At 43.0% G+C, this 72,089-nt stretch overlaps 1 long non-coding RNA gene across 1 annotated transcript; it reads right to left on the bottom strand.

Moving 5' to 3' along the window:
* Positions 1 to 43,318: 43,318 nt before the first annotated feature.
* LOC144818509 (uncharacterized) lies at positions 43,319 to 65,108 on the bottom strand. The gene is made up of 2 exons (XR_013607127.1): positions 64,752 to 65,108; positions 43,319 to 45,880 (listed from the first exon to the last, which is right to left on the bottom strand). It is a non-coding gene; the product is annotated as an uncharacterized LOC144818509 (long non-coding RNA).
* Positions 65,109 to 72,089: the final 6,981 nt, after the last annotated feature.

The following is a 72,089-nucleotide window of genomic DNA, read 5'->3' as shown; positions in this document are numbered from 1 at the left end:
ACAGGGTATGGCAACAAAGTAGCTGGGTTTAGTGTAGCACACCTCTTCAATGTAATATGAGGTGCTAATAGTGTCAATTCATATCTTGTGAGGCGGGCATTAGTCAAATGCTGCATTCTAGTTTGATTCAAAAGGGCATCTACTGCATGGGGTACTAGCACCAACAGTTTGTGTGACAAAACTATCCCTTCACTCTGACGTATAGACACAGCTGTCGCTGCAACTGAACGAAAACATCCAGGCAACGCACAAGCAACAGGATCAAGAACTGCAGAAAAGTATGCACAGGGACGTTGCTTGTCACCGTGTGTCTGTACTAAAACTGACAATGCACATCCATCTTTCTCGTGTACATAGAGTGTAAAAGCTTTCGTATAACCTGGTGTACCTAACACTGGTGCAGAGCAAAGAGCTTGTTTCAACTGGCAAAAAGCATTTTGACCTTCATCTGTCCAAGGAAGGGGGATAGGAGTGTTTTTAGTCAAAAGCGCTATCAGTGGTTTAACAATGTGTGAAAAACCAATATCCATTGCCTAAGTTAAACCAATGAATGCACGAACATCTTTCTGTGTGGAAGGTACTGGAGTGTCTAAAATTGCTTGAATGCGATCTGGTGTCAATGCACGTCCCTCCTTAGACAGAAGATGACCTAAGTAGGTCACCTTCGGTCTACAATATTGCAATTTCTTCAGTGATACTTTATGGTGATGTGTCGCAAGAAAAGAAAGCAAGGCCAAAGTACACATTTCACACTGTTCAGGTGTATCAGCTGCTAACAAAATGTCATTGACATATTGTATGAGAGCCACTCCATCAGGCAAAATAAAAGAATCAAGTTGTCGTTTCAAGGCTTGACTATAAATACCAGGACTCTCAGTATAGCCTTGAGGAACTCTATAAAATATGTACGATCGATTATTCAAAGTGAAACCGAACAAATATCGGCCATCAGGATGAATAGGAATCGAGAAGAAAGCATTCTTCAAATCTACTACTGAAAATGTAGTTGCTGTTGGAGGGACCAAGGTAAGCAATGTCGTTATGTCAGACTCTACAGGGTATTGCGGTACTACAATCTTATTGACCTCCCTCAAGTCAATGATAAATCTATAAACCTTAGTGTCAGTATCTTTTTTCAAAATAGGAAGAATCAGACTATTGCAAACATTGTAAGGAACCTCTTCCACAACCCCCACTTTAATTAAGTCATGAACAATGCGTGTAAGTGCTTCCTCTCCTTCTCGAGAAATTTTATACTGAGGCAGTCTTGGCAATGTAGCACCCTCCTTGACACTAATATGCACTGGTGAAATAACCATTTGTCCTACATCGGTATCTGAAGTGACCCACAAAGTACTAGGAAGTGAAGCTAGGGCAATGTCCTCTTTAACAATACAGGATCTCTCAATCATGGGGTGGTTGTCATTTAAAATAACCCGTACTCCTTCCGGAGAACACCGTATCGTGGCCCTGAAATATTTGAGCATGTCAAGACCCACAATAATATCTGGTGTATTTGGAGAAAGCACAAATGGACATGGAGCAGTAAACCTATCAACATGAAGTGCAAGTGATTGTGACAATGGGCTAAGGGTGGATGTTCCATCAAAACCTATTGATGTAATAGTTGAGCCAGACAGGGGAGCCCTAGGAATCACGTGTTTAGACAAGGCGCAACGAGTAGCTCCTGTATCAACCAGAAACTGATCAGTAAAACCCAAAACATGTGCAGTAACATAGGGACCATTCTGATCTACTGGAACTTCAACTGATTCCTTACCCCATCCTAGGCAATCCTATGCATAAGCAGAACCTTGCAAATCAGATGGCTCATAGTCAGACATTTGATATTGATTCCGTCTATCAAAAGTATTAGCCCCGTCTGGCCCACGTGCATTAGCATCAAACCGAGCACGATCATTTGTATTTCCTCTAGGCTCTGAATATCCTGAACGATTTCTCAGTTGTCCCCGACCACGTGAACCCTGCTGGGCACTTAGCACCAGACAACTAGAAATCCAATGGCCAAATTGTCTGCAATATGCACACTGATGAATAGACAAATTTCCACGAGTAGAGGGAGGAAAAGACGAACCATAAGATCCACATCCTCCTCTATTATCACCTCTATAAGGCAAGCCATAAGCTTGAACCATCATAACCTTCGTTTTTAACTCTTTAGATTTTTTATCCTCCTTACTTTTTGCTTCTAATTCCTGTCGTTCATAATACTGAGCCATAGTTAGGAGAGAAGCCGGAGAGGAGGTAGTCCATGAACTTTCGCTGGCCTTTAGGCGACTAGCTATTTCTGGCAACAGGTTTGTGACATATTTATCGACAAACAGATGCCTACCCATGTCATCTGTCATTGACTGGCCACTAAAATCGTGGAATGCTTCTTCAAAGCGTGTGAAAATATCTGAAACTGATTTATCTACTTTTTGCTTGCAAGACGCTAACATAGTCCAATCTATTTTTTTAGAGGGAATAATCGTTTTTTACTTAACCAATATAGCTGCTGGAAGATCTAATATTAGTTGACATGGTTTTTGTGCGGGCTCTCTATCTTTATCTAACTGTTCTATATCTGACCATAATGCCCCAAATGTTGCACGATCATCAATTTTACGCACAGTCCTCCACATATCAGGCGGTAATATTAACCCAAAAAACAAATCAATGTCAGACAAAGTCATAGTACAAGAGCTAATGGCACCCTCAATTTCTTCATAAAAAGCTGTCAGATTCTTTCGCGGATCAGGCAATGCATTTTTAAGAGCCATAACGTCTGCTCTATTCCAAGGAGTGTAAACCCAATGATAAATAAAATACCCTTTCGCGTCAATAGAAGTCTTATCATCACTTGTACCCGTTCCTTTAGGAGGATCATATAAAGGCGCGGCTTCCCGCATGGGTTTCACATTTACAACATTCTTATCTGTGTTGGGCGTTGGAGCTCGTGCCATGTTGATTCAAGACTTTTGTGCAGCTGCGTCTGCTGCCTTTTTCTCCTCCCGCAAACGGACTGCTTCATCACGTAGTTTAACCAAGCGTCTGATCGTATCAGGCACCTGGGATAAGACAAAAGAACCGTCACGTAATTGCTTACAATTAGCTGCTATATCATCTGGCTCTACTTCCACCGAATATTTCCTAAATCGCTCAACAACCTCTGCAGCCAATATCTCAGTAAAATATTTCTTTTCCCTCTCTGACCAATTGTTAATAGTATCTAGAAGTACAGAAGCAGTGAGAGTACCACGATCGGCTTTTCGCGCCGCAGATCTAATGTCAGAGGAACGTTCAGCAGTTATCATTGAGCGAGTATCTCGGGCTTTATCCTGATCTGTAGGAGAGTCCTCATCTGATTCATTAGGAGCAGAAGGGAAAATATACAGAGGTGGAGAACGATCCAACAAAAGAGAATCATCTTGGGGTTTATTAAGAATAGGATAGAGAGGCCTACGAATAGCATATTGCCATTTACCTGTAACTGACGCTCCCTATCTTCCCTTTCTTTAGTTTCTCTCAACTCTTTATGTTGTATTTCTAAGGTTTTCACATGCACACTTTTACGCTGTTCTTTTTCAATCAAGGCCTTTTCACGCTTCATTCGCTCCGCACTTCTTTCTCCCATTTTCGCACACAATCAAACATATCTTGCCTAGCCTTTCGCTTGAACATTCGTTGCTCCACATACTGAATCTTTTGCAAATCAAATGACCCATGCATAGGCCAACGCAACTCACGATCCTTATGAGTGTATTTATTCCACAATGTGCTGTACATTATGGATGAAATACCATATTTAATATACATATCCCTATTAGGCGTCCCCTCCAGGGGGTGGGGGCGGTTGTGCTTCATCGAGTTTCAAATGGGTACCACTACAAAAGCAACACAACTTACGAAGTGTGCTAAAAACAGGCATGTCGAAAATAGTGCAAAATATGCAGTATTATAAAAAGTAGCGCTTAAAGTACTCTTTGTACGTTGCGCCGTTCGAATTTCATAGGAGTAGAGAAAAATCTCCTCATTACCTGCCTATATGTTTTGCAAGACATATATCAATTTTACATAGAATCATCTCAAACTTTTGGCCAATACATAGGAAACTGCCGTAGTTAGCTTATCTAAACTACCTTACTAATTACAAGGCGTCATACTTACAGCAAGTGCCGTAAAACTGCTCTTACCAGTGAAATAGTGTCCAGGTTCCTCCTGCCAAGTTCTCAAATTGACCAAACGGTCACTACACAGCGGATCAACAGAAGAGATCTCAGTCGAGGACCGGCACCACCTGGATGGTCAGATCAGAAAGAAAGGGAAAACGCCATGGATGCCAAGACTCGGGTCTCCTCTGGCAGTGAATACGTCCAAAGCGAGATTCCAATCCTTCGTCTCGACCAGTCCTTCGGGCATCCGAGTCGCCGATGAGCCCCACATTGGACGTGCCAATTTGTGGTAGGAAGCCCCAGCCAGGCCTACTAGTGCAAGGGATTCGCCCTTCTCTGCTCAGAGTCCTTGGACCAATAGTAAGAAGTTGGCCCAGAAACTGGAATAGAAAAGACAGAGTTTATTAAACCTCTTGAGGTGGACCTACATTCACACAACACCCTTCGGTATAGTATGAGGTAGCACACTGACTAGAAGGAGCTGAGTCGTTTTATACCCACACAGGGGCTCAAATGAAGGCGGTACAAGTACAAGCTGCTGTTCTTAGGCACATAGAAGGTCATACAGAGAATGCACAGTCGACAAGTGGGAGGAGCTACCAGTTAGCTAGTTGGAGTAAACATATCCTGACAGTTACATGCTAGGGACAGCTGTATGCTCTTCTGAGCATGTGCAAAGTAGAGGAGACTAAACATATCTTGTCTCTAGGCAGATTTCAAGAGCAGTTGACAGGAAGGTAGGACAGAGCTCATGCCATACAAAATGGCCGATAGAAAGACAAAATGGATTCCGTAAAACGGGCAATATAGGTCGAAAAACTGGATGTCTTCTGCAAATGCTTAACTTAATGATTTGCTAAACTACCACAATATAACTGCAATTATAGAGCTAAAACTCACTCGATCTCTGCTTAAGTATTTAAAACTACGTCAGCAATAATATAGATCTTTAATAGCAATTTACCAATATGGCTTAACCCACGCCTTGTTCCAAGTACTTTTAAAACTACAATATCTGGTAGCTCTAAATGTCCAACAGAAATCGCATCACTGTCAGCGCCATATTGGAGGTAGGAGTTGTGGCTACCAGTATTATAATGCAGCTCTATACGCCGCATTTAGGAGACCACATAAACAGCAACACCATATTACAACAGGAAATTAAAGTCCTTGTAACTTCTAATACTCCCTGTACACATAGCTGTTAAATTCAACCGCAATTCTAGAACTACAACTCACTTGACCTTGGCCGTATGTAATTAAAAGCACGTCAGCAATAAGCTAGATCTTTAATAACAATTTACCAATATGGTTTAACCCTCACCTTGTTTCAAGTACTTTTAAAACTACAATACCCGGCATCCTTTCTCTGCGAAATCGTAACCTCTACTTTGTTTGCCCATATCGTTCAATAAGCTCCATATTGGAAGAGTCCAAAATATCTTATTCATCATGTGTAATGTCAAGCAAATTAACATAATTCAAAAAAGAGGGGATACATATCTTATGTCCATAGATACTTATTTATTTACAGGTACAATCAATGCCCTGTGACAGACACATAGAATTAGTCACCCAGTTGCAGAGGTTCACCGCAACTATACTTCGTGATTCGCAACGATCAAAAATTATGGGGCATATTACCAACGTTAAGCGATATTTATCGCTAACGATGCTTAGCAACGAATTTTTTACCGCTAAGCATCGTCAGAAATTATCGCAGATAAACCTTGCTATTATCAAGGTTTATCGCAAATGCGATAAAAAACGGCCGCAATGCATGAATATCGCTGAAAAGTCAGCGATATTCATGCATTACCGAGCTAATGCTCTTAGCCATGTTATCCACCTCCCATTGGATAACATGGCTAAGAACTGCTCAGGGCAGGTGTTAGTTTTTGGAGATATTCGCGCTTAGCGCGAATATCTCCAAAAGTTGGTAATAGGAGATAGCGATGTTAGCGACTGTTTCCAGTCGCTAACATCTTGGCACGCCCACTTTGCATGTCATTAGTGATAAATATCACTGACATGCACAGTGGGGCCCAAGATGGTCGCTATCTCCTACTAGCGGTCGCTAATTGGTGTTAGCGACAGCTAGGTAATAGGGAGATAATTTTATCTCCGCTTTCTTGGCTTTTAAAGCCAGAAAAGCGGAGATAAACCCCCTTGATAATATGCCCCTATGATCCTTATGAGTATCTAAGTCAATTATGGTCAAAGCTTTTTAGTTCTATGCTAAAAAAAAAACATCCGTTAGGATTTGAGAGTCACTGATGGTCATACAGAGATGCATCTAGTCCATGCTCACCCCTCCACCGAACCGAACAATTTGCAAAACTGTATTCAATGCCTAAATATATGTATCATATATGCCTCCACCAAAAAGAAAGATAATAACCACATGCCAGGCTAAACTAGTATTATGAGGAGAAAAAAAAGGGAGACAATACACCCAAACCAATAATCCCTCTACATCTGAGCTATGGCTTACATTATTTTAGTAATATGAAACCTAATTATACATGACAAGTGCCATCAGCCAAACTATAGCAACAACAATAAAGTATTTCTCCAGTGGATTACTATGAACATAAAGACCGAATCAGAGGTTAAGAAAATTAAGGTATTTCGCCAGTTGATTATTCCGAAAACAGAAGGACAGAATCCGAGAATAAGAAAAGTGTATGCTCAACAGGACAAAAGAACTGGATCAGAGAATAAGAAAATATATACTCCACAGGATAAGAGAACTTAATCGGCATACGTAATATAAACTACCAGTCAACATTACTTTGTGGACCCTGGGCTTCTGTGTGGTGATGCTCGGCCCCTGAACTGATGCGACCCTTTGGATTAGCTCACCCTCACAGACCAAGCTACTAGCCAGATCAGAACCTGCCACGGGACCACTGACACTGCCAGCATGGGTAAACCAAGGAACAAGTCAACTGGCACACTGCCGGAGATGAGGAAGCCCTCCTGCTCCCAACAGAGGAGGTGGAGAGTTGAGACGCCCCAGACACCTCCATATACTCCCATCTTGATATAGATCCTGCTACTATAGCGGACACGAAGTTCACCCTTCAACAAGATATCTGTGCAGCGTCAGTGGGCCTAGCCCTATTGCAGACAGAACCCCGCAAGCTGGCTGAACAAGTTAAAGGCATTGTGAACTCTAGTCTGGAGCTACAACCAGAACAGAAGACATTGTCCCACAAAGTAGAAGACCTCTCAGGAAGGGTGCGCATACTAGAACAGAGGGCTGAAGATATGGAGGGTCATAACTGCCACAACAATAGAGTGGTGAGGGAGCGGAAGGGACTGACCTGGTGGATTTCTTGGAAAATGTACTCCAATCACAGGTTGCACCAAACCATCTTACACCATTCTTCGTGCTGGAGAGAGAGCACATGGTGCCACCCCGCCAGATCCTGTAGTGGTGAGGCTCCAGCTCTACAGCGATATAGACATTAGGCTCCGGAGAGCATGCATTGGCAGCCCTTTTATTGTAGACAGTGGAAAGGTATCTTTATTCCCAAATTTCACTGCTAATGTCCAGGCACAACAAGCAATGATTCTCAAGGTTAAAAAGGCTTTCTGCTAAGGACTGCAATGCTCGCTGATGTTTCCTGACAAACTTAGGATCATTCTAGATCGCACCACCCACTTCTGCGAAAATCCGTATGAGGCATGGATTTGACTGGGGACGTATAGAGCTGGGCCACCACTCCCCAAAGCTCAGCCCAAGCAATAGTCCCTAGACTATGACCTAGGAAATGTACCAGAGTTGCATTTCACAGTTCCTCCTTGAAGAATCTCACCCCTCCCATAGATCACTGGCCTCAGACTCTGAGACATCGATCAATATTGGGGCGGGCTTGCCTAGTGTGAAATCCCCCCCCCCCAACAGCCGAAGATCAAATATAAAAGGGTGGCGCTAGAACTCCACTGCACCATTATCCTGGATATAGGACAGCATAGATACGGAACAGGAGACCACCTTGCTTGACTGATGCTGTTGCCACCTAGAAATGCAGGCCCAAGACTAGGGTGTGCGAACGCACCACGGTCCACCCAGGGGACCCTCTGGAAGCCGATTAAGCTTTGGCGCCTAAACCCGGACAATAATTGAGACCTGGTCTGGTGCAGTATTTTGGGAGTTCGTCCATGCCTGAATTTGCCCTTGCCAGGAGACTCGAGATGGCAGTTTACTAAGGTTTGCTTTACTTTTCAGGTTTGGGTGGCTAGCTGCTGCCGGACTTCTCTTGGGTGTGGGAGCTTGTAGTTGGGGTTTTGTTATTTGTCCCAGAGGTCGAATCATGGGTTGCTCCTGGTGAGGGAGTCTGGGTACATCTGCACAGACAGTATGTACTGTCTGCTTACATGGCAGACCCTAAATACACCTTAACCTCTATGTCCTGGTATATTAGGGGGATGTGGTCTGCCCCCAAATGCCATAACATACTCCGGTATTTGAAGAAGCGAGGAGTGCAGATAGCCATGCTACAAGAGACTCACCTTATAAGTGGAAGGCTAACCGTTTTCAGCATAAATGGCAGGGGCAATTATATGATACTTCCTACTCGGCCTACACCAGGAGCGCACTCATATGAATCAGGGCTGGGACACCCTTTGAACTCAATCACTCCACTATTAACAAAGAGGGGCAGTATGTGTTGTTCAATGGCAGACTGCTGGGCAACGAAGTTACCCTAGGAAGTGCACATGCCCTGAAAAAAGATAAGTGACATTCTTGCAAGTGCTATATACCCCATTGGCCTCTTTAGAAACAAACAACCTCTTATGGGGAGGGGGGGGGGGGTTACTTTAATTGTGTAGCGAATGTCATCCGGGACAGATCTATCCCTCCTCTATCAGGGGCTCTGGCACACAAGATTTTTGAGTGTTTCAGGTACTGGCTGGGGCACTGGGAACGATCAGAGGCTTGGAGGGTCCACTATGGGCAGACACAAGACTACTTCTACTATTCTCATATCTACAGACCACATATGAGGCTCGAAATGTTTGTGTACTCAAACAGGCTTACCCCATACAGGACACATACGGAATCTCTCAGACGCACAGGTCTGACCATAGCCCACTATTGTTGAAGTTCCACCCAGTTGAGGAGCCCTCAGAGAAACCCACATGACACCTTAGCCCCTGGAAGGTGTGTGTTTCAGAGACTCGTTTCTTACAGCTATCTCTGACTATTTTGATCATAACCAAAGCTTGGCAACTACTGCACTTCTTGAATGGGATGCATTTAGAGTGGTGTTATGAGGTCACTGTTTAGTTCAGTTGTTGTCGGTAAGGAGGGAGCTGAACGAGGAGCTTAGGTGGGTCGATGATAAGCTACATAACCTTGATACCCAATTGGGGACCAAGGACTGTGCACAGGCCTCTTTCCAGGAAGCCAGGTACCAATACGATATCACACAAACACCTTCCTTACCATCATTCTAAAAACTTTATTGCTAGGGCACACAATGAAGAAGGTAGGCCGGGCAGACTGTTGGCCTGGCTTTTCGGACCAGAATCTCGAGAGACACCTATTACGCTGATCTTGAAGAATGAGGACACACTGTTTTACTTCCCTAGGGCGACCAACACATCTTTTCCGGAATACTATGAAACGCTTTATCAGTGTCCGGAGCCCTTACCGCCAGGAACCTTGACCAAGTTCTTGAACCATTTCTCTCTGCTGGCTGGACCCTGGGAGGAGGACCAGTGAGGGCTCAGGAAATTAAATTTGCCATTAAAGAAATGGCTGCCGGGAAAACCTTGGCCCCGATGGTCTACCGCGAAATTCTATGCCACATGGTCCGGTACTTTGGCCCCTTGGCTGACATCCATGTACTCTGAATTGCTACAACTGGGTTCCCCGCCAGAGTCTACTAAGGATGCGCTGGTGATTCTTTAGCTCAGGTTAGCAGTAGTAAAGTGAATCGAATCCTAAGGCCAGCAAAAACGAAGTCTGCAAAACCGGATGCCTGAAGGAAAAACGTTAGGGGGAATATCACACCAAGGATGCCAGGTCTAACTCTATGGAAATGACCAACCCCTTTTCCGTGGTAGCAGAGACAATATGTAGTTGCACATCAGAAATAGAGTATATGGCAGTAGAACAGAAATCACAGGTATGAAGAGTCAGAAATGAAAGGGTAATGAGGTCGGGCTCCTAACAACGCAAAACACTGTGCTACCTAAGGTGTTAGGTATGGGCTCCTATCAAAGTTGAAGGCTCACTAATCTTTGACACAAAAAGGTTCGGAGCACACTACACATTAGATTCCAAAGTAATCATTGACAGTTGATAAGGAATTAGTGTTAGACTTAACTTAAAATTCCACAGAACAAATTGTTTATTCTTCAAGGGTTGTCGCAAATGTACAGTTGGTAGCATGACCAACCAAGTACATATATTGTGCTCCAACCCTGTTTGTGTCCCAGGTGTGAGCTACATCTGCCTGTGACTGGATAGGCATCCTTTTAATCTAATCATGTTCCTGGGCACAGACCCCAGGCCATCCTGTCAGGGGAAGGACAACACCTCCCAACACCCAAAGTCCTTTGTCTCTGTTTTGGGAGCAGTACACACCTCATAGTAGGGGAGCCATCAGTAGCCAGGTAACACTTGAATACTGGCAGAAAGCCTTCAAAGATCTTTAGGCAGGGAAATTGGGACTTTTTAAAGTATATTTTCGTTAACAGTTAGACAAAATCCAACTTTACCCGGAAACTATGTTGAAATGCTGTTAAAAGTCCTTGAAATATTTTTCTACTGCTACCAACCTGAATTTAACACTAGTAGGTGTAATAATGTAATTGAATGCTTTTCAATGGAAGCTGCAAGCCGTGCTATAGTGAAAAGTAGCTTTTAGGCATGTTCACTGCAACAACATGTGTAACATTAACATTTTATATATCCTACCTTGAATATCAGGCACCATGCCTTACGGGCACAAAGACCTGCTTTAGGGGTGACTTATTAATATTTATTGACTGGTCCAATTGGCAGTTTTAAAACTGCACTGCCAGACAACAGGTATAGGCCTGCGTTGGGCTTTCTGTCACTGAAATGGGTAGCACAATGGATGCAGCTGCACACTGGCGACATTTAACTTACATACTCTGGGTGCTGTTTGTGCCCTATACTAGGGCCTTATGGGTAAGGCAAATGTGCTATTCAAGTGTATGTCACTTTCATCATGTTCACAGGTCACCATAGATTAGCAACAGAGAAGTGCACCAAGTTTTAGTGCCGACAGATACTGTCAATGCAAAAACTTGAGCAAAGTACCACACAAAAGATAGTCACTTCCAAAAGGGAACATCCATTGGTGTGCAGGTTGCTGAAAGGCATAAGGTACATCAATCAACCCAAGCCTAGGTATTCCACTATGTGAGATGTTAACTTGGTTTTAGATTTGTTTGGCTCATGGGAGGATAACATGCGTCTATTTCTAAAGTTATTGTCTGCTGAACTGGTGATATTATTATGTTTAGTTAAAAGGGAGTCAGACATCGGGCCCTCAATATTTCTGCCATACATTTATACTAGGCTGGTGTTAATTTTAATATTACAAGGAGGAATAAAACACATCTACGTCTTTGGAGTTTTCACGTTTTCCATGGTGCCCAAAACGTGTGCAGTGAGGTGTCTTAAACAGTACGTTCACAAAACAAGAGAGGTAAAGATATCTCCTCCTCCTAGGCGGACGCTGCTGGGACACCGCCCTGGGCTCGCACAGCATGGGACCTAGACCTGGACACCCTGTTGACCGAAGGGGACTAGACTGAGTAAGATAACTAACCCACTCAGTCTGGTGTAATGCCCGCTTTAAGCTGGTACACTACAACTTACTTCATAGGACTTACCTTAGTCCCAAGTACTTGCACCGTATGACCTCGACCCGCACGGACAGTTGTCCTCGCTGTGGTAGCAGTGGGCAGACCTTCTGCATTTAGAAAGGCAGTGAAGTCTAGTTCAGGACTTCTGGGGGCATGTGGTCGCCGACATTGCTAGGAATACACATTTGAACATAATCCTTTCTCCTCCGTTTTCTTGCCTAGGCAACAATAAATGCCCAAAAGGTAGGTAGATGCCATACACATTTTTACAACTGGTGTTATTGTTGGCCAGGCGGAGAGTCGCTATCTCTTGGATGGGACAAAAGGTGCCTGAGATAATGCACTGGCACGAAGATGTGCTGGAGTGGTATTTGGCGGAGGAGACCCTCATGAAGCTCAACAGAAGATATAATAAGGTAACAGATGACCTGTCGGTCTGGAGAGACCTATGTGACACACTCCTAGATCTGGCATCGGACACAACCTCGATGGAGAGTGACAAAACTGACGAGAGGGGTGATACACTGGTATGGTTCCTACTCCTGTTCTGTTGTAGCTGCGGTTTTGGCATGCAGTGAGTACTGTTGTTCCCTGAGGGGTACTGTGTGCCCGTTGTACTAGGAATTGTTTGTTGTAAAGTCAATTGAACTGTGCGCTCTACATCTTCCATAATGTACACCATTGCCTACTGTTTTTCCTTTCTAATGTTTAAAAAAAAAACCCTGAAAATAAAGGTTACAAAAAAAGTATCTCCTCAAGTTATTGATAGCTCTGAGAAACCTATTCACTCCTGTAACATTGACAATATTGAGTAGGTGGGGAAAAGAGGTGGTGTCATTAGCAGGTAGGGACACAAAAGCAACTTGAGCTAGGGGGCTTTGGCTTCCGTGGCCTTTTGGGTCAAGCAATGTTGTAGGATATTTGGCAAGCTGCAGTTTGGTCCAGGGTGTTAACTTTTACAACATTTTATTGTAAACCTGTAGAGCATGCAGCAACGCTGGTAGTTGATATACTTTGAACATGCATAATATGAGCCTTCAGTCTTGTTGAAAAATTGCAGATTCTCCTAGCCAGTAGTGAAGGAGAGGCCTGATTTTAACAAAGACAACAGAGGCGAGTCTTATCCCACCACAGTTTTTTGTCCGCCCTGGTTATTAATGCACATTTTTGATGTTCTTTAGCGCCCAAAACAGCCATCGGGAAGGCAATCCGAGATGTCAGACTCTGTATGAAATAAAAGATCTTATCAACTCGGAACTCATATTTTGTTTTAGGAGGAGACATGCTGAAGGCCAAGAAGGCTTAATGTGGCTTTTTCCTGGATATTTTCTGGTGTTTCTGTTGTTCTTTTTTACACATGAACTATTGACTTGGTAGACGTATCAAGAAAAGAGGAAGTCACTTGTAATTGCTGCTATAAATTTAATGGTGTATGTCTCTTCCAGCCTTGGTAGGCACGATTGTGGGTATTGTGGTGCTTTAAAATGCTGTTCAAATAAACAGTAAGAAAAGAGTGCATAATACTCACCTCCATTTTCTTTAATAAAATCAGGACTCTCCTTCACAACTGATAAAATAATATGTAATTACCTGCACAAAATGAACATTTCCCCACATAAGTAGGGAAGATTTAGCCCGAGACATGAGTGGGGTGCCCTAGATTTGGAGGCTGATTTCATCACCTGGAGTGGTCCTGCAGAATTGTGGACAGATGCTGGAGGTGTTACATCCGATCACTGGGTGTTATCCCCGAGTAACAGATACGTGTCTGCTGGGAATAGCGACAAGACCCAAAAGGATAAAGATGAAATCTTACTTTGCTATTTTAGAAACAATATTTCTAAAGAGAAGTATATCGAAACCCCTGTTATGACCACAGGAACTAAGACTGCAGACTTATGCTGGGGACTTGGATGAATGAGCAACTGCAGAGTGACAAAGAAAGGGATGAAATGTGCCAAAAAAGAGAATGGATAATCTAGAAAGGGTGGTGCATTTATTTAATTATTTATTTTCGTGTTTTATATAAGGCAATCGGAGTGCTCTACAGAATATGCATAGCAACATTTACAGACCGTATACAAAGAAAATAATGTGCATGCAAGATAATAGTATTTTATAAGCCGCATTTATAGATGATAAACAAGGAAATTAGTAAAAACAATGGACATACATGGTAATAATATGCAAACGATAATGGAGTGGACAGGTTATCTAGATTAGAGGTAGTGTTGGTAGGTTATTTCAAGAGTTAGGGTAATGGACTGTTAAATTCAGAGGTAAAATTGTACAGGGTTTATGCAGGTTGGAGGTGGAAGATTGGTAGTGAAATAGGTTATTTTAGAAGGGTCGGTTCAGGTACTTGGAGAGAAGAAGTAATATAAGGTTTTTTCTGAAGTGTAGAAAAGAATGATTGTCACATAAATTCTGTGACAGGGCATTCCAAATTCTAGGTGCATTCATAGAGAAGGAACAAGCAAGTGATTTTTGTTCTGTGTTGTTCTGAAGAAGAGTATTTGAACTTCACAGAGGGCTCTTTAGTCCAGCTTTTGATAGTTTGTGTGCGAGGTATTATGGTTTTTCAGTGTAGAGCTTTATGGGATATGCAGTCCATTTCCAATATACTTCTCTCTTCAGTTGGTAGCTAGTTAAGTTTCTTGAGTGTGGGAGGGATGTGATCAGAACAGCTTTCTCCAGAGAGAAGTCTAGCTGCTGCTTTGAATGTGAATGTCATAGGAATTCTGAGACAGATTTATGACGACTTGCGCATCCCTGCAAATCAGCAGAGATGTGCCAGATAAGATGCGTCATGCAATTTTACCCTTGTGCCACCACAGATGCGCCGCATTTACAATGCGCCACATCATGGCGCAAGGATAAACAGATGCGTGACGCATCTCCCGTCGGAAGGATGGTGCATTGCTGGAGTCGTGTCGTAAGTGTGACTCAACTTCAGCAATGCTCGTGGCCTGCCCATACACAACGTGGTGCTTCAAACAGGCGCAAGGTTTCAATCCAGCGGCGTTGTAAAACTGAGTGAAATCTTGTAGATTTCACTCAGGCACTTTTCCGAGGCATTCCTGCACCGAATGCCCACACTGCGCCAGTACACCCACATGAAACCTGACGCAGGTTTCTTGTGGAGCGGGGCTTTACAACGTGACTCATCTCCCTAGATGCATCTTGTTGTAAATCCCCTGCAGCATGGCGCAAGCTTTACACCGCCACTGCGTCACAGACGTGACGCAACGGCGGCACAAAAGTGGCACACGGGGCTTGTAAATCTGCCCCTATGTGTTTTTTTGGGGACACCAGCGATCAACGCCTTAGCATAGTCTAGCTTAGAGAGGACTAAGAATTGGGGATGAAGGGTTTCATTTTTTTTTCTAGGTGGTTCATCATGTAGAAGCCACTTTTTGCAGAAGCATTGCTGTGGTATTTCATGCTCAGGCGTTTGTCAAGTGTAATCCCTAAAGAGTTGACTGAGTTGGAGATGGAAAGTTTGCAGTTAAGTGCAGTTGGGTTGTCAAGCCACTTGTGTATAGGACAGGACTTTCCTTTAGGTTGGATAAAGAGGAGTTCATTTGGGGGGGTGAGCTTGAGGTGGTTGTGGGTTGTACAGTGGCGGGACAGTTGTTTAGGTGCATGATGTCTTTGGGTAATGAGATTTTAATGTATAGATGAGTGTCGTCGGCATAGAGATGGTAGGTAATATTGCTTGTTTTAGGATGGCTGTGATTGATTCCATATCGAGTCTGAACAAGTCAGAGGACAGAAATGATCTTTTGGGAACTCCTTGTGGGACAGATACTTATGCTGAGGTGGATTTTTCTGTTTGATTAGTTGAGATCGTTGGTTCAGGTATGAGGAACACCACTGAAGAACGGTACTGGTGTTGACTGCACGCTGTCAGAAGGTGTTTAGGAGAATATTTTGGTTAACAGAACTGAAGGCAGCGGAGAGGTCAAGAAGGATTAGGAGGCAGCCCTGACCATTGTTGAGAGATCTAGGTAAATCATCAGTGATGTTCAGGATTTCAGTTTCCATGCTGCAGCCATTGCTAAACTAAGGTTGGAAGATGTTGTGTAGGTAATATTTTTCAACGTAGGTGTTAAGTTGTGAAAGCACACATTTCGCAATAGTTTTGGTGAGCAGAGGGAGGTTAGTTATAGGGTCTATAGTTGTTAAGGTCATTGAGCCACTGGTTGAGATGGGGTGGTGATGATTTTAGTCCATGTTGGAGAGATGACATGCTTAAGCTTTTTGACTAAGGAGGAGGGTCAGTTATGTGTGATGTCAGCTTCATGGAAGCACGAATTTGTGACTTCTTCAGACATATTTTCAAACTTGGTGCATGTTGCATTGTTTTTCAGTTGTATGGGTTTGTGGTTAGTGCCCTGGTACAGTGAGGAGGTGGCTTGGGGGGGTGGAGGTATCGTCGCTGGCTGAAGGTGTAGCAGTGGTAGGACCGTCAGTGGTATGGGTTTAGGAGGTGGGCGTATCCGACGAGTTTGATGTTTCCTGTTTTTTCTAAAAATTTGGAAAGCTCTTCACAGCCATCAGAAGAGAGTGGAGGAAAGGAGGAGGTTTGTTGTTTAAAGGTGTTAAAGAGGACTTTAGGTCTGTTTTTTAGAATGGTCAAGATGGGCTCGGAAGAAGGAGGACTTTTCTCTGTAGATATGTTTTTGGTATTTCAAGCGTTCTGCTCGGAGGAGAGAGAGGTAGACCAGAGAGTGTTGTTGTCTCCAGGTTCTTTCAGCTAGTTTAAGTTGGCGTCTAACTTAATTCAGGTTTTTGTTGAACCAGGATCTGGAAGGGATGGTTCTTGATTTCTTAAGTTGTACAGGGGCAACAGAGTCAAGAGGTTCTGTTATTTCAGTGTTATAGTGGAAGGTGAGGTCCTCAGTAAGGACGCGTGGAAGAAGAATTTGGGAACTAATGAGGGTTTCTAACGGAGATTGGGGGATTTTGTGTATATTGCTTGTCCAGTGCTTAGGGCGATTGGTTTGGGTGTAGGGCTTGAAATGGCGGATATTGAGATCAAATAGAATTAAGTGGTGGTCGGTCCAGTCGGTGGGTAGGATGGACTGGAGAGATGTGGTATTATGTTTGGAGACGATGGTGTTGAGGGTACAGCCCTTGTTGTGTGTTTGATTTTTGCAGTGTTAAGTGAGAATTTTCGATTTAAGGAGGTTGGTTAAGGCTTGTACTGTTGTATCTTCTCCATCATTTAGGTACAAATTGAGATGCAAATTGAGGTCACCTAATATAATGTCTATAGATCCTTCAGGAAGCTTTGGGTTATTATGTCTGTTAGATCCTGGAAGAATTTAGTGATTTTCATCTGGAGGGTGGTAGATGAGGTGAAATTTGATGGGTTTGGAGCCTATGGAAGAGAGATAAACTCCTAGGTATTCGAAGGTAGGATATTCGGTTGTATGGAAGGGTTTCAGGCAGAGATCGTTTTTGTGAATGATAGCTAATCCACCACTGGTTTTGCAGTCTCAATAAAGGATTGAGTAGCCTGGAGGGGTGAGGAGATTGATAATGGGTATGAGTGGTTGCTTAGCCAGGTTCCAGTCAGAAAGCAGGTGTCAGTTTTATGTAAATGGATCCAGCTGTGTCAGTGGCATGATAAACAGTTTAATAGCAAACGGGTTAACATGAGAAATATTCTTGGCTCAGATTGACGGTGTTGCATGGTAGTGAGTTGGGCTGGTGGTCGTGGGGGGCGATTGGTAGGGGGGATCCTGCAAGTTCTAAGGATGACAGGGATCTTGTTGCAGCACGGAAGGCCAGGAGCGTTGTACATGTTGCTCAGAGTCTCAGCTTCATGCTCTGGCATTCCCATAGTGGTGTATCTAGGTTTACGGTGGTAGTGAATGAAGGGGGAAGTAGGCCAGGGGGTGGGGTAGGGCATGGATAGTTGGGATGTATGTTTGTGTTCAGATCGGTGTGTACCATAGGTGTGTGATTGGGAAGTGAGTTGGGGCAAATCTTTGAGTCTTTACGTAATGAGGATATTTCATTGAGGTTGGTGTTCATTTTGAGTTCAAGACGGATAAATATGGGAATCAGTTGGTTCTGTGGCAGAGGAAAGGGTAAGCTGGTAGTCGTAAGCTGAGGGGGGCACTATGGCTGGATCTAGTCTGAGGTGGGTCAGGGATTGTGAGTATTCTTGTGAAGCGACTTGGTCTAAGGGGAAGTGGTTGTTGGGGGAGGAGAAACTAATTCCTGAAGTGAGGCCAGGTCTACATGGGGTTTAGGAATGGGACAGGGTGTAGGAGGTGGGACAGGGTGTAGTAGGAGTGTAGGCAGGGTGAGGCGATGGGCTTGACTGGTGGGTTCTATTAAGAGCGGAGGGAGTACAGGGATAGTTCTAGGGGAGGTGGAGTGGGGTTAGGGGCATTGGACATGTAGGTATACAGAATGGGGAAGAGGTGGTCAAAGATGGAGAGGTTTTGTTCAGAGGCTTGGATTAGGACAATCGTGCGTATGGATATGGACAGTTCACTGTCGTGTTTTTGGGATGGGATATATTGAGTTTGGGTCCATAAGTGATGTTGGTAGTGTTGGTTATAAGTCGGTGCTGGGGGAATGTTCTTTCCATCTAGTGGGTTTCTTGGTGTAGAAGATGAAGTTTATTATCAGGCCTCCATGTATTGGGCTTTAATAAATGTCAGTTACTAGTGCCTCTGGGTGTTCTTTAAGGAGTTTGTGTTTGTAGTTTTTACAATGTTTTTTTTTTTTTTAGAGATTATGCAGAAATGTAATGTAGTAAGAATTTGGATCATGTATTTCAATAGAGTTGCCATATGAGGCCATTATAGTGTGTGAGGGGGTAGTTTAAAGATACATGAGAGTATTGTTAGGGTAGGGCAGCAGTGATAGAAGGTGGTGCTTATGAGTGTTAAGAGGATAGTTGGAGTAGGAAGAGTGAGAATTTCACATCTACTTTATTTGGACTTTGGAATTGGAGTATCAGTCATTTCTGTTCTGGTGGCATTTAGATGAGACAGAGTTCAGGACAGGAGTGTCCAGGTATCGAAAGTGGATGTGAAGAGATTAGGTAACTAAGGACAACAGTGCAGGAGTCAATAATTAGTGGGTAATTAAGGTTTATATCAGGGATCTCAACCTTTTCTGTAATAAGATCTACTTTTGCTCAATGAAAATCACCCGAGCTACTAATAGTAGTGATGTAATGCTAACCAACCCTTCTGAGATTGTCAACAGTGATAACATCAATTAATACCTCCATATGGGCAATGCATAAGGGCCACAGCTGTAATCCCCCTGGCCTCAAGGCAATATTATGAGTAATAAATGTCTCCTACTGAAAGAATAGGTTTAAATACACATTGAAAGTTCAACTACTTTTCTCCAAACATCAGCCCATGAGCAACAAAAATACACACCATTTTCTCTCATAAACTTGCTTTTGGTATGCATATAATAATTCAAACAAGCATAAGCTGCTATAATAATATGCTGGACAGCACCCAAGAGACCTGGAGAGTTACCGGCAGCTCACGATCTACACGTTGGGGATTTCTGGTTTATATGAAAAAGTTCATTGTTAGGTATTTGGCCACTAGATGGAGCTCCAAGCCTGAAGATAGGGTGATGTCTTATTTTTTTGGTGCCATGCAGGAAGAGATCTAGACTGGGGTTGATGTCCTTTATTTGTTTTTAGGTCGAGCCTACCGCAGTGTGCATGCGCAGCTCTAGGAGATGACCTTTTAGAATCAGTCTGCACTTTCCAAATACTGTTGCTTGTGGCGGCATCCAACTTGCAGGAACGCCCAGGGGCCATCTGTTTCCAATTAGCGTGGCCGTGCGTGCTTGTTTACATTTGCCCACTCACGATCGCTTTCACTTTCTTGCCCGCTCAACATCCTGTTTTCATGTAGTCTTTGCTTCGATGCAAGTTACAGCAGGCCCAGAAGGGCGTTTGGAATTCTATGAAAGAGTTTGAACTGATGAAAGCAGGGGCTGCTTTTTCTCAAATCATTTTTATCATGCAGAATAGCCGCATTCCTTTCTTCAATTCCACGTAGTGTGTGGTGTGTAGATATCAGATCGGACGTGTGCAAGCCCATGCTTGTGGCAACGGTGTGCTCGGAGGGGCGGTGTACTTTTTTGGACAGCTTAATAGTTTGTGGGACGGCATTCGTTACAGTGTAGTGCCATTGCTTTCATGCATCAGGCAGGCTGGGCTGCTGTTGCATTGTCGGTGAAATCCTGCCGAGGTGGAGTCAGGCCTCTCTGATGTCATTGGTGTCACAGGAGGGCAGCACGTGCTGCGGCCTCCGCGGGCGCCACAGTAAGGCCATAGGTGCCCGCAGCCTGCTCTTTTAAGTGTTCATGCTCCAGTTAGCTTAAACATTCATGTGGTCCCCGCCTAGACGGCGCAACGTTATCTCTTCACCGCAGTGCCGGTTCCGTAAATTGTCAGGGTTCGTTTTCCATCAGATTAGTATAATATGCTTAAGAGGCCCACTATTGACGGCAGAGGCTTCATCAGAGATGTTTAAAGTGCAGGCCAGCCAACAACCATTTAACCAAGTGAAAGCTGCGAGGGTCGTTGGGACATTTGCCGGTCTCAAACAAACAATTTCAAGTTATTTCGATATTGCAACCAAATTAGGGAACACTGGTGTGAAATGACAACTGAAAAGCACCCCTCAGATGCTGCCAATTTTCACGAGCACCAGAGGTAATTGCAAGCCAGGAATGCATAAGGCCAGAGATTGAAGAGCAACCATTGTCAGTATCCCAACTAGGAATACAGCTATGCCTCCTTCACAGTTCACGTTTTGTAATCCACGTCTCTGATTTACTGGGTAAACGCTCTCGATGCAGGCTCATAAGTAGGCAGCAGCATATTCTGTACCAGGAACGGCTATCTTAGTGAAAGTTTGGAATGACACGCATTACATTTCATCAGGATGAGTAAGTGTAGCAGTTTAAACTTTAAAAAAACTGTATTCCTTATACTTATAGCTCAGCGTGCCAAAGCATTTTACAAATGACAACAAAATCGTAAGATAGAATTTAACAAAAGGAGAAATGGTGGTATCGTTTGCAAGTTTATATAGTACAGTTAATTCCCTCCTGGGGCTTCCTGGCACCAAGAAGCAGGGACAAATTACTTAACTGCAAACCAGACAGTCATATAATGTGTAAAGTAACTCACAGGTTTCGAATTACCACATGTTGAGCATTTTCCGCAACCTACCCTGGCCGCCTTAGCTGAAATGGAATCTGTCTTAGCCATAGTAGCTTTTACTGAGAATTGGTGCAGCCATAAAATAACAAAATATAGAAAGAGATGGCGAGACCTATTGGCTATGCCAATGCTTGTATTGATAAGTTTCAGGAGGGAAGTTTGTGGAGAGTTGGAGAGAAGATGGCTGCCTGTGAAAGCAGAGAGGCCTTGGCAATAACACCCAAAATGGCAGTTATCTCAGAACAACATCAGATCTGTCCATAGGAAACTAAGGCTGAATTGGCGTGAAGTCTCAGGCAGTTGCTTCCAAGGTTTTCATGAGTGAGGCCGAAAGTGCTTAAAGACATATTGTCGTGTTTTGGCAGCTCCTGAGTTAGCGTTTAGCACAGCTACACGGTCTTTTCTGTTAACTTGACCAAAACGAACGGGGGCCATTTTGAATCCCTCTGACTTCCGTTTCAATAAACATGCTGCCTCGTGGTCAGTGTGCCCTTTCGTCCTTTCTCGATACCCATGGTCACTAGTTTGCTCGGCAACAGGCTATTTTTAGTACTGGTCAAGCGCACATGCGCATTTCGCACCAATTGGTCACTCTTCAGGAATGTTCACGCTAACTGACCAGTGCTGTTGAAACTCCTCCCACATGTTGGCTGTGTTCCAAAAATGACCTTATATGTACCTAAAATGTGTAACTTGTAACCGCCTATCTTTTTATTGCTATTAAACTATATAAAAGAGGTCGCGCACCGATGTTCGGTGTGCTACTTCTTACATTACCGAAGGGTGCTGTAGGAATGTATCACCACCCCATGGGGTCTTAATAAAATTGTCTTTTACCTTTTCCAGTGTCCGTGCCAACTTCTATACTAAGGTGTTCGAGAGTTTAGCAGAGTATGTAGGCCTGATTTGAACCCAACACCACAATTGGCGACCACGAAGGGACTCATCGGCGACTCGGAGGCCCGAAGGAGAGGTCGTGACGAAGGTTAGGAAACTCGCCATGGACGCGATCGCTGCCATTGAGTGACCCGAGTCTCGGCACCCACGGTGTGTTTTCCCTTCCTTCCAATCTGACCTTCCAGGTGGCGCCGGTCCTCGACTGAGATTCTGATCTTGGATTGTCGTGATGTGCCGTTTTGGCTGATTCGACCACAGAACTTGGCAGTTGGACTTTGGACGTTTGAAAAGAAAATTGGTAAGCTTTTGAGTGGTGAGGTAGTCTACTGACACTTACTGTGTTTTTTGAAACTTTGAATTTTGAATTTGAATCTGTTAGCTAACGTTTTGAATCTTTGAATTTTGAATTTGAATATGTGAAGTGCACCTCACATAGGCAGGCATGTAGGGATATTTCTCTGATTTATTTGATTTGAATAGTGCACCGTGTTAGGTGTCATTTTGTAGTATCGCGGTTTCGTGGTACTTTTTGAAACATGCCTGTTTTTAGCACACTCCGTAGGATGTGCTGTTCTGAAAATGGTACCAATTATCGATTGAGTGAAAAACAGCCGGCTCCCCCAGAGGGGACTCCAAATCGTGAAATGTATGTTAAATACGGTATTCCACCTATAATGTATAGTACATTATGGCATAAGTATACTAAGACTGATCGTGAATTACAGTGGCCACTATATGGGTCGTTTGACCTTCGAAAGGTACAATATGTAGAGCAGTGCTTGTTTCAGCGAAGGTCTAGACAAGATATGTTTGATTGTGTGCGTACGTGGGAGAAAGAGGTGCGTGAACGAGCGAAGCGTGAGGAAGCCTTGGCGGAGAAAGTGCAGCGGAAGGCTGCACATGACAAAGCTTTACAGCTACAGGAGAAGGAATTACAGGAAAAGAAAGAGAGGGAGAGACGAGAACGTAATCTACAGGTTAATGGTCAATTCCCTATCAGGCGTCCTCTCTATCCAGTCCTTACTAATGAAACAGATGATTTTTCATTACTAGATCGTTGTCCGCCTCCGTACGTCGCACCTACGGCTCCGAACGAGGACTCGGACGAGGATAGTGATCGAACACAGCGTACCAGGTTATATACGGAACGAGCTACGGAATTGCGCTCGATTGCGCGAAAGCTAAATAGTAATACTGTTACTGTTTCTGATGTTACTAAACAAATGGAACAGTGGTCTGATAAGGAACGACTGTATTTTTTAGATCATTTTGGAGATGAAGTTGTTGAGCGATATAGAAAATATTCTCTCGAGTTAGAACCTAAGGAGATATCTAAGGCTCGTGAGAATTTTCGTAAAGGTCTTTTTGTTCTTTCAGATGCGGACGACTTCTTCAAGCGTTTGCTTGAACTGCGTAGTGAGACGACACGGCTACGGGAGTTGGAAAAATCGAAGAATTCGTCTACGTCCGGAGCGACGGGGATATCCAAAGAATGCCCTATCTTTGAAACAGATAAGATCGCTGCGATTAATGTTAGACCTATGCGAGAAGCTGCGCCTTTATATGTCCCTCATAAAGGGGATGGCACAGATGATGATAAAAGCTCCAAAGACGCGAAAGGGTATTTTGTATATAATTGGGTTTATACGCCTTGGAATAGAGCAGATGTTATGGCGCTTAAGAATGCGTTACCTGATCCCCGTAAAAACCCTGCGGCTTTTTATGAAAATGTTGAAAGTGCAATTTCTTCATGTATCATGACGTTAGTTGATATTGATCTATTTTTCGGGTTGATATTGCCCCCTGATATGTGGAGAGTAATTCGTAGGTTTGATGACCAGACGACTCTCGGGGCCACTTGGAAAGATATTGTTCAGGCTGATTTAGATAGAGAACCAGCATGTAAACCGTGTCAATTAATATTAGATCTTCCAGGTGCCATACTAACAAAATTAAAGACTCTTGCTCCCGCTAAAAAGATTGATTGGACTATATTAGCCTCGTGTAAGCAGAAAGCGGATGAATCAGTTTCTGATTTTTTCTCTCGCTTCGAGGAAGCGTTCCATGATTACAGTGGTCAATTATTGACAGAAGATACTGGCAGGCATCTATTCGTTGATAAGTATGTAGCTAATCTCCTACCGGAGATTGCGAAACGATTAAAAGCGAGTGAAAGTTCATGGACCACAGCAACCCCTGCTTCTTTATTGACTATGGCTCAATATTATGAAAGACAGGAATTAGAGGCGAAAGAAAGTAGTGATAAGAAGGCGAAGGATTTGAAGACGAAGGTAATGTTAGCTCAGGTTCAGGCTACGAGAGGGAACAATAGAGGAGGGCGAGGATCATACAGTAATGCTCCTCCCCCTCGTTCTGACATTTCTGTGAATCAATGTGCATACTGCAAACAGTTTGGGCATTGGATTGCAGACTGTCCGGTGTTTCGAGAGCAGCGTAATTTGAGGGGACGAGGAAGTGGGAGATCTAGGAATTATTATGGAGGGTCAAGAGGAGGTTATGGCACGAATGATCGAGGAGGTTATGGCATGAATGACCGTGGAGGATATGGAGCAAGGGGTCGTGGTCAGTCAGATTATAATACGTTTGATAACCGCAATCAATATCAGATAAATGAGGGTGATCCTGCTGAACCACGGGATGAGCATTACGCATAGGATTGCGTAGGATGGGGTGTGGAATCGGTTGAGGTACCAGTTGATCAGAGGGGTCCATACATAGAAGCACATGTTTTGGGTTCTACTGATAAATTTCTGGTCGATACAGGAGCTACTCGTAGCGCTTTGTCCAAACACTTGGTTCCAAGGGCTCCCCTGTCTGGCGAGGTAATTACAGCAATAGGGTTCGATGGAACACCTACTTCTAGCCCACTGTCTCAACCTGTTGCATTTCATGTTGATAAATTTGCTGCCCCTTGTCCCTTTTTGTTGTCCCCAAATACACCCGATAATATTATTGGACTCGATATGTTAAAACACTTTCGAGCTACTATTCGCTGTGCCCCAGAAGGAGTGCGAGTTGTGCTGAATGAGAATTACCCAGACTTTGAGCGAGTGTGTTTTCTCCATGAATCTGAAGTATTGGCCTCCTTACCAAATACGTTATGGGCCACTTCTGACACGGATGTGGGGCAGATGTTAATCCCTCCAGTACGAATTACTGTAAAGGAGGGAGTATCTTTACCACGTGTCCCACAATATAAGATTTCTAGAGAAGGGGAACTTGCATTAATACACATTGTCAATGATTTGATTTCTGCAGGAGTAGTTGAGGAAGTTTCTTACAATGTTTGCAATAGCCCAATTTTACCGATCCTTAAGAGAGACACAGATACTAAGGTTTATCGTTTCATTATTGATTTGAGGGAAATAAACAAGATAGTAGTGCCTCAGTACCCAGTGGTGTCTGACATCACCACGTTGCTTACGTTGGTTCCATCGACGGCAACTACTTTTACAGTTATCGATTTGAAGAATGCCTTCTTTTCGATCCCTGTACATCCTGACAGTCGATATCTATTCGGCTTTACATTAAATAATAAATCGTCAGATTCTGTCGAATTCCTCAAGGCTATACTGAAAGTCCTAGCATTTATAGTCAAGCATTAAAAAGACAGCTTGATTCTTTTGACTTACAAGAGGGAGTGGTTCTCATTCAATATGTAGACGATATCTTACTTGCTGCAGACACGCCAGAACAATGTGAGAAGAGTACCTTTGCTTTGCTTTCCTTCCTGGCCAACCATAATCATAAAGTTTCGAAGAAAAAGCTGCAATATTGTAGACCAAAGGTGACCTACCTCGGTCATCTTTTGTCTAAGGAGGGCCGTGCATTGACACCAGATCGCATTCAAGCAATCCTAGATACTCCAGTCCCTCGCACTCAGAAGGATGTTCGCGCCTTTATAGGTCTGACGTCTTTTTGTAGGCAATGGATACTGGGTTTTTCACATGTCGTTAAACCATTGTTGGCATTATTGTCTAAAGATACACCGATTCCCATTGAATGGACGGATGAATGTCAGAATGCTTTTGAGCAATTGAGACAAGCTCTTTGTTCTGCACCAGTGTTGGGTACACCTGATTACACGAAGATCTTTACATTATATGTACACGAGAAGGATGGGTGCGCATTGTCAATGTTAGTGCAGACACACGGAGACAAACAGAGGCCTTGTGCATACTTCTCGGCGGTACTCGACCCTGTGGCTCGAGGATTGCCTGGATGTTTTCGAGCAGTTGCAGCAACAGCAGTTGCGATACGACAAAGTGAGGGAATAGTTTTGTCGCATAAATTGTTGGTGCTAGTTCCTCATGCGGTAGATGTGTTACTGAATCAAACGAAAACACAGCATCTAACCAGTGCCCGTCTGACAGGATATGAGCTAACGTTGTTGGCGCCGCACATCACACTAAAACGATGTGCAGCACTAAATCCTGCTACTTTATTGCCGGATCCTGTTGCTGAGACCCAGAAGGAAGAACAACATGATTGTGTTTTTCTGACTGAGGAACAGACAAAGGGTCGTATTGATTTACAGGATACGCCATTTCCAGATGTAGATGGGGAACTGTGGGTTGATGGGTCATGTGTGAGGCTACCAGATGGTACGACTTCCGCAGCTTATGCGATCACGACACTTAAGACTGTGGTAGAAGCAGCACGGATACCCCAAAAATCAGCTCAAGCGGCTGAGTTGATAGCCTTAACGAAGGCATGTGAGTTAAGTGCTGGACTATGTGTGAACATTTACACGGATAGTCGTTACGCTTTTGGAGTAGTGCTTGATTTTGGCCTACTTTGGAAGGAACGAGGATTCCTGACTTCACACGGAGTACACATCATGCATGGAGAATTGGTGCGCGATCTCCTGAATGCACTGTTATGCCCAAAGAAAGTTGCAATAGTCAAGTGCAGTGCACATAAAAAGGTGACGGACAAAATAGGACAGGGCAATGCTTTTGCAGATCGCATTGCAAGAGAGACCGCTATGCTACAAAATAATTTCCCCATGTATGTGGTGAAGTCACAAGCTGAGCGGTGGCATGATGCTAGAGAAGAAATACTCGATATACAGAAGTCAGCATCAGAGGCAGAACTTGTGAAATGGGCCACCGAGGGAGTATTGGATGATGAGGGTTGCTGGCGTAGTAAAGATATGGAGAGATGGAAACTACCCATGGCCTATTTACAAACAATGGTGCAAATGACACATGGACTGGCACACATTGGAGCTCTCGCAATTACTAAATTGCTTACACGAGTTTGGGAAAATGCTGACATTGCTAGCACGGCTAAGAGAGTAGTGCAGACCTGTCTGATATGTTTGCAGCATAATCCTGGACAAGGGACTTATACTCCTAAAGGTGGGTTTGTTCCACCTACTGCACCATTCGAAGTACTACAAATGGATTACATCCAGCTGGAACGCTGTAATAATCTCAAGTATGTTCTAGTAGTGGTGTGTGCCTTCAGCAAATGGATTGAGGCTTACCCTACGAAAGACAATACAGCGTTGACAACAGCTAAGGTGTTACTGAAGGAGTACTTCCCGCGCTACGGTGTTTGTAAACTTATGTGGAGTGATAATGGCCCTCATTTCATTGGAAAAGTAGTGGAATATGTCCTGAAAGGATTGGGAATCAAACAACGATTCCATGCTGTCTTTCATCCGCAATCAGCAGGTTTAGTAGAACGATACAATGCAACTCTGAAGCTGAAGCTAGCAAAGATAGTGGCATCTACATCTCTGAAATGGCCGGACGCTTTGCCTTTGGCATTGCTGTCCATTCGATCAGTGCCACATTCTCGATCTGGCCTCACACCCTACGAAGTGGTGTTTGGAAGGCCTATGAATATTTGGGGGGTTCCAAAGCCTCGTCTGATACATGATATGCCTTGTATAATGATGAACGATTATCTGGCACGATTGACAAATGATTTGCTTTCTATTCATCAACAGGTTCGAGAGGCGCTCCCTGATAACTCCATTGGTGAGGCTCACGATCTCCGCCCTGGGGACCACGTGATGGTCAAAATCTTTGAGCGATCCAGCAGTTTGGAACCGAGATGGCATGGCCCTGAGCAAGTGCTGCTGGCTACGCGAACTGCTGTGAGAGTCACCAACAAGAAGCGGTGGATTCATTCAACGCACTGCCGACGTGTCTCTCCGGATCTGGTGAGCCCTGTGGTGCTATCCGACTACAGAAAGATTTTGGATACAGAAAAGAGCCCAGCTGTCACGCCTGATGAATTGGAGGGAGCCTTCCCGGACCACGTTGTTTCTGATAAAGTGAAATATAATCTACGCCCCAGGAAATAAGCTTCCTTTTGTGTTCTTTTTGAAACTGGTTGGTAACCGCTCTGAGGTTTGTAAAACGGAAGCCGGGAATATCAAGGGGGGGGGATCAGTTCTGCCCAGTGTAGCGACACCCGTCTTGAATCCCGGAGAACAAATCAACGGCAGCCTCGGTTCAGAACCATCGTTTTTTTTCTCGCTTAGTGTTGCTTTTTGAAGAGTATTGTTTCATGAATCATGGCATCTCCTTCGACACGAAAAGGGAGAATTCTTGGTGCTGTTTTGTTTGTCTTGACCGTAGTGGTGATCGCAGTATTAGCTTGGACTATAGAACTGTTGTTTCCTGTACGAGAACATTTACTGCCCACCACTCCGAGTCCATCTGAACATTTTCATTTTACTCTGCCTTTCCACGAAGAAAGACATAGGCAGACTTATTTGAACAACAGTTTTATTAAGATTTTGCATCATACTCATAACATGACCAATACGTCCAATTGTTGGGTATGTGGAATGTTGCCCGGACATCAGAAGAAGGGAGGAACACCACTCATTCCTCTCCCGTTTTCTCATAATGGTTCTTGTCATGCTTGGTACACTCTTCTTTTTACTTTGCGATGGCCAACGAAAGGTGGATTACTTTTTCGGTTGAATAAAATATGCTATAACGATAAAGATGGCTATCCACACGCTGAAGGAACTAAATTTGAATGGGAAGAATATCGTCCGGACAATGTTTCTACACCTCGTGTGTATACGAATCAAAGATTTATAAATGTTACGAACATGCATATAATAACCGTCATCGATACAAAAGCAGATTTGTGTATTAGAAATAAAGGTACAATCCCCGTAGGTCGCAGTGAATGTAATATTACACTTACCTTTGATACACCAACTGGAATTGCATTTGTAGCTTCGCATAACACATATTTCGTTTGTGGAAATAAGGGATACCATCGTCTACCATTGGGATGGTTGGGAACGTGTTATATAGCATTTGTATTACCACCTGTGTTTATTGCTCCTCCCATGTATCACAATGATTATGTTTTGTACCATGATTTCATATTGAATAGAGCGAAACGATCAATAGACCTTGATGAAATAGACCAGACTGATACCACTTTGCAACAATATGTAGATTTCAATTTGGGGTTATTTTCATTCGTAGGAGCTGCATTAAATAGTAGAAAGATAAGGCGGCTTACACGTGTGGTGGAAGCCGTTGCCAACGAAACTGCTTCTGCTTTAGGGAATATTACTGAGGAATTGCAAATTACCAGAATTGTAGCGCTCCAGAATAGAATGGTTCTAGATGTGATACTAGCTGATAGAGGTGGAGCATGCCGCGTCATCGGAAGTAGTTGTTGCGTGTACGTACCAGATAACTCACCTTCTGTATATGATTCGATTACAAAATTACACAAGATAGCTGCTGAGATCCACCCAGAGAATGGAACATGGACCTTTTCTGGTTGGTTCTGGACCCTGCTTAGTACTTGGGGCTGGAAATTGTTAACGATTCTCTGTGTTTTTATTGGAGTACTATTTTTCCTTTGTCTATGTATTCAATGTGGCCCTACATTATGTTCTATATGTATCACAGCCTGCATTCCGTCCAAACGAACTATTGTCAAGCAAGAGAAACTGAGCAATGATGAAGTATTAAAAATTATGGCTATTAACATTGAGGATGAACGTTCTGACTATGTCCACTATGAGGTAGCTTTTGCTAAACGCTAAAAGGGCCGTCTGTCGTGTTTTGGCAGCTCCTGAGTTAGCGTTTAGCACAGCTACACGGTCTTTTCTGTTAACTTGACCAAAACGAACGGGGGCCATTTTGAATCCCTCTGACTTCCGTTTCAATAAACATGCTGCCTCGTGGTCAGTGTGCCCTTTCGTCCTTTCTCGATACCCATGGTCACTAGTTTGCTCGGCAACAGGCTATTTTTAGTACTGGTCAAGCGCACATGCGCATTTCGCACCAATTGGTCACTCTTCAGGAATGTTCACGCTAACTGACCAGTGCTGTTGAAACTCCTCCCACATGTTGGCTGTGTTCCAAAAATGACCTTATATGTACCTAAAATGTGTAACTTGTAACCGCCTATCTTTTTATTGCTATTAAACTATATAAAAGAGGTCGCGCACCGATGTTCGGTGTGCTACTTCTTACATTACCGAAGGGTGCTGTAGGAATGTATCACCACCCCATGGGGTCTTAATAAAATTGTCTTTTACCTTTTCCAGTGTCCGTGCCAACTTCTATACTAAGGTGTTCGAGAGTTTAGCAGAGTATGTAGGCCTGATTTGAACCCAACACCACAATATGGTGGGAGCCAGCCCAGCCCGCTCCCAAGTGTAGCAGTAAAGGCAGTCGGTCACACTATTGTGCATAGTGATGATGCGCAGGTTATTAGATTCCTCAGACAAAAAACCACTGAGAAGTGATTGATAGGTATCACAACTCATTTGGAAGATATGAACAAAACAACTAAGCAATAATGGGTCAGCATATGAATTCATAGAATTTGGGATTATGGGGTATAGCCAGATGGACCGAAAAGGAATTGGGTTTCAGTACTGTGAGACAGGAACGGTAATATTGAAATGCGGAAATGTATAGTCTGGAGGAAAGAAACCAGCGGGAAACGAACACCTGAGCCACTAGCCCCATGCATTAGATTTATGTGATGACTTTGATGCTAATGGAGCACACTATAGGCCTACTGCACTGCTTGACGCTCTTTAGTTTGTTGTTGAAACAATACTTAAAAAATATATATATATTTTACTACCAAAACACAACTCTGCAGGAGTTCTGTTGATTTTTTTCCCCACGAAAACGTATGTAAAATAGAACACCACTTTATATACCAACATAAAGGTTAAACCTCAATGTAAAACCGCCAAAAAAGCAACTATGGTCATCCCTGATCAGAAGAAACAAAGTGGCGGTTTAAATGGTGGGGAATTGGATACACTGTTCACAGCTGTTAAATCCCTTGAGCTATTTGTGAGAAATAGTGTAGAAAGTACCAACATACGACTAACTGAGATTGAAGCCAAATGTGCAACCTGTTTGGACAAATTAAATACCTAAACAATAAATGAGCCTACAGGGATTGTGATGGTCAATAGTAACGTAAAATGTAATCCAGAGAGGCAATTACATATTGTAAATACACATAACCCACACTGCTCTATATCACAGGGACAAACAACGCAGGGAAAGAGGGGACAATCCTGATTAGACCAACGCATCCGTACAATGATCCAATTCATACAGATGCCTTGCCGCTGAATCTATCTGAGTTTCTAGACCTCCCTCCTGCTGCTACCCCATATGTTATAATTTAGCAAATGTCCCGACCCTAAATCATAAGACCACTGAATCCTGGATTTCTCTTAAAAAGAAGTCCTTAAATTGGCTAGGGATAAGACAAAGGTTAACCAAACACCTATTTGCAGACTTGAAGATGGTAAGAAGAATTAAATGGGAGGATAGATCACAGAAAACACCACCAGGTGATTGCATAGTCTTATCTTTTAAAACTCCGAAACTTGTGGAGGCTGTGCTAAATAGAACTAGACCAACCCATATTACCCAAGACTCGATCTCTGCATTACCTTTGGGTTACTTTTACCAACCAGATCCACTGGAGCCCATCCAACTGACTACATTACAAAGAACCCAATTTCTTCCTGTTCACCAGCATTATAATATCCCACTCTTTTAACAGGTTCCAGGGCCTTGAAAATCTAGAGGATATAGACTGACTACCAGCAAAGGGTCATGCGGCAACGGAGCAGAACCAGTCAGGGACAGATATGCTTAGTTATCTGGGTGGAGGAAGTCAGGGAGAGCCACCGAACTCGCCGGATGAACGTATTGGTTATTGTTCTGTAATGTGGCTGGGCTTAAGACTAAAATCAATAACCAAGAATGGTTAGACTATGTAACAGGGTATAGTTTTGTATGTTTACAAGAGACATGGTTAACTGAACCTGTACATATACACGGTTTTAGTGCATTCTTTGTCCCTGCTGTCCCGGGAAGACATGGTAGACCCAAAGGTGGTTTATGTATCCAATGACCTACCAACTGTTAAACCAGTTATTAGGCAACCTAACCTTTGCTTTCATGTGTTAATATGTGAAGCGACTGGTTTGACTAGGATGGCTGTGGTGAACCTGTATAACTACGCCCAAAATAGAGACATGGTGTCTCATCTGAACAATCTACACGATTGTCTGGAAAAATTGGATGATACTTTAAAGAAAAGGTATCGATTGTATGGGGGGGGGGGTGAATTTAATACACAATTATGCTACTCTCGGGATGAGAAAATATATGGGATGAACAATCTAGATGGCTCAAGTAAAACACATTTTTTACATAACAATTATGGAGATAAGTTGAATGAATTGATGTATTTGCTTGATTTATCTTTTTCTATTGAGATGTCAGTAGCATATGTGCCTTTTAAATGTACTTTTAACGGGTGTAGCAACCCCGGTATTATGGATTATGTCCTAAACGCAAACAATCTGAGCCCTGAAATCTTACATTTTAAAACCACCTTTAGCGCATTAAGTGATCACTATCCTCAATCTGTTCAAATAACAAAGTCCATACTGATTAAAGGTGCTAAAGTTGCTGATGAGGCTCTTTGTATTAACCTTGATTTAGCCACGACCAATGGTTTTTCATTGCGATGGCACAAGATCATCCCAGCGGACCTCCTCAGAAAATTCATTAAAAATGCAGGTGAAGCTTTCGCATTATTCCTGGTCGATAGTGCACCCCCAGAAGACATCATTAACTTGTTTCTAGCCATAGCAAGTCTGTGAACGATAATTTGCAGTCGACAACAAAAATAAAGAAGAGTAGAGCTGGATGGTTTGACACATACTGTACCAAGGCAAATAAGAAGCTAAAATGTCGCTTCACAGAATCCCCAGGAACACAAATGAGGTCAAGCAGTATAGATTGAACTACAGACAAGCTTTGAAAAAGCAGAAAATAAGGTTAACAGAAGAGGCCTGAGATGCACTGTGCGAAGCAAGTGGTTTAAACGATAATAATACATTTTGGAGGTTAATAAATTCTGCACCAATGAGCGAAGGCACTGGTTTAGGGATTGTGGTCGCAAACCCGAGGACGACTGGATTAAACACTTCTCTAGTATTTATGCTGCACAGTATGCCCCTAATTTTATGTCCAACGATGATATTGCAGACACCATGAAGCTAGAAGCCATTGCCCTTTTACCCTAGATGAGGGGATTGAGGCAATAGCTTCTAGCAAAGGGGCATAGCACCAGGCCCTGATGCTATCCCGGTGGATCTGTATAAAAAAAAACATTCCGTTGTGGGGCCCCATTTTAACTATTGTTTTAAAAGCTTGCTGTACATCAGCATTCCTCCGAACTTGGGTGGAATCTATATTAGTTCCCATTTATAAAAAAAAAAGGGAATCGTCACAACCCTTCCTGCTACAGGCTGATTTCGCTCCTCGATCCCTAGTCAAAATAGTTGGCAGGATAATCTTGAACAGATTACAAGGGTGGAATGAAAATAAGGGGGTGTTGAATGATTTATAATATGGGTTTCGCACTGGAGTGGGGACTATCGAACAGAGCCTCAATCTGTCCATTCTTATAGGGAAGTACACAAAGATCAAAGGCAGTAGCCTGTATTTGGGTTTTGTTAATCTCCCCTCTGCCTTTGACTGTGTAAATCACTCTAAGCTCTGGGCAATCATGGGCGAGATGGGTGTGGATCCTGAAATAATACATTTTTTAAGGTACCTATACTCCGATGCCTAGGCCAGGATTGGATATGGAATCCACGGCGAATGTCCACAATCTTTCAGCATAGGAAGAGGAGTGAGGCAGAGCTGTGTCCTTGCACCTTTTTAGGTCTTGCCTTTTCCATTCCGCAGAAATGGATTGGAGAGAATTCTAGTGGTCAAAATACTCGTCAAACTATGGCTTTTTTGGTGCAGTTTTCTTCGAGTACAAGTGGCCACAGGCACGTGCTTTTGGGCCATAAACTTTTTTTTCACGAGCTTTTGTTGTTTTTCATTGGCTCTTCACTTTGTCCACGCCTCATTGAAGCTGCTCCCTCCGCCCACCTTCTCTCTGTCCTGCGCGTGCCTCTTGCTTATCTCACCTTAGCACGACAACATTCAGACGTGCACTCTTTCCAAGCATACCCCCCCTGCCTTTAACTCGCGGAAACACGCACACTAAACACAAACAGCCCACAGACTCTCTCCCATTCATGCACGGCAACACGCACACGTCGACAACATTCAGACGTGCACTCTTTCCAAGCATACCCTCCCTGCCTTTAACTCGCGGAAACACGCACACTAAACACAAAAAGCCCACGGACTCTCTCCCATTCACGCACGGCAACACGCACACGTCGACAACATTTAGACGTGAACTCTTTCCAAGCATACCCCCCCCCGCCTTTAACTCGCGGAAACACACCAAACACAAACAGCCCTCAGGGAGCATAAGACCAGCACACGTGGTAGTAATGAAAACTATACAGAGTCCAGCCGCTGCGCACCAAATTCGATCTTTTGGGACTCACATGTAGCTTACGTTACGAGCAAGATGGCTTCCGGCGTTCATCCAGCCTATCAGTGCCACGCATCGAAAGCCCCCGTGTCCCTATTACCCAGAAGCCCAGCACCATAGAGAGACACAGGACAGCTGGCACTCTCCTAGATGTCCATGCTCTATCCACAGCATCAATCCATGCAAAAATTCAACAACAACTATTTATAAAATCTTCACTCAATGTTTCAAACTTTAATGCAAATGCCACAAAAATTTTTTAACATTTCACTTCTAATCATAGATTTCCTCACCAAAAAAAACACTGAACATAATATTCACAAAAGGTATTTAGGAAAGTTTACAATATTGCCATTATACATTATAAATAACTTGTATTTCAATATTAATTAATTAACAAAAAAAAGACATTTATATTAGTAAGATATATACATCTAAGTCACGTAAATACAAAACATGTGGCATTACAAATGCTATAAGTGCCACATTTGCTAAAGTTAAAAGTATTGGCATTGTAAATCACAAAACATAAATATAAAATGTCATTTACAAAACCAATAGCTCCAACTTTCCTACTGCGAGACCTATTGGCAACGCCAGTGCTTGTTTGTTTTCACTTTATATCAACAACGTGGGCACTGCTCTGGTACGATTACCAAAAGATCTGGCCCAGGTGGTACACTGTCCTGTGCCCGCACTTCTCTATGCAGACGACACCGTACTGATGGCGCGCACCCCAATTTCAATGCAGCGGGTATTTAATGACTTTGTGAAATACATGGAGGATCTTGACCTACATGTAAACCAGGTCAAGACCTTTGTAATGAAGTTTGGGAAGGAATCAGGTGGTTCCCGAACTATGAGAATACAGGATACATACATCCATCGAATTTACAAACACTTTCTCATATCTTGGCGTGTTATTTGACAAATGTTGCTCATGGAACTAAGCCATTAACACAAGGTAGCTGCTTTTTTGAAGTGCCTGCATGGTTTTAAGATTAGGTACTAATCCACCGAGGGAAATGCTCACCATATATAAGGCAAAGCAGTTTATGGGGACACGTAAACTGTACGACAATACAATTAGTGGAGAACGAATTTCTAAGGTTTTTCCTCTCTACTCCCAAATCCGCACCAACTTTTGTTTGTCATGCAGAGATGGGACTATCGTTCCTTGCGGATTTAATTAAGATCCAACCGCTCCTCCTATGGCATAAAGTATGGACATCTGAGTATACTGCTTTTAATTAACTTGTCATTAAGGATCGTCTGAGATGCATTATACAAAAATACCCTGGTTAAAGTATGTAGAATGTTTATGTAAGGACCTAGGCCACCCTGAATATTATAATAAGCCTGACATTTTTGTTAATTTGAACAGTAAAGATCTAAAAGCTGATTGCTTAGTACATCTGGAGAACAACAGGTTGTCCATGGAACTTATAAAACCCTCAGTTCAAAGAAATCAGCTAATCTTAACCAGTTACGATATGCAACTATATCTGCGGGAGGTTTTACACCAAAAGCATAGCTATGTCCTAACTCGCTTTAGGATGGATACCTTTCCTCACATGGTTACGTTTCCTGAACTAAATGACTGGTCCCTCACGTTATCGAATTGTCCCTGCGATAATGCCTCATTCCAGACAACAATGCATGTTGTTCTTTTTTGTAAATTTTAAAAAAGACTGGAGGAAGTGCTACATATTAAGCTATTGGAAGCATCTAGACTTCCAATAATGTCGCCCAGCATATTTATTTCTATAGTCACCATCAACAATTAATATTTGCGTAAGAATATCATCTTTTCTGTGGAGTGTTCTCTATGCTATGAAGTCTGTTTTAACAACTATGTGATATGAAGGCTATTGATATACTGTAGTGTACAGGTGTTGGATTGTGGGGGCACATCAGGATCGTATGGCAAGGCCAGTTGTGAGGTTCTTACCCTCTTGTATGTTGCTCTACGACCTTACATCAAGAATTTTTTAATCAGCATAATTTAATATTACTTTTAGACTATTTTTTAGCGATTATGGTAAGGAATATTTTTATGTACGAAGGACATTTTACATGTATTTTACACACTGTCTCTTTCTATATATGAGTTTATATGATATGTAATATCTGAAAGTATTTTATTTCATACTCATATTGTATATATGTATTGTGCTTTTATGGTCCAATATCTTAGATCGAATAAAGATGATGATTAGCAATGTAAAGACTTGAAGATAAACGAGCTCTTTCAGTTGCAATGCCTATAGCGGCATGCATGGACTAGTGATATAGTAAATTATATTTTGGGCACCAATTAGAACCTCTGTATGTTCAAAAGCAAACAAGGGAGCAAGGACAGTATAATTAAATGCACACATAAATAATGTTTTTTTCTTAAGTGCCAAAAATGAAGTGAGTGAGATTTTTAAGTAACAAGAATTAGCAAAGCCAATAGGTCTCCCAATGCAAGAGCTATTGGCCTTGCCAATGTGTTTTAGCCAGGTTGTAGAGCAGCACGGCTGCTCAGCAGCATTGATAAATATTAGAAAAAAGGGGACGAGGTGTGGCGCCGCAGCCAGAGCGACTGACGCTGGACGCTGGGGATCACTGTTCGATCCCTGGCTCCGGTGGCAGGGTTCTGCCCATCACTATGTGACTCTGGGCAATAGCATGCATAATCTTCCCAACGGCCCCCAGCGCCGAGATATCCCTTCAGGGGTGATTCGTGCGCTATACAAGTACTGTATTTACATTTTATTTTTATGTCACAGCCAGTGCTGGCCCCGTCATAGCACTATTGTTAGGGCTTGCAAAGCGAAAAGCCCTTTTGTAGGGGGTTGTAAAAATGGACCTATAAATTCCACAAATTCCACACGCTCCTGCGTGTGTTTTTTGCTTTCCGGTCTGCTATTGGCCTTTGCGTGTGTTTTTGTTTTAAAGCGAGCATACCATAGGTCAGAGGCGAGCGCATAGCTCCGCCCCTGGCCTATTGGTGTCTGTTACGCGCATTTCCTGACATATTGCTTTCAATGATCGCGGCCAGACACGTGCGCGATAATTCAAAGCATACGGCAGGAAAGGCGCGCGCACCACTCACGGCTTTGTTTTCCCGATCGCAAGGCATTAAGAGTATAAAATCCATGGCCCTTTTCTGTCCCTACGCCGGGGTCAAAGTTCTTCTTTCGTGTTTGATTTTGCTGCCTCTTCTCCGGCTCAGCTCCTTTTCCCTTTCGGGCCAATAATGCCCCCCATACTAATTTATCCGAGTGGACTTGACGCAATTATTTCGTGATACATCGCAGCCTTTTCTTTGGCGACCAGGGAACTGTCTGTCAGATTTAGGGTCCCCGGTACAAAGCTGTTACCGGGGGCGTCGAGAGGGGCCATTGATTCCCACTGGGAGCCGAGACCTTGCGGCGGTCATCATTACCTCATCACTCACGTGGCTTTAATAGAAGTTGAGCTTGACTGAGGTAACACTTAAGCCATCCTGTTTGGGCTGTGGCGGACACTGACTAGACTCATCTGCCGAGTCCTTCAACAGACTAAATAATGACGTCATGAGACCCGGTTGCCATAGTTACATATTAGCAGGATATGGAGGCGTTTTGTGCAGTGGCTATTCAGTGCACCAGACTGGTGGGTCCATTCAGGGCGGAGAACTTTTGGCCATTTTCAAATGCCAGTTTTGGTGCCTAGCAGAGAGACGTGAGCTATCCATCCATGGGGCTGGCAGAAACTTACCCACGTCATATACCTAGCATGCCACGCCAACTACTTCTTTTAATGGGATTTCTTTTCGGGCCTGCAGTCACTTGGCATTTCCTAGTGTGGTACTGGAAAGTGTGCCAATAAATAGCATATATCTGAGAAAAAGTAATTTGCTGCCTGGAATACAATAATTAACTCATTTTGTAATATTGCAAAATTGCACCTCCCGTTGCAATATATGGGGAGTAGCACCCTAGCATCATGTAAGCACACCACACTCTCTTCCTTCCTTTCCCTCCTCTAAAAGGTTGAAGGGAGTACTCCAGAGGCCACCCATTCCATCTGGTCGAGGTAGGCGTCTTGAATGATAGCAGTAGAATGAAGCTTGTTTTTAAGTGCTATGACTCAGCCAGGCCTGGCTGTGCCAGGGGTGGGGCTCTATGCACCTCCACAAAAGGGTCATAATCTGCCGAATTAATACCTTTCGATATTTTCATGATTTTACAACGACGCCCCCAGCACCCCTGGGGGCTACCCCGCGCCAAGCACCAGGAAGCCCTCCCGGGGTAAGATGCGCGCTATACAAGTACACATTACAAGTCATGGCTACTCATGCCGCCCCTCACGCCTCTGGGCCATCGCACCAGGGTTGAAGCTGATAGCATGCAGGGGAGATGAAGAACTCTGTAGCATGTGCCAAACCAGCTGAGCTGTCTCACAGGCGCTTTCATTGAGGCTGGCCAATGATTACCCAGTGATTGATCCCTTCACTTCCTGCTGAATTGTTGCTGTTCGAGGCGCCTTAACCTTTCCAAAAAGCCAGTGTTTAAAAACAGGAGGCGCAGTTGGTGTCTCGGTTAAACACAAGAGTGGTGGGGGGTGGGGTTCTATGACCCTCTCTGTAGGGGTCAGCAGAGACCACAGCATCCCTCTCTGTAGGACCAGCAGAGGCAACAGCATCCCTCTCTGTAGGGGTCAGCAGAGACCACAGCATCCCTCTCTGTAGGAGCCAGCAGCAGAGACCACAGCATCCCTCACTGTAGGAGTCAGCAGAGACCACAGCATCCCTCTCTGTAGGGGTCAGCAGAGACCACAGCATCCTTCTCTGTAGGGGTCAGCAGAGACCACAGCATCCCTCTCGGTATGTTTCAGCAGATACCACAGCATCCTTCTCTGTAGGGGTCAGCAGAGACCACAGCATCCCTCTCTGTAGGAGCCAGCAGCAGAGACCACAGCATCCCTCACTGTAGGAGTCAGCAGAGACCACAGCATCCCTCTCTGTAGGGGTCAGCAGAGACCACAGCATCCCTCTCTGTAGGGGTCAGCAGAGACCACAGCATCCCTCTCTGTAGGGGTCAGTAGATACCACAGCATCCTTCTCTGTAGGGGTCAGCAGAGACCACAGCATCCCTCTCTGTAGGGGTCAGCAGAGACCACAGCATCCCTCTCTGTAAGGGTCAGCAGAGACCGCAGCATCCCTCTCTGCAGGAGCCAGCAGCAGAGACCACAGCATCCCTCTCTGTAGGGGTCAGCAGAGACCACAGCATCCCTCTCTGTAGGGGTCAGCAGAGACCACAGCATCCCTCTCTGTAGGGGTCAGCAGAGACCACAGCATCCCTCTCTGTAGAGGTCAGCAGAGACCACAGCATCCCTCTGTCGAGACCAGCAGAGACCACAGCATCCCTCTCTGTAGGGGTCAGCAGAGACCACGGCATCCTTCTCTGCTGTGGTCTCTGCTGACCCCCTGCAATCGGTGCATAAACACGCACTTTGAATGTATAGTGCTTGCAACATAGATAACTGAAGGGAGGATAAGAGGGAATTGGCAACACGAACAATGGGAGGGAGGGAAGAAGCAACACGGACAAAGAGAGGGAACAAAAGTGTTATGATTGACCGTATAATATGGACAAGGTGGGAGTGAAGGAAGAGGAAAATAGAAAAGGGAGAGTCGGAGGCCAGAAGCAACACAGACAAGGGGTGGGGAGGGGGTGGAAGGAAAGAAGCAACAGACAGTGAGGGTGAGAGGGAAAAAGCAACCCAGACAAGGGGGGATAAGAGGCAAGAAGAAACCTGGAAAACGCAACACTGACAACCAGGAAGAAAGAAAGAAAATTAGTACCTGAATCACAGCGCGACCAATAAAAGGACTCTAATCAAAATGAAGCACTCAGTACTTGGTCCATGCTCCACACAACAGAAGAGGAAGTGAAGCTAGCAGCACTGACCAATTAGGAGGCATCAAATAAGAGGGACAATAAAGCCAGTAAATGGTAAGGAATGTGTAGGCTCCAAGCCCCTTGAGGTAAACAATATCTCTCGCCAGCACCAGTGCGTTTATGGGGCCTCATTACGATGTCGGTCTGAAAGCATTCTGACCGACTCCTTGTGGGAATGCTTTCTGACAGACTCGGTTTCGGGAAGTCCGACCAACCATTTACGATGGTTCTGAACACCGTTCGGTAGGACTCCCATTGACTTTAATAGGAACCTGTGTTCCGACCGACAACACAGTCTCCCATTGAAGAAAGGGGTGGTTGCGGAAAACCTTGCAACCTGTGGTGGGCACCCCATGGTGCCTGCCACACTGTACATGGCTGCAAAATGATGACCCATGGGTACCCCCAAGGGCCCCAACCAGAGGACTCCGGGTGAAGGGAGTTCTACTACAGGGCTACAAAGTCGGTTTCTGACAGCCGATCCGTGTAAGACAGACCGAGTCGGAACAGCTGTCGGAACCGGACATCATAATCAGTCGGTCAAAAATGCAGCCCGTAGAGCTCTATGATTTGACTCAGACCGACTCGGACTCTCCGAATGCCGGTCGGAACCGATTCGGAATGACCGGCTGACTACCTTGTATCGTAATCGGTCAGTCGGAAATGTTTCTGAGTCTGCTGGAAACTTGGCTTCCGACACAGGTTCAGTCAAACCGAATGCCATTCGGAGCCTTTCCCACTGACATCGTAATAAGGCCCTTAGGTGGGACTTAAAAATTATTTCAGTAATGTTAAATGTCCTTTTTGGTTGTCAATTACCATGAACAATTACGTAATAAAAATGTAATAAAATATCTTCTTGTGTATACGTCCTCGCACTTTAGCTATTCTAGTAAGTAAAATAACCCTAAGCAGTTTTCAAAAGCATGAATAAATTTTTTTGCAAAGGCTCTAAATTCTCACTGGAACTCTGCCACCGCAGGCTACTTATTTCTTGAGACAGGCAGAGCAGCAAGATTGACATTAATTTTTAACAGCAATCCAGTTGTTCATACAACTGTTCCAGTCCATTCTGACCATCTTTGACCTACCTCTATCAGGCCTCTGGTGCATCCTTTACAAGAAAGGAAAATGCTACTTACCAGTATGCATCTGTTCTTGGCATGTAGAGCTGCAGAGTTGTACACTTAGCATTAGATCGCCACCTGGTGTTGGGCTCGGATGATGGCATGTTGTTCTCGTCTTGGAAGAAGTCTTTTGTAGTCACGAGATAGGTGACTCCTCCCTTGGACGATAGTGCGCATGGGCATCGGCTCCATCCTTAGATTGTTTTTCGCCATGATGGGAAATGATGGAGTTAGTAGAAATAAAGAAAGGATGTCCAGATATTGATCAACTTCAACGTTCACTGAAGCCACCACTTAGTCCAAAGCAAGCTTATTTTCTAGAGCTCCATTCGGTGTTTCTACCATTCTTTTTTTGCCAGAATAAGCAGAGTAAGTGACAGCAGTTGCACCATTCGTCAAGTGTACAATGAAAAAGCTTGGATAATGTTTGTTTGCATCTAAGATAGGTTGCAACAGTGCAAGATCTCAACTTCTGTAAAATTGGTGCTGTTTTCAGGCCTGGGTCAGTACTAATGTATCACAAGAAACGGATTTAATTTTGATACAAGGCTGAAGGAATAACAGTTGACATAAATGAATGCAGAATTATGTCTGCTCTCCAGAAATTAGCTGAATCATGGAATGACAAGGATTGTATACCATGATTCATGGTATGCACCAATGTTATGTGAATTTGTACAGCTCACCATCACCCACGAGCATAACAATTCTTGATCTTCTCTCATACTCACCAAGAGCTTTGAGCGCTACTAAAGGAGGTGGTCAGCAGGTGTCACATGGAGGAAGTGGTAACTACATCAACGACCAGATAGGTACCACTATCCCCAGACTCCTCTCCACCGCCAGCAGATAAACAAATGTAGATAAGATCGCTATAGAGCAAGCAAAGAGCAGAAATGTACAGGTAAACAGTTTCATTCAAGGTCACAGAGAAGTGAACGTAGCAGTGGATGGGCAGGGTTACAGGTAACTCCGATCTTGTGCCAATTGTCATGGAGCATGTAAAAATTACTCATCTAAACACACAGGCAACACCATCCACAACCTCCTCTGCACAGGTCAGCAATTGTCAGATTGCTTGGAACAGTAAGCAGGCTGCAGCAGCAAGTAAAAAGCAAAGACAGCAGGTATGACAGATCAGCAGTTGAGGCTCAGAGCAGTAATGTACAGAAAATCGAAATGTGTAGTAACATGGTGCCTTTAATTTTCTTTACTTTTGATTCCAGAAATGATAAGAAGTTTTCACATTAATGTGAGGTTTCACAAGGAACACTTTTCAAAACCTAAGTTGATTAACCTGCAGAATATCAAACACACAAAAGGTGATGAGAAGATGCTTGCAATAAGTCTAACCACTGGCAATTGCTAGGGGTAACATTCCAACCTATCAGTCTTCTGCCCAACATCCCAGCCCAGAATAGAGCCAGCCATATGTAAATCAGTCTTCACTGTGCTCCAGTAGGAAAAGTCCAGCCCGAACTGCCACGCTAGGTACTCTCTGAGCCAGAACACAAGCAAACCAAGACTGGCGTCACCTTGATTCGGGCTGTTCGTTTGGGTATAACTTAGCTCCAGTGGCACAGTGAGCAAGAGACCCATGTCGGGGCAAACTGTTGGTCACTTAGGGTGTTAGATCAGTCACACTAAAGGAGATGGCGGATGGTTGCAATAAGTCTAACTAATCCCAATTGCTAGCGGTCTCATTTGAACCCATTCTGGGGGATAGACAAATATTCTAAATAGAGCAGATGTCTTGCCCTCTTTTCTCTACGGCAATAACCTCTCCTGCAGGTCTTGTAACTGGACTAATCTATGTTGTGACAGGAGCTTTGCGTACCTATTCCAGATTCTTCAACTTTTTCTTTATTTTGGTGACATACTTAGTGTACCATTGGTCAACTTGATTTGGTTCTTTCGACCTTTTTTTCGAGTTGGGCTAATTCATGCATATCTTGTTTGTACAGGAAAAGACGATCTGGGCAATTCACTTGGTTGAGTTTTTTCTGCTGAAAATTATGTCACCAGTGTTACATAAATTCTTTAATTGAATCTTGTACAGTCTATCCCTAACAACTGTGGCCACGGTTTGTTTGTGTTAGCATGCATCATTTGGTAGATGTTAAAAACCGTTTTGTTTATTAATTACTGAAATATGAGATGTCTCTGATAGAGGCACAGAACCTTAACACTTATGATTGAGATTTAACTATACTTACCTTCACCGGGTCCAGAACTTCATCCTGTCAATTACATGTCATTCAATTTGACTTTATAGAAAAGTGAAGATATGTAATATGATTTAATAGAAAACAAGGAACTATACATTTTTCAAGTATTCTTTTTCTTTTACAAAAATACATATTTTTATTTACATAGTAAGTGTCCTAAAAAACAGACCAGTTCTAAACACTATTCGATTTTCCAATTGTTTTTCTTTACACACGGACTTCATTCATTGGTTTATAAATCCTCCATTTTCTCAATGCTCTTTTCTGGATCAGTCTCGGTATTCTGGTTCCTGCAATCGCTTCATAAAATACTTAATCAACAGGGACACATACAAGAGCAACACCATACAAAAAGTATGCAATATTGCAATAGTTGTGGTGTACAGTTCTTAATGTTGTTTCAATCGGATTACTTAATATGTGAAAAGCACACTGCAATCACATTTTTATGTATGGAAATGGCGTTTACATATATGCCAGCATTTCAGAATAGGAACATAAGAGATTTTAAAAGAATAATCGAGAGAACGCATTTCCCCCATTGAATTCAATTGAAGCAGAGACAATTTGAGGGGTGAGACAGTCAAAGTAAAGCCATTTTTTTGCTTCGAAATTCGGGACTCTTCCGCCCAAATTCGTTATATTGGCGTGTATGCCTTTGAATTACTTTCATCAGTGACATTTCTAAATCTAGCAAAATAGTTTTAATGTTTGTGGTGCCATTTCGTATTAAACAGTCTTAAGTAATTCTGTACATGTTGTGACTTCTTTGTTTTCTACTTGGTAATAACCGAGGGAGGCTACATCTTCCTAACAGTTTGTATGTCTTTCTTATACTTAGTTACGGACAATTAGGCACGTTTAGTGGGAGTCATTCACGTACCGAGTTGGATATTCATGGAATATTTGTACATTTTATTTGCTTTTGATTAATAATGTTCTGATTTAAAGGCTCATTGTTGTTTTTAGGGAACTTTGCAGAAGAGAGCGTCGTACTGTATGTAGTTTATCGTTTTTAAAATTCCAAGTGTACAATACTGTAAATTTGCTATTCCTAAATTTCAAAGGAGTGAAAGTGTGACATGCATTTTCAGCAAAAATGCCACCTTCCTGCTGCTAAAACCCATCAAGCGTTCTTCGGTGCAGACATCTCTCTGGTGTGCTCAAAGTCTTGCAGAATAAATCCCAGGATAAGGTTTACTCGGCCTTTAGTCTGCGAGAAGAGACCAGCCCATGGTCTTCTGAAAAGAACTGTGCCGCCCTTACAAACAGAGCAGTTAAAACATTGAATATGAAGGGTGAGTCTCATAAAAAGTATCCAAAAGCAGTCAATGGATCCTGGCCATAAAAACAGTTTAAATGAGGAGAGCTTTGAAAATCCAGATGAGCTTTCTGTGAAGTTTCCTTAAGTACCGAGCTTCTGGTTTGGGAATTTCGCCTGAAGCTGCCATGAAGCTGCAAGCCTGGTTGCATAAATGACATATCCCCACGAAAGTAGCACAACAGCAGAGAGAATCTGTAAACGATAAAGAAAACAAAACACTTTTTAAAAATCATGCATACACCTTGCTTTATCAAATCGCAGTATTATGTAACACAATGCTCCCAGCTGTAAATGTTAACTTCCAAGCCACTTCTTTATGTTATGCAGAATCAGGGGCCTAGCTTGGTCAATAAGATTGGGGAATGGGGAGAGTGAGCATCAGATTTCCCAACAGTCACGCTGGGATATCTTGTTAACACATTATATGAGAAGCAGGATGGGGGGGAGGGGGTTTAAGGGGCAGTGGAAAAAGAGGTGGGCAGGTAGTTAGGGGCAGTTAAGACACATTTTTCAAACTATTCAACATTTTATGGTCTTCGAAACAGAGAAAAGAGAGAGAGTGTGTTTTAGTCAATGTAGGCATGTAAAAATCCCAGGTGAAATGCAACACTCTTCATCATGCCAGACTGAAAGCACCGGCACCCAACCATTTACGACAGAATACATTTTTCAGGGGGGTGTAACACCCCAAACACCCACCCCCGAAGCGTTTTCCGATCTTAATAGATGTCTCTTGCCTGATGGCTGTTAGCACAACCCCATCAATGTTATACTCATCAGATATATTCTTCAGTGGACCTTGGTAACAAAATGTAAGCCTGCAAAAACATTACACCGTTTCCATTAGCACTCGTCTGTTTAATTCCTCTCATCGCTTGATTTAAGTAATATATGCTCTAAGCACAACACTTTTCTAAGATTGTAAAAGTTACAGCATTAACCTTCATCAAGGTGAAACCTGAATGCTACTTTTTGTATTTTCATGTCGATTTTGGGGTAAAACATAAGTAACACTGTGGGTGGGATCTGTTGCTGTGGTGTGTTGTGAGTTGATTGTCGCCTCTCCTTTCCATTAGTTACTTCTTCCCTACTGCTCAGCCAGGATGAGTGTTGCAATGTGTGGTGATGTCATGGAATGCTTGGGGGCCTGGTGATGTGCTGAGTGTCAGTTGGTGTGTGCAGGCTGAGCAGCAGGGAGGCTGCTCCTGGTGGGGCTATTTAACATCATACTTACCATCTACATCATTTGTAACTGGATTTAATAAACCACCTTGGTGTAACTTACTACCTGGCTACATCTAGACTTCTTTTACCCACATCATGGTGCCTGATCAGGCAGCATCAAATCAGCATAGCAAGACATGGTTAGATTAAATAGATGGAACTGCTTATATTTTACCTAGATTTGGGGCATTATTTTTCCTAGAAAGCATGTGCAAGGCTGGGTCTACCATTTTTAAAGAGCATCCTGTAATGTCATATTTCACAAGAATTACCATTTCCCTGGACTTCCCTTCAGGAAGTGGATTTTTAACTTTATGATGAATGTTTTGACCCTCAAAAACCAAGCACTGTTATTTTCAAGTGCTGGACAGATCACGGTCAGAATGAATGCTCATTTTTTATTTTAAACAAATAAGCACCACAACCCTCCTCAGGAGGCCACTGCAGTTTGCACCACCCATTGCCCCTGCCAGTACTGTCAATTACACTACCAACACAATTACCAACCACCACAAATGTGGTAATTGAACCTATTCCAGGCTCCCAAAGCTATAAGAATGGCTTTGGAGGCAGTATTAGCATTTTTTAATTTATATGTAATTAATGAACAACTATTTTGTTACTCATTCCTAAATTAGATAAACAGCGCCACCACGTGGCAAACTGTAATAAGCAATGGGTCAGAAATACAAATATGGAAGAATTACATTTCAGAGTTGCACATTTTCACAATTGATCATCATCTGTAAATAATGTAATAACAAAACATTCAATTATGAATGTAAAATACTAGAATAACGAAATGAGATAAAGTAGAATGTAAAAATATATATATATATTCCATCCTATATTGTTTGAATGTAAATATATATATATATTCCATCCTATATTGTTTTCCAAGCGTTTTAACATAGGGAGTAATGTTAAATCAAGTTAAGCTGCAACCCGGCTAAGTGTATTTTCAAAATACTTAAGAATCTCAGAGTTAGAAAAAACTCTACTACCGCTGTGATTATGTCTGAGCAACATTGTGAGGACCGTGCCACTTTCTTTGTTAATAAAGTGGAAACAATCTATAGGTCTTTCCCTCTGGTGCCTTAGTCTCCCATTGCTCCTCCCGAACCTCCTCCTATTCACTCTTTGGAAGTTATGGGTAGCCAAGATCACTGAGGCTCCCGCGAATAACATCTTAACGGGGTTCTTGAATATTAATGGCACCTTGGATCCCTCCCAGAATGGCTTCCGCCATGGCCACAGTACGGAGACTGCTCTCTTGGCTGTGACTGAACATCTGCGGACCATTCTCGATGCAGGGCACACTGCGGCACTGATACTGCTTGATCTCAGTGCCGCATTTGACATTGTCTCCCACAAGATTCTTTTACATCGTCTGGAGGAGGCTGGTGTCGTTGGCCTAGCTTTAGAATAGTTTAGATCTTTCCTGTCAGGGAGAACATTCCAAGTGACTGCCCCCTTTTCTCTCCCGTGTCCAGTCCATCGGGCTGGGTGTGCCTCAGGGCTCTGCTCTGAGTCCTGTACTATTTAATCTGTACGTTCAACCTCTTGCTAGGGTGGCTAGGGATAAAGGCCGGACCATGGTCTCATATGCTGATGACACGCAGTTGGTGGTGGCCCTCTCAGACGACTCCACGTGGGACGCCTCCAATTTTAGGAGCGGCCTGGCGGCAGTCGTGGAGTGGATGACCACCAACTGCCTCCAGCTTAACGCCAATAAATCTGAGGTGTTGCTGGTGGGGAGAGATAGGGGACTATGGAGTAGGCAATGGTGGTCCATCACCCTTGGTAGTGCACCCACCCCTAAGACGGTGGTAAAGAACCTAGGGGTATGGATGGATTCTACTCTTAGCTTCCAGGATAACACCAAGAAAGTGGCCGGCCCTTTCTTCGACCTCCTTCGGGGACATAGGCCCCTGCTGGGGTTTTCTGATCCACCCACCCGTCAGTTGATTGTTCAAGCAGCCATCTTATCTAGACTGGATTACGCCAGTTCGCTCCTCCTAGGGGTAACTAGGCAGAGGTAGTGCGCTTGCAGCGAGGTCAAAATGCAGCAGCCAGAACCATGCTGGGGCTCCCGTGAAGCTGCTCAACAGCTGCCGCTATCCGGCGGTTACACTGGTTGCCTATGGCCAAGCTGATTGAATTTAAGGCTCTCTGCTTGTCCTTTAAAATTCTGAAGCTTGTGTCTCCCGGGCGTTTGGCCAACTTGCTGGTACCTTATGTTCCTAGGCGCCAGCTGCGCTCTCTGGGGCAACACTTGGTTGTGGTCCCTCGAGTGAGCCGTCTCCGTACTGGGGGACGGTCTTTCGGTTGTTTATCAGCCAAATTGTGAAACTCCCTGCCCTTTCAGATTCGCAGTCTGGATAGCTTGATGGCTTTTCAAAAAGCCATTAAGACATCCCTTTTCCCCGCGGCCTACTCGCCCTTTTCTATGCTCACTACTTTCAGCGCCGGGACGCCCAGTTTCTTAGCCTCTATGCTCCTCCGCTGTCAGCGCCGGGACGCCTCTTTGCTGAGGCAGCTGTGAGCTATATAAGTCTAGTTAACATTAAACATACACATATAGCCACTACATGATAGGAAAACAAGACTGCAGTAATTCCAAAAGGAACACTTGCACACTAGCAACATTAAAAAAGTAGCTGATAGTGTTATCTCTTTAGCCTAACTTCCATGAGAACTTACCATTCATATATCCACAACAATGTGCAGAATTGCCCCCGAGGTGGTGCTTCTCCAAGAGACGCACTTAGTAGGTAACTCCTGCAAGGCCATGAGCAGATAGGGCTACCGATTGGTGGCTCACTCCGGTTTTATCACGGGCTCCATGGGAGTGGGCATCCTATTAAAAAATTCCTTTCCGCTGTCAATACAACACACTTTGACTGACGGGATGGGTAGATATGCAGCAATTTCTGCACAGTGGGAGGGAAAGACACTCACGTTGGCATCAGTGTATATCCCGCCAGGGTTGCTGGGCCAATGCTTCCGGGGCCTAGGTAAAATCATGTTGTCGTTTCCCGAAAGCTACCTGGTCATGGGTGGAGGTTTTAATTCCATGGTATCTGCCTCCCTCGACCGTTGTCCCCCCGTACCACAAGCCCCTCGCATAGATGGCTCCCAGACTTCCTGCACGCCTTGGGCCTTGTGGACACATGGAGAGTGTACCACCTAGGACGCATCGAACACACTTTCCATTGCAGGGCTCACAATAGCTTACCTCGTATAGACTACCTTCTCACTCCGGCGTCCCAACCAGGGAACATTAGGGAAATCAGACACCTCGCTCGAGGTGTATCTGATCACTCCCCACTGTGGGCAGAAGTGGTCATGGGTGAGAAAACAGTGGGAAGAATAGTGTCTATTAACCTGTGGTACTTCCGGAACCCAGTGGTAAAAGACAAGGTGGTAACAGCAATCGAAAATTACTTTATAAGAAATAGGGAATACATTTGTTCATCCCAAATCCTATGGGAAGTCTTTAAAACTGTAGTGAGGGGCCAAGCAATCTCGCTTACAGCAGGAGTGCGGAAAGAAAAGTCAAAAGAACTAACTCACTTAGTAGATGAAGTCCTCTTCATGGAGGAGGACAACGAGGGGCCAGGCACAAGATAGACTTCATGCTCTGAAGCTTGAACAAGATGAATATAAATCCATTGCAACTGACATGGCCAAGTCAGTGGGCAGAGACAAAGAGGGTAGGCTATATGACCTGGGAGACAAGACCGGAAAGTTACTGGCATGGCTGGATAAAAAAAAAAAAAAAGAACTGGCAAGCAGACCGGTTCCGGAACTACTGAAAGGATCAGGCGAAGTTATAACAGACCCACAAGAGATGGCTAACGAGTTTGCGGATCACTATCGCTCTATCTATTGAGCAAGCTCTTCCTTTACAGAAGAGGACTCGCAAGCTCTGATCAGGGACATAAGGCTCCCCTTCCTGGCTGTAGATGAAAGAGACCTGTTAGAAAGCAACTTTACTAATGACGAAGTTGCCCAAGCAATTAGAAGCCTCCAGTCCTGTAAGGCTCTGGGCCCCAACGGGCTACCGATCAAGCTTTACAAGCTGAAGCCAGATTTAATTGCCCCATACCTGCGAGCCATGTTTAAAAAAAGCCATGAATCGGGGCTGCTCCCCCAAGATCAAAGGGTGGCTAGATTGCTCACTATACACAAAATGGGCCAGCCCAGAAGCACATGCTCTTCCTATAGGCACCATCTTTCTATTAAATGCCGAGCCCAAGATACTTGCAAAACTACTAGCCGGACGTCTGGCCTAAGTGATAGGCAAACTAGTGCACCCTGACCATTTGGGCTTCATGCTTTACCGAAACACTGCACTAAACTTGAGGAGACTGCATAGTGTATTGGGGCACCAGGGCACGATCCAAGAAGCAGCAATCGTGGTGTTGCTTGATGCCGCGATAGCCTTCGACACCACAGAGTGGCCGTATTTGTTTGCAGTCTTGGCCAAGATGGGATTCGGGCCCAATTTTATCTGGTGGGTGCTCCTTTTGTATGCAGAAACCTTAGCGCAAGTGGTCATTAACAATAAGAAATCGGGAGCATTTGAATGCTCCCGAGGGAATCAACAGGGTTATCTGCTGTCTCCCGTGCTTTTTGGTCTTACCCTGGAGCCATTGGCGGCATGGATTCGTGGAGACCCAGTAATCTGGGGACTAAAGTGGGCTGATACATGGGAGGACCGCATTTCTCTTTATGCAGATGACATACTGCTTTATCTTGCATCCCCCAAGTCATCACTCCACAGAGTACTTAATATATTCACCAACTTCAGGAAATACTCTGGGTACACAATCAACTGGAGCAAATCCCTAATGTATGTCCTCATTGGCGAGCCACCTCCCCTACCGAGAGGGTGTCCCATGCAAGAAGCGAAAGAGGGCTTCCAATATTTGGGAATTTTTATCAAAGTCAATCCCAAAGATAGCTACGATTAAAATCTACTTCCCCTGCCGCAGAGACTAAAGCAAGACGTGGTCAATTGGAAGGCTCTCCCACTCTCATTATTGGGGAGGGCTGCATTATTTAAAATGATGTCTCTGCCATGTTTTCTATATGCGCTCCAAAATTTCCCAAGTCCGGTCCCACCGAAATATTTTGAAGAGGTGGAAAGTCTACAGAGGGAACTGCTTTGGGATGGTCGCCCTCGCATAGCTCTTCCAAAATTAGTCTTGAGTTGGTATGACAGGGGGATAGGGCCACCGAACATTAGAAAATACTATTGGGCGGCCCACCTGGCAGCCAAAAATCAGTGTCTGTACCGACAGTGGGACGACCCAGGTTACAAGATGGACAAATGGTTATTACCGGCGGTAACTGCAACATGGCCCTCCACTCTAAGCCCAAGAAATATTCTCTAACAGGACCGATCAGCCATTCAGTGCACGTATGGCACGCAGTTAACAGGAGCCTGGGGTGGGAACAGAAGCTCATGATGGCTACTCCTTTGTGGAAGATCGAAGGGGTTTGATAAGTTGGACCTGATTGGGATCAAGAAAATAGGAGACCTATGGCAAAAGGGAGAAATGATCTCATTCGCCACCCTGCAACAAGATTACGACCTGGCAAGCACAGAATACTTTAGGTATTTACAGGCGAGACATGCACTAACATCGCAATTGCAGAAGGGAGTATCCCCCCAGAAGCCTCGATGGGTTGGAGCTTGACGATGAGGAGTGGCAAGAGGCAGTAGCCTCCCGACGGGAAATAGCAATCTCCTCCAGGCTGCATCTGGTCCAACTGAAGATCCTCCATAGAATTTACATCACAGGGACTCGGCTTGTCAGTATGGGCAGGGTGGACCAGGGCATGTGCAGAAGGCAATGTGGTCAGGAGAGCACGTGTATACATATCCTGTGGGTATATCCAGTAATATTGGAAGGGGGTACATGACTGTTTCGGAGAGTTCCTCTGACTTGTGGTAGGAATTGAGGCTAAGAGATGTCTTTTGAATGTCTGGGAACCCAAAGATTTAGGTAGGAAAGACCGAATATGGGTTACGCCGGGGCTGATGGTAGGTAAAAGGAACCTGTCTAGATTGTGGGGGGCGGGGACGCCACCCAAAGTTGAGGAGTGGAAAGCAGATATGGACTGGTGTATGCTACGGGGAAAAACTGTATGTTGCTAGAGGATGCCCCAAAAAATGGATTGACATATGGAGCAAATGGAATAGCTACCATGGTAATATATGTGTCCCCCCTGGTTGCTCTTTTGAAGATCCTGTAACGCCAAAGCGATCGCCTGTGCGATGAACACTGTATTGTATAACGGTGACAAGTATGACTATGACTATGTAATGTGATTTACCTCATCGAATTGTGAATGGAAATGTTGCCTTTTTGTTTATTAAAAAGAAGTTAAAAAAAAAACAATGTGCAGAATTGCCTATTCTTAATAGGACACAATACAACAAATAAGCATTGGCAAAGTTGATAGGTTTGGCATTTTATGAGAGAAAGTGCTTCTTCACCAGTTGGCGAATTTGTGTGTGCACATAGTTTATTTGATTGGTAAATGACCAAGGGACTGAGTCAAGGGTGGCTGAGGGCATGGACGGATTGGCGAGTGTCAAGATGGATGAATGGGTAAATGCCTGGGTGCAGTGTTAAATTGATGAGTGGCTGGATGAATGTTTACGTGAGTTGATGAGTGCAGGAGCGACTGAGTGGACGAATTAATTATGTGCATGAATGACTCCTAGTGGTTGCTTCCTCATGCCACGACCCATCCGTAAATGCCACAGGATGCCCTTCACTTTGTGGCTTACTTATAAACACTCTGTGCTGAAAACTTTGTGCTGAGTTATGAAGTTCAGAAAAAAGAGGAGTTAGGCCCAAGGGGGCAAGGCAAGAATAAAAAATAGTGATAATATAAAGGTGAAAATTAATACACCGGTTCAAACTGAAATCAATGGGTTTGGCTATTTAGCAAAGACATTCAGCTTTCAAAAAATGCGAGACACAGGCACATTTTTCTTTAACGAGTTATGAAGTTGGCAGAAAGGAACAGGGCCCAAGCATAAGAGGAGCAAGAGGAATGCGACTGAGAACGGTCACATAACCAAACAATTACAAGATACGCTAGGCTGCAAATTAGGAGCAGTCTAAGTGAAATGTGCGTCAGGTGAGCAATAGCGGATTACGAAAAAGGTGTGCACATTTTTCAAGTGCTTTTATTGTACACCAGCTGCGTCTTGCCTAATATGACGGCTGGGCTCACACTGATGGCTATAACTGGTATGTTTGCAGGAGATGGGACTGTGGAAGTGGAAAAGCACCACCCTTGAAGGAGGCTCAATGAATTATTCCAAAAGTCCAGAAGCTGTGGGAATTCAGCCAAATGGGGTACATGGACCCAGTAGTTTGGCATCCAATGGAAAGGGTTAATGTCTGCCTAAGAGAAGCTGTTTTACATGCCCACTTCAGTCAGTATTACTGGAAATATGGCCAACTGCAGTTCTCATGACATTGTTCAGGACTCTGACACAGAGTTGAGAGTTACGAGTGATGTCCTTGCCTTCCCTTCACACCATGAGACATGGTAAGAGGGAAGGCCCATACATGACAATTTGACACTCACTCTGCTGCAAGACATTGAGTGAAGACTAAGGTAGACCATTAATGATTCTAGGAGTGAACACCTTACCACAAAAATGCTTTGGCCCACAGATAATGAAATCAGTCACCACATGTCAAAATAGCAAATATGTGGGGGCTGCAGCATATACTTTGAAACAAACAATACCTAGCCACACAATACAGCGTACTGTTATTGTAAACGGGCGGCTAATACAATATCCAACCTCAAACTGTGCATATGCAGGTAGGTCAGTGGAATCCAGGCGATAACTGAAAGATTTGCATAAATGCAATATAACAAACTGAGTCTCCTATTCCCAAGCAAGGCCTGTCAAAATTGGAGAAAGGCAAGCTAGTAAATAAACAAACCTTTAAAAACTGGTTAAGTACGCTCAATCTAGAAAGAGGTGGGGTAACACTGTGGAAAACATCCCTGGTGACAACACAGATTAAACCACACCTGCAATATCGGCAGCATATATCTTGAAAACAATCTCTGACACAAGACTATCTTTGAATGCCGAGATTGGCACGGGGAGTAGACCTCCTGCCAATTAGGCATAACGCAACCATTGGTGTGTCAAAAAGAGAAGGCAAAGTAGATTAGCTCAAAAATTCTATGTCAACCCTGAACACTTGTGTAAAACATATAACGTGCACAAAATAAGAGCAAATGGTAAGGGGCAGGTCTTGAAGAAGTACTCTCTCGATAATCCGCACCCAGACAACAAAGAAAGCTAAACTGGTGAATTATTTGTGGAGGAATGACGGAGAAAAAAGAGTGGGGTAAAAGGTATCTTCATTATATTCATATTCAGACGGATATTCTTAAAGGGCAAGTCGGATCTGAAAACATGCTCAAACGTGTTTTTAAATTAAAGTAAAATATAAAAGATCAAGAGTAAAATGAGGAAATCTATTGAAGCACCACTTATGCAGACTGCACAGCGAATAAGGTGAGGCCTCTTTTTTTGTAATGGGCCCTCCAGCACCCACAATTGAACAGCACAGTCATGCAGCTCTAGTTGTTGCTCAAAGAGGTACACCAGAGACTTCTTTAACTAATGAGAGGTTAACAGCCATTAATGCAGAGGAGCACCTGTAGAGGGGTAGAACCAGAGGGCAGAGATGGAGACATAAAGGAAGTGGTAAGAAGTAGAATCGGAGAGTAGGAAGTGGTAAGAAGCTGAATCAGAGAGAGTGACAGGGACAGAAACCTTAAAGCAAGTGAGTCAGACTTGAGAGGGAGAGCAAGAGATGAAGAACACCTCACAGAAATGCGGCATGTCCCACAGTAACAGACTATCACCAAAAATGCATCAATGCAAAACATCAGGAAGTGCATTTCCCAGTTGATCTAAATAACATCAGGGAATTTAAAACGAGGTATAGCGCAATGTGTTCTCTTGATCAATGAGAACGTGCAACTTGCTGGAATAACATTTTAGGAGAGTACTAAATCAGATCACTCTGTGGCTTCCAATCCAAACGTGAACCCAGAGGTGTATGCCTGTCGGTAAAAAGCTTTCTTCTGAAGGAAAGCTAGCAAGGTCACAAACACTTTTTTGGGGTCATGGCATATGAAAGGAGGGGAGAGGTAAAGGAGACACAGCAGAACCTGTTCCCTAGCTCAAAGAGGATATCTCAGCGAAGATATAGAATCCCATAAACCAGGTGTTATCCACATCTTTACTCCTCCTCTGAGAGAAAACAAACATTGTGTTACAATTGTGGATGTGTGGTGTTAAAGTCAAATTGCTGTACTATTAGAAGGCAGGTGTTATTCACAAGGCAATATGCATCCAAACAGATCTACATCTTAAATTATCAGTGCTCAACTATAAGCCCATAATGATGCTTTCTTCCAGGCCAAGAGTCTGTGTACCACAAGGCAAACTCTGACTTTCACGAAGGATAGAGAGACTGAGTGGTGATGGTAGGAAAGGTGAATAACCCATGGTGTAGGTGGTCCTGGTCAGGTGACACTGTAGGGCCAAACATGCAACTCCTGGTTTCCATCTACAGTGCTGTAGCCACTTCTTCACTGTTTAAAATGGAATGCCCCCATTCCAAGATGTATTTGCATGAAGCGACATTGATATTAATAACGTTACGTTCATGTATAGAGAGGCAGTGGCAGCACCTTTCCAGGAGATACGAAAGGTTGCATGTGGTGTGCTCCTTCTCTTCCTTGCCTCCTGAACCCTCTTTTCAAATACAACTGGTTCGGAAGCAACACTAGACCCCAATAAATAGCGAGAATTCTAAGAAGGTTCTTTCTGTAATAGCTGACAAATTAACTTCCAAAGAAGAATATTAAAGTCCAAACCTGGTATAAATGCCACATCAGTGGCGGTTGCATCACGATTGCGTGTGAATATTTTCTGAAAGCACCAGGGGCAAAATAAGTTCCACTTTAAGCACTGCACTTTCTCGTGGATAGTCTTTCACTTCCTTCAGAACCTACATGCAATTTGAAGGGAGAAAAAGATGTTCATGCTGAAGGACTTCAGCTGCAAATGTGCCAGACTCATCTTATTCAAGATTTGGCGGAATGCCTTACAGTACAGTCTACAAATCGGGTACTTCCTCTGCAGCCACCTCATATATTATCAAACTGATAGCTGTAGAAGGTCGGTATTCCATAAATAAGCACGTGGTCAACAAACAGTTGCTCAGTGCCAAAGTTGTTTGAGATGCGGCCTCTTCCTCCTTCACATTCCATTCAAATACTACAATAACTCAGTCCCTCATTATAAGGGCTGCACTAATATGATGCAGTAACACCACACAGAAAAAAATACCAACACCACAGAATCAGATTTTTCGAGGGTGTGCAAAATGTTTTTACCTGGTGAAATTTGTTTTTGACTTGACAGCAGAATTTACATCTACACAGAAAAATAGGGGTGCATGGTCACTTTCTGTTTTACCAATACTTAGAATTACAATGCAAGATAACTATAACATCAAATATCACTCACTGATATACAAAAAATAAAAAAACACACACATCGTGAATTTACTTTTAAGACTTGATCTTTGTCGAGTGGCTCAAAATTTTAAGGAACACTCCTTGTAAATCATCAAAAATACTTTAAACTTACTCTGGATAATCCAGTGGTGTAAGTAGGGCACAACTGTACCAGTGCAGATTTTACATTTTTGACTTTTTCCCTACAGATGGTAAATGTTTCCCCTATGAAGAACAGTCACCCCCAACACACCCATGTGTGCAAAAGCACTGCACTCTTTTTCAATATTTGTGGTCAAACTATTCGGCAAATCCTACATCTGAGTTAGGATTTGGAAATGTCAACACTAAGTTCCACAAACTGAGGCTACAGCTACAAATTATTGTAAGAATTGGGCCCAGTGTAAAATATAAATCAAGCTAGAGGCAGCATTAAAACACATTGACCTAGCAAAATTCACCGAGGGTTTACCAACGTTGACAGCCTCTCTGAGGTTGCAACTGAAGAAAGATACAATATAGCAATATGTCACCTAAGTGCTGATGGTATTTGACACAATTAACCAAAAGATAACCAACTACTGCACAGTGGAACTATCAGCCTTTTCCTTCAGAATTCACTTCTAGCATGAAAAAAATCTGTATAACTGTTTACAAAAACAAACAAAATAGGTGGTAAATAATTAACTGCTTTTAGAAAAACCTAAAACACATTGTAATGTAATTCTTAAATATCAAACATTGTACTAGATAAATGGTTTTCTTTTCTCATTCGCTCTGCTTTAACTTGCCCTCCTCTGCATTCTCTCACTCAAACTGATCTCTCTGGCACCTCTCTGCAGTCTCACCCCTCTTCTCTCCTACTCAACACACTCTTGCCCCTCTCCTTTTCCTCTCTCTCTGTCTCTCCCTTGACCTACCACTCCCTATGCTCTCCCTCACTTCCCACATTCGCCCCTTCCATCCTCTCTTGCCCCTTCCCTTCCTTCCCGTGCCTCTATCCACTCTTCCCCCTCCCTTCTCTCGCGCCCCTTACATTCTCTCTCGCCCCCTTGCTCTCCCCCGTCCCCTCTGCTCTTGTTACTAGGGGCAGCTCCTCCACTAGGGTGGCGGATCATCACCCCACTGCTTTCTCGCAGTGCAAGAAGCAGAAACATAAAAGGGCGGGGCTGCTCTAGGGTAGGGGAGGAGTGGCTTACCCACTGCTGAGGGCGCTGACTGGACGGCCCTCTGGGGCCGACCAAACCAGTCATGCGCACTGTGCTTTTTCTCCATGTAGGCTGCATACAGCCTACATGGAGAAAATGGCCTCCTCATAGGCGCCTGACTGGTCGGCGTCCTGACCAATCAAAACACTGCAACGCTGCCATTGCAGCGTTGTGATTGCCTTAGGGGAGGGAGGCTGCTTGCTTCCTGTTCCAGAGCAGCAGAGACTATGCGTGACAGCGTGAATCCCCCGCGATTCATGTTGGCTGCGACTGCCCGTAACTCCCCATCCTCTCTCCTGCACCCCTTCTACAAATTCAACAGAAACTTGAATTTGCGACCTCATGTGGGCTTTTCTTGATTTTCTACGTATTCAGCTTAAAGCACTGAATTAGCAATTCTTAACTATACCTTTCTGACAAAAACAAAACATCTGTTTTACCGACAGCGATTAGGTTACTTATATTCACATACTGATTTGCTCTTCCCAGTTGACTGCATCAAAGTAGTATGGAAGGAATTTAATGCATACTCTCATGTTGACTACTTTTAGTCTGTATTTAGAAGATTGTATAGCAGGACTGAATATCTAGAAAAAGGCTTGCTATTTCACAACAGAAGGCTGCCTCTAAAAGGCATGCAGGGTTGGGAAGAGTCAATTGTCTTACTGTATGTGACATGCAACTGACTCTACCCTTGTCCTACTTGCCTTTCATTCAGCTTAAACAAGAATGGTTTTTAATTTGGATGCTTCGTTACTATTTACCTGAAATATCTACCAGCTGCTGGTTACTCCTCATGCCAACGATTTAAAGCACAATACTCAGTGATTTAACATGAGGTGATTGTGACAATAGTCATCATGGTTTCAAAGTGCATGTTGGTCTACGCTAAATAAAACTGTTAAATACCACACTGTAAGGAATGTTCAACAATACCCTTCCATTTCATTGTTGTCTCACTGCTGGAAGAGAGAGACTATGTAGTTTATAAACTAAGCTGCTGTTTTTGGGACCTATGTTACAGTACCAGTTCTGGTGGACAGTATATATTGTGTTACAGGCCAAATCATGTCATTTACCTGTGCCTAAAATTATAATGTGTGTGAAATGTAGTGCAATTGTAAACATTGTAAATATTAACTCATTGTGAAATGGAAATGTATAAGCTCCAAACATTTACTCACTTATCACTTGCCAGGGCACTTTGCATACACAGAGACACCTTGCATTTGTAGGATATTTGGGGGATTTAATTCTAAATCACACTCCTCTTCGTATTCAGGGCAATGTAAAAGATATAACTTAGCGGGAGATTGAGCTCATCGCATGCGATTACTATTCGTACTGTATTTGAGTTCTAATACTTTTGCCACCTCCTGGAGTAAGCTTTGACTGCTTGCTATGGCAATCTTTTGAGAGACAAGTTTAGAAATGATCAATTCTGGTATCCAAATAGAAAGAAATACTCTTAAGCTTTAAAAAAAAAAGATACATTTCAATATCTACTAAGTATAGTGCCCAGTAACCACTTACTGCCACAAGACCTGGTCCAGTAGGTATCCGCAAGAAAATGGATTATTATTTGGGTGGGTGACTATTCACTTCAAGGAACTATCACAACTTTTGTCAGGATGCACCCTCAAAGTCACTAAATTAACCTAGTTCAACCCCCTGGTAGCTATGACTCCGCGCAGACAGGCTTAAAATAGGGAAATCTGTAAAGTAATTATGCAGACTAAAACAATAATGAAGTCAAAATGCCAAACAATAAAAATCCCAAACTAAATTTAAAAACATAGATTAAAATAAAATAAACAAAATGACAAACATCCGATAAGGGGAACCAGAGATATAAATTTTATATTTTTAAGTAGAAATAGCGCCAAAAAGGACAAAGATCCAATGATAGTCAAAGATTGCAGTAGACCAGGACCTAGGCGCAATTTGAGGCTTACCCGCTAGAGTAGGGGTGGGATACATTCATTAAGTTCATCATGGTCAAAGATTTCACCTTCAGATTTAGTCCTTTACGTCCCAATCTACTACAGGAAAAGACTTCAAGTGTCCCCCAGGACCTCAGAAGAGGCACTTCACACTTACAGGGTGCCAGACAGAGGCCAACAATGGTGTTCAGTCCAGATCCAATTGCTACTAGTCAACAGGGTACTTCCAGGACAAGGCCTCTTGTAGCTTGTTGTATGCCTCTGGCTTAAACTTAAACTTCAGTGCTTTGGCCCTTGGAGTCCACTTATTTCTCCTGGATACAAGAGGAAGCTGGTCCAGTCCTTCAGGGCTCCTCTCAGGTCACAGACAGCAGGTCCAGTCCTCTTCTTATCTTCTGCAGGTCCAGAAAGTATTACGATGTTGGTGCTTTGAGGTGCCACATTTATGCCTGGCACTAGCTAGTGGGAAGAAATGACTCCTGGGAACACTATAGCCAATGTGATAAAGTGACCTAGGCCAAAAATACCCACTTTGGCCATTTTCAAGATGGTGAGTCTCTGCCACACTAAACATGGATTCTGAGGACTAGGAGTGTCTCTGTATGGAGCGTACTATGGTAAGCCTATCGTCCTCCCCTAGCACTAAAATCCAGTCTGAGTCAGCCACCTATTTGGTTCTGGGAGACATTAAATACATGTTCAAGGCCAATTACTAGCAAATTAACCTCCAGGAATAATAATTATTAAAACAAGTTAATTAATTATTTTTCGAGCTGCCTCCATTCCTGTAATACAGTATCATTATTTCATATGGCTCACCAGGGTTTCTCCATCGGCAAGCTAGCTTTTCTACAGTGAAATTAGCTTTTGGGTTTTAGGACATGTTAACATCAAATTTCTACATGTCCTACTTTTAAATACCATTCGCCCTGCCGTCTGGGTACACGGTGTATGTATCGGTGACTTATTAATATGAAGAAAAAAAAGGTCTTTAGCTCTCAAAAAGGGTTTATTTTGACAGGTCGCCGGGCATATGTTGCCCTGTTACAGTCAATCTACAGTGGTAAGCCTGAAGCCATGTTTGCATTGCCACTATACTGGAAGGCACTATAGCTGCTGCAGTCCACTAGTGGCATTTAACTTCCAGGACCTTGGGTACATTTTGTACCATGTACTAGGAATTATATACAAGTTAAATATATCAATAAAGAGTAAGCCAATTCAACGCAGTTTAAAGGGGTGCATAGGCCTTTAACTACTGGTAAGCAGGGGTAAAGTGCACAGAATTCTAAAGCCAGCAAAAAATATAGAGTCCAGCAAAAGGCAAAAAAATCTGGGGTGACCACAGGAAAAGGCAGCTGTCCTACAATATCTTTTACCCATGGACTAGAAGGCTTGGCACCTAATCTCAGTTTTACTACTTCACCTGAATATGCTGTAAATAGACACTGTAATGTAGGCATGCCCACAAACACAGTAACATTACCATGGCAAGGGCAGTCTGTTGGCACCTACATTAGAATCACTGCCACTGCAGTTGTGAGCTATTGGAATAGTTGGAGATGGAGAATCGAAAGACATGGTTTTTAGGTCTCGCGACCTATCGATGTGCGCAAGCGCATTGAGGGAGCGAGAATTCAAGTGCTCAAAAAAATCGTGAAACCAAGGGTTTCGTTCGTGCGGTTTTCTTTAAGTTCACGTGAATCACGTGACAGCACGCTCCTTCGTGCACGAGCTTGCCTGAGCCTTCTGCCTATCAGCCTGCCAGTTCTCCTCCCCTAATTATTCACTTCACTTGTGACTCCCCACATCAAAGCCTCAGCCTCCCTCCCTTGCCATTTGCTTCCTAACCAGCCTGCCTCGCATAATTGCATCAGACCCGACACTTCAAAGGAATGCGCCCCCGAGAGCCACTTTCACGGCCGTGCATTTCTCTTCCCCCCCTCCCCACAGCAATGCCAGGAGCTTGTTTTTAAATGCTTCAATGAGATAGAACAGAGATGGCAATGCGTTGCATGCAATGATACAGTTTAAAAACTGAATTCGATTTTACTTCACGAGCCGTTTTCCAAGGTGCTGTAAATTGTATTCGATCATGTTCAGTCATAGAACTCAGTAAAAGACGCATGACTACAGCACCTAATTTGCAAACTGCACGGAGGCTTAACAAAACGTTTCTATCTCGAGCAAATACTGTTCCATCTTTTTATATCAAAAGACTTAGGCCAGTGATTCACTTTCTCGTTAGGCCATGCTAGTAAATAATGTGCTACACCGCATCCCTTTCTTTACCCCATGTGAGGAAACAGCGCCACTCGCTGGGCGGCATTGGAACATGTGCCTAGGCTGCAAAATAATGAGGTGGAAGATGTGCTTATAAGGTCCCACAAGCGAGACCTATTGGCTATGCCAATGCTTGTTGATCCTGGTCATTCGTTTGACCAATTTGTGTGCTTTTGTGGAATGACTTTTTGAATGCATTTCTCTCAGAAAGAATGTATACACAATGTAAAAGCTGCTAGTAACTGTGTGGTTTAAAAAAAATCTTGGATAGTACCAGGGACAGGGAAGACGTGCCCTACTGCATGGCATATTCACCAAAATAAAATATGTTGGCAAATGTATATCCTTTGTTGCAAGTTGTAGTTTACAACAATCTGTTTAATCCTGGGCAAATAACACTTTCCATGTGCCTTTGTCCACCTGAAGAATTAAAGGCATACTGAAAGACAAGTCCCAAGCATGGTATTTATTAACAGATTCAGGGCTACTTATCGGCAAAAGCTGAATCTGCAGCTCCTGCTTGCGTACCTCAAGCTGCTTTATGCAGGAACCCTCCTGTGTGGAAGCTCTCCCCTCCTAGCCTCTGAAAGGAGCCACATTCACAATTATAAAGAGCTGAAAGAGTAAGAGTTGCTAGTCCTTGGAGAGGGTTAAATGAGGTATGGACCCAAAATGTGAGCCAATGGCGCCAAACGGTGCCGGGACAGGAGCCATGATTGCAAGACAAATTTGCTAAATGAGGAGTGGTTGACCACCTAACTGAAAACATTATCAGAGAGTGCATTCTAGTGGTCAAAGTGAGCAGGACCAAAGGGTCACAACATGCCCATACTTTTTTTTTAGTTGAGGAAAAACAGTTACCCTACTTTTTGTGAAAACACAACTGTCCTGGGACAAATATTTCCATTAGCTTAAATGCTTCAGCTAAAGTATCAGGCAGGGAGTCTCCTGTGCTGTGAAACCAAATGTCTTTCTGCCAGGGTGACAGCATGCCTGAAAGTAATGTAAATGTGCACAACTGGTCGATCTGCACATTTAAAAGGGTGCTTGGAAGCCGGTATTGGCTTCAATTGATTAAATCACTTGGAGATTCCTGGTGTGATGACACAGATTTATTATTTTTGACTGGTAGTGCAAGAGAGTTACCAGCGGAGCTGTGAAGTGTGTGTTTTTGAGGGAAAGTTCTATCAAAAAAATGCATTACGTACACCCTGGGGATTACTAAATTCTATATTTTGGAAGCATCATTTCATCTTAAACATTTTTGTGCATTTTGTATTAGCCAACCTTATACTGTCTGCAATACACGTTTAAAATAATTACAAACATATTCACAGTGCTTTCTGTCACAGGCTGGGACCCCGTAACACTAAAAATACACTAGCCACTTTTCTTCACTGCACCATACAGGGTTCAATTCTGTGGCTCTGGTTACACAAACACCTCGGTAGTGCATTTACCACTGATTAACGTAACTTTAATTTATTTTTCATTTAAGCTTTGGTTATTTTATATGAGTTACCTGAAGGTAAAAGCCGAAAAAACTTGCAGAATATTATGGGGGGGGGGGGGGCCATAACTTTGACGCAGCCCCCACTACATGCAGCATCACAGTTCCAATACTGTTTTTAATGCATCTCGACCGGTGATGCATGCATCAAAAAAATCCTACGATTAGGTTTTTGGTTCTTTCAAATTAATGTTCAAATATTGACTGCAGCCACCCACTCATGTTTCGGAACAATCATGAGCCGCCACTGATTTCAAGTAATAAATAGTGGCAGCATAAAAGGATACACATTCTCGACTTACCAGAGAGTAAATCCAGCCAAGAGCTCGTTTACTGACCATAATCATTTTGGTTGCGATGCGCAGATGTTCTAGGTAGATCTAGGGAGTTCACTGCACCTTTCCTGAGTCTGTCGAACTTGTGAAGACAGCCATACTTATGAAAAGGCACGAGCTTGCACAAGGTCTGTATAAACCTTCTCTCTCTCTGTCTCTATAGCAACGCCAAACACGGAAACACGGCGTCAGAGGGGAGGAGTAAGTAGAGGAGGTAAATAACGACGACGGGAGAACGAGACACGAATTATGGTTTAGAAGCTAGCCCTAGCACTACAGCTTAGCTTCAACATTTTTTGCCGTTCGAACGAAAGGCGGAACTGTGACTTCAATCCATGTATCATATAAAAATGGAAGAAGGACGCAAAGCACGACTACTCCTGAAACTGCATTCTGTCGTACACAAATTAGGAGGCCATGTTTGAATGTGTTTAAGATCGTTTAAACGTCTGAATAGTTCAACAGAACACAACATTTTTTTACAAGTCTGGGAAAAGCGTTTGAATTTTGAATATTATGCGACCGCCGGGTAGATTTTGTTATTTATCTTCTAGTTTACTGTCCGTTGCCTAATTTCAGGGGTTATGCACTATTAGACTGGCGGGCATATAGTACAACTTGGTTATTTAAATTAAATTAATTATGCACTGTTGGCAGAAGGCTGGGGAAGGAGTAAGGAAACGTATTTATTTACCAGGCTGTAGAGTTTACGTTCTAGTTGTTGCACGTCGCGTCATGGCGCGAAGTGCCGGCGGCCATCTTTAGGATGCGCGCGCAGCTGAACAAAAACGGCGCGAGTCCTGGGAGTGATCCAGCGGGCTATAGGAAATATGTCATAAGCAACGCTACCCAACTCCACTATATACACCATCAATCAATAAACACTCATAAGGCCCATAAATCTAACATGACATATTATAACCAACTGAATCATGTGACCTAATTAACCTATTCACAAATTATATACATTTATATACAACCATGGTAAATTAATTCATCGTACGTCACAAACCTACAAGCTAATTAAGCCACTGTGGCGATAAGATCTAGCTATAAGTAACCTATACCCATGAAATAAAAAGACCAGCTTGTTTTCCAAAGTAAGATTTTTATTAGCTACTCATTTGGAAAATGTATTAGAAATTTTATTAAAGCATTTTTATTTGAATCATTGCAAATGGTTATGATAATTTTATTATGAATCAAAAATATTATTGCAAATGAAAATTATCAGTTTGGCATTTTCAAAACCTAAGTCCCTAACTAATGCTAACTAATAATGAAGAATTAAGAATAAAAGTTTTGAGGGTTCTTACGTATTCCAAGAATTGTTCGTCCACACGACACCCTCATCAAAGGTCTGCAAAGAGAAGCGTAACTCTTCCACGGGGCAAGAGTTTTTATACCTTTCTACGCTAAGCTAATCTAAAAATTTTATATTTTTCTCTGCTGAAATTGGAGTCCCATTGGTTCAAAAGTGACAGGCGACGTGTCACCACATTTCAGAATCATAGTTCCGTCATCATTCTTAGAGACCATTGTCTCTAGTTTTCGAACAACGCAGTTTCCTCCAGTTCGCAACAATTGCAACAAATGAAGTTTTTAGCGTCCTCGGATACGTGGATGCCACAAGCCTTTTGCCAGTTCCTGGCCTTGGCCTTGTTCGGCTAAGAGAATGTCATCTCAGCACGACAAACTTTTCAGGCAGGAGAAAACTGTTGCCATTATGGACTCACTCTGGCTCCAAGCAGATTTTTGCAAGCACGGAAAAATTCACTAGGCCCAAAGCCTTTTCATTAACTATCGTATAAACAAACACAAAAGAATAATTAATGCGAGTAATATAATTTGTTCTGTTGCCACCCTCCATTGCTAATAATTAACCCATTAGTCTAAGTTACCTAGCTATAATGCACAAATAAAGCAGCATTTTATATCTACCATTCTTCTTTTTTATCCAGCAGAGTTCTTTATGCACCTATAGAGAATAGAGTGACACCACATAGACAGGGAAGCAAAATAAGCACATGCCATTTATTCTAAACAGCTGCAGTTAATTTTTAACATGACAAATAGACACAATTAATTTATTATTTTTCACAAGCAAGGAAATGCAACATAATGCACGTTTATGAGCACACATGTTAGTAGCCCTTTATGTAATTTCTCGTGTATGTAACTTAAAACTAGGTTGAATTAATACACACATAGCACAACTGTTAATCTTATTATTTTATGTATGAAAGAGTGACTTCACAAGTTGAAATGAAAAACATTTCTGAATCTCGCTCCATCAACTCCCTCATCTGGTGATTAACCAATCACCACACCACACCCAAAAATTTGGTAAATTTTATCTCAAACGAAAATGGTTCAATTTCACTCTGTTAGTATTTTCTAAAGACTTGTTTCAGCAAAATCTTTGCAACTTTCATATTGAGCCCTGCGTAATTCCTCAAGCTCTATCTCTCTCTCTTGTTCCTTTTTGATTTTGTAAATTCTTCTCTTTTCCCTCATGTGCTTCTTTCTCTTGTGTAGCATGCAACTGATTTTTGTCAAAACTATCACAAAAATTATCACAAACAAAGGTGTTAGAATCTTGCCAAGAACTGAACCACCAATTTCTTGAAACCAGGTTTTAATAGCTTGGAATCTTTTTGAAAGACGTTCTGAAAAATCCTCCTCTTCTAAGGGAACTATTTCTGAGTGCATCTCTGTGATGTTTCTAATGTACATTTGAATATTCTTACTCTCATCTGGAATGTAAGTGCAGCAATGCTGTACATGTAAAATGCCACAGACTCCTCCCTCTTTTGCCAGGAATATGTCTAAAGCAAGGCGATTTTGCATCACCATTGATCTGACCGCAATGACCTCCACATCCACTAACTGAAAACCACCTGCTGTGTCAGTGGACAATCTGTCAACAATTGTAGATAATTTTCTGATTCTTCCTGCATTCAGGGTTATATCTACTAAAGGTATCACTGCCTCAAAGATGTCTCCCAAAATTTCTGAGAAACTTTCTCTTCTATACCTGTTTGCATGGCTACTGATTTCAAAAGAACCTTCTGCATTTTTGTCAACATGAAAAATCTTCGGAAAAACAAGACCAACAAAACATGTCCCGTACCAATGGTCCGGAAGATTATAATAAGCCTTATCTCCGCAGGCAAAATAGATCCCAGGAAAAATTGGATCTCTGCCACCTTTGAATCCCCAACCCCCCATGATTTGGTAAGTGTCCTCACAATTGCTAGCTCTTACAAAATAATTATCAAAGAGGGTATTATCTCTCCTAATGCAAAGCTTGCCACTAATTGGTTTGTCTATGTGAATTGCAACATTGTCAAAAGATTTGCCATTTAGCTTAGCATCCTCCTTTTGCCAGAACTTCGATTTGGTCTGTTTGACCATCTCGTTTCTTTTATAAATTGCCCTTCTCTCCTCAACAAGATTCAGGAAAGTCTTTTCCTCAGTTCTCAATTTGCAAGTTAAGTTATTTCTGTATGCGTACTCGTAAGTAAGCTCATTAGTTACTAAAAAGAATTCCCTCATCTGTTTAGCTTGTTTATGTTTATTTAAAGCATTCTCTATTTTCAGATTAGCAAAAATCTCATCATAATTGGAATAATAATACTCCAAACGACCAGTCTGGTAAAATAAGCTAGCTATCACACTGCAGGTTATGCCATAAGTAAGAGGAAGCATATTGTATGTCACTCCCTCTGAAACAGAAGCAGGCAACTTCACACAGATATAGCAATCTTTGACACCCATGATCTTAACATACTCTCCCAAAAGCCTTGAAAATGTATTGCTAGAAAAATCACCAACAGACCTGTCCTAATGAACATCTGGTCTGTGATCAATAACCTTGTTAGCTTTGTGTGTTGCACTATGTTTGTCTTGACTAACTGATGCTTTTCTTGTCATATTGACCTTATACCTCTTCTTATCGATCCCGAAAGGAAAGATGACAGCTAAAACTAACCAGAGCAGAATTAATATGAGCATACATATCAGTCATCTTACAGCATTTTTTGAAAATGGAACATTTTGAAGTACCCCGCGTCAAAACAAAAGGCATTTTTTTTAAACCTTATTTACAAAAAGAGAAAACAAAAATGTTCAAAATTTTTAAAAACCTCACACCCCCCTTTTAAATTATTATTTTTTTTTTTAAACCCTCTAACAATTTTTCTTCAACCTTGCGTCACAAGTTATTCTCCAACTAAATACAATTTCTTCGACCTTGTGTCACCTAACACAATTTCTTCAGCCTTACGCCAAAAACAGAAATCTAAACTTAATCCTAAATTCTAACAGGTTAGTACTTCAATCATTGTCACTATTGTCCTCAATTTCTTCCTGACTGCTACTGTTTATTTCAATTACAGGTGAGATTATTATATAAGCCCACTCAGGAGACTTATATTTTTGATTCGGTCTCAAAACTCTTTTTGTCTTTCTAGAAATCACTTCTATTTTCTTTCCTTTCTCAGCTTTCTTTTCAGGATCCCCCTGACTAGTGATCTCATTCACCTGCTCCTTCGATCTTTTCACTAACCTGACTCTCAACCCTCCGTTTTCAGTTGGCCAAGTCTCTCCTTTCCTCGAGATTTTTCTTTTTGGCTCAGACACATTAGATTCTGTTTTCCATGATCTTTTCTTCACTCCTCCTTTCTGACATTCTTCATCACTTTCTCCAGAGTCACTGTCAGAAATTTCAATTGTTATCCCAGGATCTTTTCTAATCGGCAGCCTTACTCCGTTAGGAACAGCACTCCTTCTCCCATCACTGGTACTCGGTAATTCACCTTCCTCCAATTCTTCAATCACCTTTAACTTCCCAGATCCGGATTTCTTGTTCCTGCTTTCAGAGCTCGTTTCCTGCCTTTCGATACCCTCCTGGTCTTTCTTCTGAACTTGATCAGACTCTTCTGTTGTTTCTTTTTCTTTTCTCGAATCTTGATCAGATTCTTTCTCTTCACCTGTTTCCTTTTCTCCTTCCTCTGCTGATTCTTTGTCTAGCAGATTATTTTCATCTCCAGAATCTATTTCAATAATCTTCAAGTCTTTTCCAATCAAATCTCCATTCACAGATGGTTTTTCCAGATGTCGACCACTCTGTCGATCTTCAATATCTGGATTTCTTTCTACTTCCTCTTCAGAGTCTGAATCATCTGTCGTATCACTCTCTTCATCAGAGTTTTCAGGTGTAGGTATTGGAATAGTGTGACTTGGATGTATCCACCTTTTCAATCCTCTACACTTCACTGCATTTGTCGTTACAAGGATCACCTGCCTCGGTTTCTGCAACCTCGGGACCAAACAGTTCCTTCTTCGGTGAACTTTCGTTCTGACCCAATCTCCAGGTCTCAAATCATGAGTCTGCACTTTGTCTTTTGATTGTGCTTCAGTTCCCACCTGATTAGACACAGAAGTCACTACATCAGACAGTCGTTTACAATACTCCAAAATCGCACTGTCATTAATGCTTAACAGTTTTCCTACTGGTACAAAAGCTTGCCTCATGACTCTTCCCATAAGGATTTCGTGAGGACTCAGACCTGTCTTTTTATCTGGTGTACTTCTCAAAGTCATCAGAACAAGTGGAAGAGCATCTGTCCACTTTATACCAGTATCAAGACACATTTTTCCAATTCTGTTTTTAATCGTTCCATTAATCTGCTCAACTACTCCAGATGCCTCTGGTCTGTATGCACAATGTATTTTCTGCTCAATGTGTAATGCTTCACAGATCAATTTCATCAGTTTGTTATCAAAATGTCCCCCTCCATCACTCTCAATAGTGACTGGGAAACCATACCTTGGTATTATTTCTCGAAGAAGCAACTTTGCCACTGTAATTGAATCACAATGACGCGTGGGAAATGCTTCTACCCATCTTGAAAACAAGCATACAATCACCAAAACATATTTCAAACAGTTGTGTATGGGCATCTCAATGAAATCCATTTGTAATCTAGTAAAAGGACCACCCTCCCGTCCTATTACTCCCGTTCCCACAACTGATTTCCTGTTTGTGTTCATTTGTTGGCAAGTCAAACACCTCTGACAAAGAGATTCTGCAATTGTCCTGAACTTGGTATTAAACCATGTCTCTTTGAAAAGCCTGATCATAGAGTCTCTTCCAATATGGCCAGGGCCATGATACATTCTGGCCATGTCAGATATCATGCAATTTGGTAAAACTTTTCTGCCATCTTTGTAAGTCCAAACTCCATCCTCATCTCGAGGCCTGCATTCTGCTTTCAACCATGTGTCTTTCTCTTCATCATCAGCCTCATTTTGCAAATCCTTAATTTCCTGTCATGTCTCAACAACAGATGTTAGCAACAATGAACTTGAACCATAATCTTTGTTTTTTCCCCGATTGAGTGCATAATCATTTCTTGCACAAAATTTTGCAATTTCATCTGCATAAGCATTGCCTCTGGTGATAAAATCCTCACCTTTTCGATGTGCTGCGCACTTTACCACAGCAATTTCTTTTGGCATTTGTATGCCATCAATTAGCCTTCTGATAAATTCTGCATTTTTGATTGGAGAACCTACTGATGTCATATAGCCTCTCTGAGACCAGAGCTGTCCATAATCATGCACAACTCCGTACCCATACTGGCTATCTGTAATTATGGTAACCCTCAGGTCTTTTGCTATTTCACAAGCTCTAATTAAAGCAATTAATTCAGCCACCTGTGCTGAACGAATTCCTACAAGACTTGAAGCTTCTTCAACATCTGCCACTGTGCAGACCGAGTATGCTGCTCTCAAAACACCTCCCTCTGATATCAGACAGGAGCCATCCAGAAAGAAGACATGATCTGATTCAGGCAATGGTACATCTTTAATGTCCTGCCTTGGCTTGGTACAGTATTCCATGACATCCAAGCACTCATGCTCCATGTCATTTTCATCAATATTTTCAGTGTCAGGTAACAGTGTGGAAGGATTTAAATTCACACACCTTGCGATTGACACATTATCTGATCCCAGAATAATTTTCTCATATTTTGTCAATCTGTTGTTTGACAGGTGTTGCGTTTTAGTCCTTGTAAGGAGAATTTCAACTGAGTGGGGAACATAGACTTTTACAGGAAATCCCATTATTATTCCTTCACTCTGCTCCAGGCTAACACTTGTTGCTGCAACTGCTTTTACGCAACCTGGTAAGGCCTTTGCAACTGGATCAAGAACTGCTGAGAAGTAAGCAATAGGCTTTCTCATGTTACCATGCCTCTGAATTAACACAGACAAGGCACAACCTTCCCTCTCACT

Source organism: Lissotriton helveticus, chromosome 2_1 (genome assembly GCF_964261635.1).
Source record: "Lissotriton helveticus chromosome 2_1, aLisHel1.1, whole genome shotgun sequence".
NCBI lineage: Eukaryota > Metazoa > Chordata > Amphibia > Caudata > Salamandridae > Lissotriton > Lissotriton helveticus.
This window is presented reverse-complemented; position numbering and strand designations above follow the sequence as displayed.